The sequence below is a fragment of the Pseudophryne corroboree genome, chromosome 3 (assembly GCF_028390025.1).
Source record: "Pseudophryne corroboree isolate aPseCor3 chromosome 3, aPseCor3.hap2, whole genome shotgun sequence".
NCBI lineage: Eukaryota > Metazoa > Chordata > Amphibia > Anura > Myobatrachidae > Pseudophryne > Pseudophryne corroboree.
Genome location: NC_086446.1, coordinates 375,492,420 through 375,564,508, shown reverse-complemented (window position 1 = coordinate 375,564,508; position 72,089 = coordinate 375,492,420). Strand labels below are relative to the sequence as shown.

Sequence of the window (72,089 nt, the reverse complement as noted above, 5' to 3'; positions counted from 1 at the left end):
ACGAATGGATGACAAGTGAATCAGGAACAAAGGAATTAGATCATTGATAAGTTATCTAAAATATGCCTGGAGACCACCAAGGAGAAAACTTGGTGGAAGGGAGGGGGGGGGAGAGAGGGAAAAGAAGAGGGCAATAAGGAGAATTGAGGGTGGAGAAAAAAAAGGGGGAGAACTACATGAATATATATAGAGGAAGGAGTGAGCTAATTGGGAATGATGATGCACACGCATCAAATTAGTAAAATAAAATCAGCTCATAAAAAATCACCGTAGTTAATATTTTCATTGAGTCCAGATGGTTTGAGGCTGCCCAGTCGAAAAATCCACTCACTCTCCCTTTTCAATAGTTCTTTGGTGATATCCCCACCTCGAATCCCCAGGTGGATGCGATCAAGACCAAAGACTTTCAGTTCTTTTGCTGAACCTTTATGAGCAAGGTGAAAGTGTCTAGCAACTGAAGTAAGTTGCTTCATTCGCATAAGTTCTTGCTGTGCATTCCGGATATTGCCCATATGTTCCAGAACCCTTTCCTTCAATTTCCGAGTGGTCATGCCAATGTATTTCAACTTGCAGCTGCAGGTTATGCAGTAAATAACTGCCTGTGTGTTGCAATTGAAAAAATGTTGTATTCTAACCGATTGTCCATATCTGTCGGTGACCATCTTTTTTTGTAACATCTGTGGACATGACTTACAGCGGCCACATAGGAAAGATCCGGTTGTCGTGGGTTTCTTTGGAAGTGAAGTCAGGAGATGGCTACGAACCAGTTGATCTTTAATATTTTTAGATCTGCTCCAACTCATTTGGACAGGGGTATTAACAAATGGAAGTAAATCAGGATCAAGTTGTAAAATTGGTAAATGTTTAGATATAGCATTCTTCAACATTTTCCATTCTGGGCAGAAAGTACCAATAAATCTAATGCTGTCCTCCTGTTCAGAAGTAGCGTTTTTCTTACCAAAGATCAGTGTGTCCCTTTGGACCATGTTGGTTGCTGCGTAGGCTCGTTTCAGTGAGCGTTTACTATAGCCCCTGGCTTGGAGGCGGTTAGTCAATTCCCAACTCTTCTTATTGAAGATGTGGTCTTCAGAGCAATTCCTTCTCAGCCTTAAATACTCTCCTTTTGGGATGTTTTCAATAGTTGGTGGGAAGTGTGAGCTGGTCTGAAAAAGAATACTGTTTGTCGCTGTCTCCTTGCGGTACAATTCGGTGGCCAAATACCCTGTGTCTGATTTGTAGATGTTGAGGTCAAGAAAGGGGACTTTTTCTGAACTGATGGTATGTGTGAGCAAGATGTTAAGATCATTGGTATTCAAAATCCTGATAAAGTCCAAAAGGAGTTCTTTGTTCCCATTCCAAATGATGAATATATCGTCGATATATCTGAGCCACAGGATGACATGCGTGGTATACTTTTCATTGGTAGTATTGAAAACAAAGAAATGCTCCCACCATCCTAAAAAGAGATTTGCATATGTGGGCGCGCAGGCTGCTCCCATTGCTGTCCCCCTAACTTGCAGAAAGAACTGATCCTGGAAGACAAAATAATTCTTTGCAAGAACGAAATTAAGCAGATTCTGAAGGAAGGTAGAAAAATCTCTCACCTCCTTGATCCAGGAAGTACTTGGCTGCTTTGAGGCCATGTTGGTGGCTAATACTAGTATACAAGGCCTCTACGTCCAACGTTGCCATCAGAAAGTCACTTTCAAAATGGATATCATGAATTTTACGTAGAAGGTCTGAGGTATCCTGTAGGTAAGAGGGTAAGGATAATACAAACTCACGGAGATGCAAATCAAAAAACATACTGGGTTGCTCCAGGAGGCCCCCATTACCTGACATGATAGGTCTTCCAGGTGGTCGAGATACGTTCTTATGTATTTTGGGCAGGAGGTAAAATGTCGGTGTTTTAGGATTCAACACTGTCAGATATTTAAGTTCTTGTTGGGTGATGGTGCCATGTCTTGCGGCTTCCTGTACCATTAGATTGTACTGCTGCAGGAAACCAGGAGTTGGATTATTGGAAAGTTTCTTATAACAGGAAGTGTTATGGAGTTGTCGATGAGCTTCACTAATGTACATCTCTTGTGGCCAGATGACAATGTTGCCCCCCTTGTCTGAAGGCTTGATGATAATATCACTCCAGCTTTGTAGTTCTCGTAATGCCTGTCTTTCATTGAATCTCAAGTTTTGAGGGAATCGATGTATCCCTTTCTGCATTTGGGCATAAATGTGATCGAATTCTTTTGAAACGAGATTAAGGAAAACTCTAATCTCCGGACTATTATTGTCAGGGGGAAAGAAAGAGGATTTAGGTCTACACTTGGGTCTGGATATAGAAGTTTCACTGTCACTGGATTTGATTTGCAATTCTTCCAACACCTGGAGGGCATTGAGATCTTCTGTAGTGAAATTAGATTCCACTGTTGTTTCTAGTTGCCTTTGTGTTTGTTTGGAAAATAATTTTTTGAGGAGAAGCTTTCTCCCCAAAAGTCGCAAATCTTTCTCCCAAGAGAATCTGTTGAAAGACCTTGAAGGTGAAAAAGAGAGTGCTTTCATGAGCACCGCCATGTGGTCTGATGATAAGATCCTGTCAGATAGATTAATAATCTGTAATTGTGATGTCTGGTCCTGATCTAACGTACTGTCTTCCTCTGGCGTGCTGGATATCTGGGAGTCCTTGGTATATCCTAGTCTGAGTTTCTTGGATTTTCTCTTCTTTCCACCTCGCCTTGTCTTCCTCGCACCTTGATGCGGCCTCTCCCTCTCTAGCCTCTGTCTAAAAACGTGGGGAAAAATCTTCGCTCTCTTTCCAATGACAATTGGATACATCGAAGTTTTCACTGGCGGAGTCACCGCTGTTGCAAGATTCAAATTCAGACAGGGTGGGATCTTCTTGAGCCAGGTGGGGACCACCCCTTGGGAAGGAGAGAAAGAGCGAAAGAATCAGAAAAAAAGCCACAAGAAAGAAGAGGAAAAGAAAAACGTAGAGAAGAAAGAACCCAAACGGGGAAAAATCCCTGAAATTGTGGGTCCCATTCAAGGACCGCAGGAGAAGAGAACTGCTTAAACAACAATGTATACAACAAAAAGGGAGTGTTGGGGGGTAACTGAGGTACCATGCGACAGACTACCTGGACCATAAAAATTGAATGTGGCCGTGGCCACTTTACAGCTTTAGAGAACATAATATATAACGTATAGGACTGTGTCCAGACACAAAAAAAAGGGGGGGGAGGGGGAAGGGGAGGGGAGAGAGAAAATGACCGGGAGGGGGGGGGGGTGTGATGGGGGGGGGGGGAATGGACAAAGGAGGGAGAAAGACCGACATAGAAATATATGATCACATAGATAGCATATATGGAAAGAAAAAGAGAACCCCCCCCCCCCAAAAAAAAAAAAAAAACACTTGAGTCCAAACTAATATAACTGAACAGTAACAACAATAACAAAAACAGTTACGACAAGGGATTTTGGATGGAGGTCAGATCCTCCATCAGCCATTGCACATTGCGGGGCATGGAGGCACAGCTCCGATACAGTGAGGGCAAATAGCAGCGGGGGATCCCCACAGTTCAAGGAGGATCTCTGTCCACAGTGCACTGGCGGGTCACCCTTGTCCAGTCAGGCAGGGGAGGCTGAGGGTGTAGTGATTTAGAATATGAGGTCGCCGCATCGACTGCAGATGACACTGGGAGGAGATCAAGCTTTGCCAGTAGTTCCTGCCCTTGGGTCAAAGTTTTAACAGAATGGACGGAGTTGTTGACTGAAACATGAAGTTAAAAGGGGAATCCCCATCTGTATCTTATCTGGTGCTGTCGCAGGACCCGGGTGACCGATTGGAGGTCCCGTCGTTTTTGGATAGTGGAGGGAGCTAAATCCTGGAAGACTTGTAACTGCATACCTTTAAACAGGATCTCTGGGGAGTCTCGTATAGAGGACAGGACTTTCTCTTTTGAACGGAAATAATGAAAACAAACAGTAACATCCCTGGGCGGTTGAGTGGGAGAAGGTTTTGCACGAAGTGCTCTATGAGCCCTATCACAGAGACACTCTTCGTCTGTGAGGTCTGGAACGAGGTGTATGAAGAATTCTCTCAGGAATGACGGCAGCGATGGGCCGAGGACTGATTCCGCAACATTGCGTATTCGTAAGTTGTTCCTACACGAACGATTTTCTTGGTCCTCTTGTCGTTCTTTAAGTGTCTCCATTTCTTCGTGCAATCTAGTGAGCTCTCTGTCAAGGTGATGTTGGGAGCGGCAGAGATCATCAGTCTTTGTTTCCAATGCATCCGTTTGGTTACCAAGAGCTGTTAGGTCCGATTTGAATTCTGCAATAGCGTTAGAGAGTTCCTGTTTAAACGCAGATTGAACTACCTCCAGTAGGCTCGACATTACCGCTTGAATCTGAGGGTCGATACCCGCTTCCGACGAGCATGGAGAAGGAGGGGAGTTTGAGGGCATGTTGGGATTCTGCGGGCCCTTCGACTTTGATCCAAAGAAGTTAGTCAGGGCTTGCGTAACTTTCTTGGTTTTGGACATAATGATAAAAAAAAAAATATATATATTTTTTAAAGAAATAAAAGAAAGGACACAGTCCGTAAATAGAGTACAGGTGAGCGGCCCAGGCAGATCAAATTGCAGACTTACGGCTCCATCCCGGGCTCCTGTGGGAGTGAGAAGGCAAGTATTGCAAGCTCTAAAGAACTCGAAGGGCGGAGGAGGGAGCGGCAGCGGCTTCGTAGAGAGTAACCGAGGTCCAAATTGTGAAATAATCCAGGCTTCAGTTAGTGTAGATCAAGTAGATAACATCAGCGGCCACCAGAGGGGGACGAAGTGTCAGCTTCAGGTACACCAACAAAGGAGTCGGGAGAAAGGTGCCAAAGACAATTATATATAATGTCCAGCTACACGTATATGGCACGTATAATATTGTATTATATTGTATTATATTATAATAATAATGATACGGGGATCCGGGTATCACAATAATGGAGCCGCAGCCCCTCCAGGAGCTTTCCCTGCAGCTGGGGCTAAATCACAGCCCAACCTCTCGTCAAGTGATCTAGATACACATAGTGAGAAGTGGAGCTATTACTGAAATCCCAGCTGCGGGCGGTAGTATGGGCAGGTTCTGGTCAATAGCCTGCAGCTGAGGGGTCCCCACCCTGCTTCCAGAAGATAATAGTGTGCAGAGGATCCAGATAAGTGACCCAGGTGGAGTAGATCTGCACAGTATAGTCCCAGGGGGGATTCAGAGCCAGCCCTAGTGTAAGCTCACAGGGGGAATGGAGCTGCGTCTAGCCCTTCGCCCAAATCAGGGCTGCTGGCGGCGGCTGCACGCAGGCAGCAAGTGCTGGGCCTCAGAGGAGGGGACCATCGCTGGGAGACTGGGCTAAGGGAGCAGCTCACCTCGTCAAAAGGGGGGGATCCCCGGGCCGCACGTCGTCCACATCCCCCTCCGGTTCCCGAGATCCAAGATGGCCGCCGCCGGGACTCTGGGCCTCCCGCACCCGCGTCCAACCAGGCTCTCCTTCCTCCCGCAGCACCGCCGATCCTAGCAGCCAGGTGAGGGGGTCCGGCCGCGGGGGTCTAGAACAGGGGCCCGCTACAGGCTCTCCAGGGGCAAACACTCCGCGCGGCAGGCAGCGCTGGTCCAAAATTGAGGCCCTGGCTTCAGGGTGGCGGACAGGCCGCAATCCGCAGGAGCCAGTATACCGGCTCCCCGACTCTGCGGCACAAGTCCACCACTGTGAGGGGCCTCCGTTGATACAGGGGCTGTATTAGGGTGCTCGTAGGGAACAGGGGGAGGAGAACAGGGGTAAATTCTCCTCAGTTATTACGGAGCTCCCTGTTCGTGCTGCCACTCCAGTCAGCCTCCAGGCCACGCCCCCGGTAAATCCTTTTCTCGTTATCCTGCAGTGGTTACTTAGTTCAGTACTGCTTTGTTCTTTGTTAAGTACTGCGTTCTGACGTGATTCAGTCATGTTGTTCAGCTGAGTTTCAAGCTTGTTAACTTGGTTTGCCTAGTTTGTGTGAGCTGGTGTGAATTTCGCCACTATCTGTGTAAATTCAAAGTTGTCCGTCTCCTCGGGCACAGTTCCTATACTGAGTCTGGTAGGAGGGGCATAGAGGGAGGAGCCAGCCTGTAAACTAATGAACTCTAAAATTAAACTTTACTAGGGAAACTCTGGAGAGCTCTCCTAGCTGTGACCGACTCCTCCGGGCACATTTCCTAAACTGAGTCTGGTAGGAGTGGCATGGATGGAGGAGCCAGCCCACACTCTCAAACTCTTAAAGTGCCAGTGGCTCCTAGTGGACCCGTCTATACCCCATTGTACTAATGTGGACCCCAGCATCCTCTATGGACTACGAGAAAAGGATTTACCGGTAGGTAATTAAAATCCTATTTTTATACCACACCCGTGGCAGCACTGTGAGGGAGGGTCATACGTCACAAAGATATCAGTCAGAAGATTGAAGGCATGTATAGTGGAGATGGGGTGCATTTGTCAGATGTTGCTATTAATGTGTTCAACAATGCACTTCAGGAGGCGCTGGAGGTTTGAGGAAAGGCGGTCTGCAGGGTGGGGGGGTTTCAGTACTCAGGCAGGCCCAGGTACCTCAGTAGCGGGAAGAAGCGGTGCGCAGGGCACAGTAAGGGGGGAGCCAGCTGAGGTTTGCAGACTCACCCTCGGTAAGGGACCGCATGCCAGGCTCCAGCTGTCAGCGGAGGGCCAGTCGGCTGCGTGCCAGAGTAGCGTGATCTGCGGGGGGCTGGCTCCATAGGGGGCGTAGCAAAGGGCCTACAGCGTAGGCAGAGGCACATCCAAATTCGGCCGCGGCTGAAGGGGCCGCAGAGCCTACACTGTCAGCCTGGGGCTCCAGATCCACAGCCAGTCCCAGCTCAGCCAGGCACAGCACACCTGTGGAGGCTCCCCGCTACCATCTCACCTCTCCCCGCATCTCTGAATGTAAGTGATAATGTGAGATCATCATGTGGGCGCCTGGGGGGTAAAAAGAGAGAGATCATCCTGCTGTCTGTACTTTTGATTCCCCCATGCAGTGGGTGTCAAGAGCACCACCTCCTCCATAATCTCGCTTCTCCCCACTCTCGTATCCCTGCCATTACACCTGTCCTGTCCCCTCCGTTCTGTCTCCACCATTACCTCCGTCCTGTCCCCGCCATTACCTCCGTGCTGTCCCCGCCATAACCTCCGTGCTGTCCTCGCCATAACCTCCGTGCTGTCCCACCCATTACCTTAGTGATGTCTTTCCTGTCCCTGTTCTATCCCTGCATCTTCTGTCCTTGACCTGTGCCCACTGTCATGTCCCTGTCCCACATACACAGAAAATAAAGCGCTGTCTTATCCAAATGTCTTTTTATCATTTTTATATATAAATTCTTTATTAAAACATTTAATGACCACCCAACATACACACAGCTAGTGTTTCACATGCAGTTAAAACCACCTCATAAAATATATATCATATCTTTGTTACTATAATACAACTACAGCGTTCCACAGTATATAGCACTAGGTTACTATTTGTATTTTATTGAAACCGCAATGTAGACGTAAAATAACAAATGCCTTCTTCAACACACACACACAGCTATATTTCTCATATGTCCTAGAGGATGCTGGGGTCACCATAGAACCATGGGGTATAGACGGAATCCGCAGGAGACATGGGCACTTTAAGACTTTGAAAGGGTGTGAACTGGCTCCTCCCTCTATGCCCCTCCTTCAGACTCCAGTTTTAGAATTGTGCCCAGTGAGACTGGACGCACTAAGGGGAGCTCTACTGAGTTTCTCTGTAAAGACTTTTTTGTTAGGTTTTTTATTTTCAGGGAGGCTGCTGGCAACAGTCTCCCTGCTTCGTGGGACTTAGGGGAGAGAAGTATGACCCACTTCCAGTGAGTTCAAGGGCTCTGCTTCTGGCTACAGGACACCATTAGCTCCTGAAGGTTTGATCGCTGGGTACGCTCAGATGCTCGCTCCCACAGCCTGCCGTCACCCCCTTACAGAGCCAGAAGTCAGAAGACAGGTGAGTAGCCGAAGTAAAGAAGACTTCAGCATCACTGACGGCATTTTCTGAGGTGCCACGCAGCGGGCAGACGCTGCGCGCGGAGCTCCCACACAAACAGCACTACAGGGTGCAGGGCGCGGGGGGGGGGGGGGGCGCCCTGGGCAGCTGAAAACATCCTCATATTCACTGGCAAGAGGGGACATTAGTGCTACGGCACTGTCCTAACCCCCGCCAGTATAAACATAAGAAAGAAACGGGACAGAAGCGTGCCATTGAGGGGGCGGAGCTTCTTCCTCACAGCTTACGGCGCCATTTCCTCTTCGCAGGCAGCAGAGACGCTGGTCCTCCATCACACTGACAAGTACAGGGGGAGGCAGATCATTGGTGCTATATATATATATATATATATATATATATATAATTGTATGATTGTGAAAGCGCCTTGGGTCTGAAGTAAATTCAGGGTTAGCGCTGGGTTGTGAGCTGGCAAATCTCCTCTGTGTCTCTCTGACAGACTTTACTGTGGGTCTGTCCCCTATATGCCCGGTGTGTCTGTGGATGTTTGGAGCACGTGTGTCGACATGTCTGAGGCTGAAGGCTCTTCCCAGGAAGAGGCTGTGTTAGGGACACAAATGGCTGTGGGGGTGACCCTGTCGGCAGCGCCGACGCCTGATTGGGTAAATGTGTTGAACGCCCTGAATGCTAATGTGGCTCTTATTAGTAAGAGGCTGGATAAGTCTGAGTCTCTGACCCAGGCATGGAAGAAATCTGTGGAAGATATGTTACTGCAAAGTCAGGTCCCCTCAGGGTCGCAGAAACGTACGTTTACCCAGTTGGCTGACACTGATACCGACATGGACACTGATTCCAGTGTGGACTATAGCGATTCCAGATTAGATCCAAAATTGGCAAAGAGCATTCAGTACATGATTGTGGCGGTTAAAGAGGTATTACATATCACTGAGGACCCAGCTGTCCCTGATAAAAGGGTCTGTATGTATAAGGAAAGGAAACCTGAGATAACGTTTCCTCCCTCTCATTAACTGAAAACGCTATTTGAAAATGTCTGAGAAGGTCCTGACAAAAAGTTTCAGATTCCCAAAAGAATTATGGTAGCTTATCCATTTCACTCGGCAGATAGGGAAAAGTGGGAGTCACCCCCGACTGTGGACAAGGCCCTGTCACGTTTGTCTAAAAAGGTGGCTCTCCCGTCACCTTACACGGTGGCCCATAAGGATCCTGTGGATCGTAAAGAAGAAACTACGTTAAAGTCCATTTATGCGACCACAGGTACGCTACTCAGATCTGTCATTGCATTTGCATGGGTAAGTAGTGCTATCGAAAAGTGGGCAGACAACTTGTCTTCTGAAATAGATACCCTAGATAGGGATAGCATCCTCTTAACGCTGAGATATATCAAGGACACTGCAGCATACCTTAAGGAAGCTGCGAGAGATATTGGTCTTTTGGGATCAAATGCCAATGCCACGGCAGTCTCAGCTAGGCGAGCGTTGTGGATTCACCATTGGAATGCCGACGTGGATTCCAGGAAAAGTATGGAATTTCTACCATATAAAGGTAAGGCCTTGTTTGGTGACGGCCTTGATGATTTGGTATCTACAGCTACCGCGGGTAAGTCATCCTTCTTGCCTTATGTCCCTCCACAACAAAAGAAGACGCACCACTACCAGATGCAGTCCTTTCGGCCCAATAAATACAGAAAGGGCCAAGGTTCTTCCTTCCATGCCACTAGGGGAAGAGGTAAACATTCACCAGCCTTGTCAGGCTCCCGGGAGTAGAATTCCTCCCAGGCTTCTGCCAATTCCACCGCATGACGATGGGGCTCCTATGCAGGAGTCCGCACCGGTGGGGGCACGTCTCAAATTCTTCAGTCAGTTTTGGGTTCATTCGGACCTAGACCCATGGGTGTTACAAATAGTATCCCAAGGATACAAACTGGAGTTTCAAGACGTCCCCCCTCGACATTTTTTCAAATCGGCCTTACCAGCTTCTTTTCACGACAGGGAGGTAGTTTGCGACGCAATACAAAAATTGTGTCTAAATCAAGTTATCACCAAGGTTCCCCTGTCACAACAGGGAGAAGGTTTTTATTCAAGCCTGTTTGTGGTCCCGAAGCCGGACGTCTCGGTCAGACCAATCCTAAACCTGAAATCCCTAAATTTCTACCTAAAGAAATTCAAATTCAAGATGGAGTCTCTCCGAGCAGTGATCTCCAGTCTGGAGGAAGGGGATTTTATGGTATCGGTGGACATAAAGGATGCCTACCTACATGTCCCCATTTATGCTCCACATCAGGCTTACCTGAGGTTTGCAATTCAGGATTGTCATTACCAATTTCAAACGTTGCCGTTTGGTCTATCTACGGCTCCAAGGATTTTCACCAAAGTGATGGCGGAGATGATGGTTCTCCTTCGCAAGCAAGGAGTCACGATTATCACATACTTGGACGATCTCCATATAAAGGTGAGATCAAGGGAACAGTTGGTGCAAAGCGTTGCACTCTCCCTGACAGTTCTTCAACAACATGGTTGGCTCCTAAACTTGCCAAAATCACAGTTGATTCCAACAACGCGGTTGTCGTTTTTGGGAATGATATTGGACACAGAACTACAGAGAGTTTTTCTTCCAGTGGGAAAGGCTTTGGAACTTCAGAGTCTGGTCAAACAAATTTTGAAACCAGCAAGAGTGTCAATCCATCAATGCATTCGGTTGCTGGGGAAGATGGTTGCGGCCTACGAGGCCATTCAGTTTGGCAGGTTCCATGCCAGAGTATTCCAGTGGGACCTTTTGGACAAGTGGTCCGGGTCCCACCTACACATGCATCGGAGGATAATCCTGTCGTCCAAGACCAGGGTCTCACTCCTGTGGTGGCTGCACAGCTCTCACCTCCTAGAGGGGCGCAGGTTCGGGATACAGGACTTGATCCTAGTGACCACGGATGCAAGCCTCAGAGGCTGGGGGGCAGTCACAATGGGAGAAAAAGCATACAAGCGCCCTATCAGCGATCTTCATTCCAGGAGTGGACAACTGGGAAGCAGACTTCCTCAGCAGACACGATCTCCATCCAGAAGAGTAGGGCCTCCACCAAGAAGTCTTCACAGAGGTGACAATTCGTTGGGGAGTTCCTCAAGTAGACACAATGGCATCTCATCTCAACAAGAAGCTTCAGAGATATTGTTCTCGGTCAAGGGACCCTCAAGCAATTGCAGTGGATGCACTGGTGACACCGTGGGTGTTTCAGTCGGTGTGCGTATTCCCTCCACTTCCTCTCATTCCAAAAGTTCTAAAGATCATAAGAAGAACAAAGATTCAGGCGATCCTCATTGTCCCAGACTGGCCAAGGAGGGCCTGGTATCCAGATCTTCAGGAATTACCCATAGGAGATCCCTGGCCTCTTCCTCTGCGCGAGGACCTGTTGCAACAGGGGCCGTGCGTTCATCAGGACTTACCGCGGCTGCGTTTGACGGCATGGCGGTTGAGCGCAAAATCCTAGCCCGTAAGGGTATTCCCAGTGAAGTCATTCCCACACTTATTCAGGCCAGAAAAGGGGTAACATCTACACATTACCACCGTATTTGGAGAAAATATGTCTCTTGGTGTGAATCCAAGGGGGTTCCTACGGAAGAGTTTTGCCTAGGACGTTTTCTCCTTTTTATACAAGCAAATGTGGATGCGGGCCTAAAATTAGGCTCAATTAAGGTACAGATTTCAGCCTTATCGATTTTCTTTCAGAAACATTTGGCCTCCCTTCCAGAAGTTCAGACTTTCGTGAAAGGCGTGTTGCACATCCAACCTCCATTTGTGCCTCCAGTGGCGCCATGGGATCTTAATGTGGTGTTGCAGTTCCTTCAGTCACATTGGTTTGAACCTTTACGGAAGGTGGAGTTGAAGTTCCTCACTTGGAAAGTGGTCATCCTGTTGGCCTTGGCATCTGCAAGGCGGGTGTCTGAGTTAGCGGCATTGTCTCACAAGAGCCCTTATTTGATCTTCCATGAAGATAGAGCTGAATTGACGTCAGCTATTTGGTCGGGGTCAAACATCTTTGCAAAGTTCTACAAGTTTGACACCTTAGCCGATGAAGTCCTCAAGTTCGGTCAATCAGTGCTGCAGAGTCATCCGCACTCTCCCGCCCATGTTTAGAGCTTTCGTATAACCCCATGGTTCTATGGTGACCCCAGCAACCTCTAGGACGTATGAGAAAATAGGATTTTAATACCTACCGGTAAATCTTTTTCTCTTAGTCCGTAGAGGATGCTGGGCGCCCGTCTCAGAGCGTACCGTGGAGGTCATTCCGAGTTGTTCGCTCGTTGCCGATTTCGCTATGCTGCTATTTGTTGATAATTGCGCATGCGCAAGGCACGCAGGGCGCATGCGCTTAGTTATTTAACTAAAAACTTAGCAGTTTTGCTGTGGATCCTCCGGCGCTTTTCAGTCGCACTGCTGATTGGTGAGTGATTGACAGGAAAGGGGCGTTTCTGGGTGGTAACTGAGCGTTTTCCGGGAGTGTGCTAAAAAACGTAGGCATGTCAGGGAAAAACGCGGGAGTGTCTGGAGAAACGGGGGAGTGGCTGGCCGAACGCAGGGCGTGTTTGTGACGTCAAACCAGGAACTAAATGGACTGAGCTGATCGCAATCTGTGAGTAGGTCTGGAGCTACTCAGAAACTGCAAAGAATTATTTAGTAGCAGTTCTGCTAATCTTTCGTTCGCTATTCTGCTAAGCTAAGATACACTCCCAGAGGGCGGCAGCCTAGCGTGTGCAATGCTGCTAAAAGCAGCTAGCGAGCGAACAACTCGGAATGAGGGCCTGTACCTGCAGTTATTAGTTGTGGTTACACACATGTTGTGTTATGTTTATAGTCAGCCTGTTGCTGAAATTGGTCATGCCGTTGACTTGTGTTCTGTTGAATGTTCTGTTGGTGACCCCAGCATCCTCTACGGACTAAGAGAAAAGGATTTACCAGTAGGTATTAAAATCCTATTATTTGTATCACTGTATCATATGAATGGTTCTCCACAAATAGTTACTTCACGTCTTGCAACCTTAGCAATAATGTATAGTGTTCTCCCTACACTCCTGGGTGGCCACCCCAGGGCATACACACTGTACGGTATAGCTAGCGATATCGGCCCTCATTCCGACTTGATCGCTCGCTAGCTGCTTTTAGCAGCAGTGCAAACGCTAGGTCGCTGCCCTCTGGGAGTGTATCTTAGCTTAGCAGAAGTGCGAACGAAAGATTAGCAGAACTGCACAGGAAAAATGTCATGCCATTTCTGAGTAGCTCCAGACCTACTCCTTCCTTGCGATCACTTCAGTCAGTTTAGTTCCTGCTTTGACGTCACAAACACGCCCTGCGTTCAGCCAGCCACTCCCCTGTTTCTCCAGCCACTCCTGCGTTTTTACCTGGCACGCCTGCGTTTTTTAGGACACTCCCTGAAAACGCTGAGTTGCCGCCCAGAAACACCCACTTCCTGTCAATCACACAACGAACACTCGAGCGACTGAAAAGCGTCGCTCGAGCTAGTGTAAAACTACAAAGTTTTGTGTGAAAGTACTTAGCGCATGCGCGCTGCATACCATGCCCATGCGCATAAATGCCATTTTTTCACCTGATCACTGCGCTGCGAAAAACGGCAGTGAGCGATCAACTCGGAATGAGGGCCATCATACAGTGATGTCATGCTGCGGCTGGCCCATACTTGCAGTTTTGAATAATAAGTAAATACTGAACTGCATTTACGGGCAATGGAGGGGGGCAATAGTGATGGGTGGGATTGCGCATTGTTAATCGTTTGTAGCATGCACACTGGGTGATATTACAAACGATATCGCTCAGAGGGCTGAAAATGAATGATATTGTTTGTGAAATTGCATAGTGTGTACGCACCATTAGTATTCCAACACACACACTCAATTGGTTAGTAGCCAAAGGATATTTTTCAATCTTCAACAGATTAATTAGCCGCTTGCTTATTGCTCACAGTTTCAACCACTCACATACACAATTTATAAATATGTTAGTTCATGCAAGCAAAGAGTAACAGTATTAGAAATAGCGCAGTATGCAGTAGGCCTAGTTGTAACTCATCACATACATGTGGATACAAGTCTGGTGGAGCAGAGTCCACCAGACCATTAGTGCCTAGGTCTGATGGGACGCTGACTTATAATTTACTGCACTGCAAATAGGACGGAGAGATAGTGCGTCACCGAGGATAAATGGGATGGAGACTGCTCCGTTTTCTATACATTCCGGCTTCACTATTTCTAATACTGCTACTCTTGGCTTGAATGAACTAACATATTTATAAATTGTGTCTATGTGAATGTACGACACTGTGAGCAATAAGCAGCCAGCTAATTAAGCTGTTTGAAGCTTGAAAAATATCCTTGGGCTACTAACCAACTTAGTGCATGTGTTGGAATACTAACAGGGATATCGCTACATTGTTGCTAAGGTTGCAAGAAGTGAAGTAACTATTTGTGGAGAACTATTCATATGATACAGTGATACAAATATTCAGCTGCGTGTGTGTGACGGCTACATTGTGGTTACAATAAAATATGGATAGTAACCTAGTGCTATATATTGTGGGACGCAGGGGTCAAAGTGAGCCTGAGCGGGCTCACCTAACTCAATGTGTGCCGGCACCGCAGGGAGATGCCGGACGCCCGCTGAAATTGTGTTACCAACGGGCACCCGGCTCTCTCCACAGCGGAATCCAGCGGCTGGAGCTCGCTACTAAGCTCCAGCTCCCGGCTCTGTCGGTGCGCGCTATGGGAGAGATGTCATGACGTCTCCCTCATAGTGCTGGGGAGCCGGACACCAGGAGGATCACAGCGGTCGGACGCTGGAGCGGCACGTCTACTGGGGGTAAACTACAAGGGGTAAACTACTGGGGGCAAACTACAGGGGCGCATTAATACTGGGGGCAAACTACTGGGGGCATACCTACAGAGGCTAAACTACTGGGGGCATTACTATTTGGGGGCTAAACTACAAAGGGGAAAACTACAGGGGGCAATTACTACAAGGGAGCAAACTACAAGGGGGCTAAACTACTGGGGGCATTACTACTTGGGGCAAGCTACATGGGGCTAACTACTGGGGCACGCTACTGGGGGCAAACTACAGGGGTGCATTACTACTGGGGACATAACTACAGGGGTGCATTACTACTTGGGGCACAACTGCAGGGGCTAAACTACTAGGACCATTACTACTTGGAGGCTAAACTACAGGTGGGCTAAACTACAAGGGGCATTACTACTGGGGGCTAAACTACTGGAGGCATTACTACTGAGGGGCAAGCTACATGGGGCAAGCTACGGGGGGCAAACTACAGGGGCGCATTACTACTGGGGTCATAACTTCAGGGGCATTACTACTGGGGGGTTAAACTACATGGGGGCTAAACTACAAGGGGGCAAACTACAGGGGGGCATAACTACAGGGGCTAAACTACTGGGGCATTACTACTTGGGGCAAACTACATGGGGCTAAACTACAGGGGCATTACTACTGGGAGCTAAACTACTGGGGGCATAACTGTAGGGGCTAAACTACAGGTGGCATTACCACTGGGGGCTAAACTACATGGGGCAAACTACATGAGGATTAACCTACAGGGGCTAAACTACTGGGGGCATTACCACTGGGAGGCTAAACTAAAGTGGGGGTAAACTACTGGGGTAATAACTGCAGGGGAATAACTACTGGGGGCATAACTACTGGGCTAAACTACAGGGGGCTAAATGACTGGGGGCATTACTACTGGGTACAATACTACACAGGGCCATTACCATTAAGGGCATTACTAATGGCACTACTAATGAGGGCATTGTAAAGGGGCACTTCATAAGGGGCATCACTCCTGGGGACATAAGGGGCACTACTACTGGGGGCATTGCATAAGGGGCACCACTACCATGGGTTCTATATAAGGGGCACTACCACTGTGGGCACTACCAGTACAGTGGACATTGCATAATACTACTGTGGTCATTGTAAAAGGTGTGCTACTGCTGTGGGCATTCTGTATTACGGGGTGCTACTACTGTGGGCATTATGTGTATTAGGGGTGCTACTACTGTGTGCATTATTATTATTGTGTGACCTCGCCCCTTTCTTTTTGCGACCACGCCCCTTTATTGCATATGCGCTGGAGGGAGGGGGTGAGTTCCACCGCCTCTCTAGGATCACTTTAAGCACTGGTGGGACATTATAGCTGGATTATAGTAACAAAGATATGATATATATTTTATGTTGTGGTTTTAACTGTATGTGAAACACTGGCTGTGTGTATATTGGATTAACAATGCTTTTTTCTGTGTGTTAATGTAGTTAATACGTTCTATGAAGAAGTAGTAAGCTCCTTTTTTAAAGCTGCAGTCAATTCAAATTTATTTTGAGAATATATATATATATATATATATATATATATATATATATCAAGTGTATCTCTGTGGAGCGCACTTATTGGACTAAAATGAATATATTTGTGTCTAATTGACAACAAAATACAATTTAGTATAATTATATTTGGATATTGGTAAAGAGAGGATGACTTTACGCAAACACCCTTTTTCTTTAAAACATTTGTTGCTTTTTATTGCTAAAACAATTTAGATTCTCATTTCCATTAAAAAAGTTGATAAATACTTTTACAATGTGTTATTGTTCATTGCAGACACAATATCAAGTTACAACTTTTCCAAACAATAAAATATTTTCACCCAATGCGTTTCGTCTTATGGCGACTTCTTCAGGGGTGTTTCCTTAGGGTGTGATCCAAAATGAATAAAAGAAATAAAAATAAAATAAAGAGGAACATTAAGAATGAGAAGGAATGTGCACAATATATCATAATATCTATGTCCAAATTAGCTGACATTGTACAGATTTATTTTAATGGTCTATTAAGACAATTATCGTACTGGATACCAACATCAATAAAAATTAATTAATAACAAATATTCTACTAATGGTTGTTTGATGAATGACTCCACATTTGGTAAATTGATATGATGTTACTTACTTCTGAATAAAGGATAATTAAATAGTTTGAAACAGCTGAATTTTCACAAAATTATAGTCCATATTTAACCTAATTTAAAAAAAAAACTCAAATTGTAATAATTACATTAATAACATAATAAATAACATAATAAATAGGGTGTTGAAGGTTTTCTAGCCTTTCCTCTCCCTTTTCCTGTGACAAAAGGGGTACTTTTAGCCTTTTTATACTTGTTGGGCCGAAAGGACTGCATAGTATGAGAATGATATACTTTTTTAGCCGGTGTAGCTGCCGACGGCAGAAATGCTGATTTGCCAGATGTAGTAGTTGATATCATGGCATCTAGTTTCTCTCCAAAGAGGGCCTCACCATTGTAGGGTTTTCCGCTGCGGTGCGAAAGGGTGCAGAATGCGCATGCGTGGCGGCCGCTGTGTGCATGTGCGACGTTGCCCGGGTTATGTCGCGTCTAAAGAAGAAAGCGGTCGCAGAATGGACCGCAAAGAAGATTGACAGGACGGAGGCGTGGCTGGACGGATCCGGACCGGTTGGAGCCATTTTCGGGGAGTGGTGAGTAAAACGCAGGTGTGTCCAGCAGAATGGAGTGTGAATACTAAATTGCTTCCTTACAAATATTTAAAATGCCCGCTCTAATATATATTGTAGACGCCTGCACATCTTATTACCATTTGCCATGAATGTGCGCTATACATCGCAAAACACTGCATCCCATAAGAGAAAACAATACACCCACACATTATCTGAGTTCCAAAGCTCATTGATGTATATATTTGTTATTAAAAGGATATGTATTCAATATATCACAATGTACAGTATACATATAGTTACATGATTACAATTTATACAGTAAGCAGTTAATACATACAGTTACAGGCCAGCATACCATACCATTCCCTCAATGCATCTTCCTCTTAATTTATATCTCTCTCTCAGCAAATAAATACAGGAACTGGTCTAGAAGCACCTCCATCATTGTCTGGGACAAAACAGTAACTAGCAACTGTGTTTGGTGAGAGCCACTCATAAACCTTTCTTCCACATATATTAATGAGCTCTTTATCTGCAATGTGTGAATAGCCATTGTCTGATTGTTCCTGATTACCTCCGAACTCCATAACTACTAGACCTTTGATTTTTTTTCTCTGGCTTTAACAAACTGATCGGCTAATCCTGAAATCCTATAAGGAAATCACTCCTTCCTCCCGAACCAGTTCCAGTCCCACGCTCGACTCCTCATAAAAAAAACCCTCGTAAAAATAGAATGTCCTGAAAAAAATTGTCAGCGGGAAAGAGAGAAAAGAGAAATAGAACAAAACAGCTCTTATTCATAACAAATCAATTACAATGACTGGTCTTTCTGCAATCCTTTAGTACGCTCAGTTAGTGTTCAACAGTGCTGCCTTTCAGTCTTCACGGAACAGAGTCTCTGGTGATACTTTTGCAATCTCACTCCATTTACGAGTTCCTTCCGGACTACCGACTTTCCGGCAACGGGAATCGTGGACCTAAGTCTCTCTCTCGGCTACTTTCACTGGGATAGTGCTGTCAACAAAACTTGGTATGGTCCTTCCCACCTGTCTATTAGGCAACCTGAGCATAAGAACAATCACACAGTCTCTTGGTTCACAATCAAGACAGTTAGTATTTGGCATACCAGCAATCAACAGTTTCAAGTTCTTTTGTCAAGTTCTCAAATGCTCGCTCATCTCGATAAAGTACTGTACTGTCACCTCATTGGTGTATTTCTGATCATTGTGCAGATCAATCATGACATGAGGTTGTCTTCCAAAAACAACAAAAAAGACACAAATACCAAAACAAAAACAAATTTCGAAGAGGGTGATTCGTTAAGTGAAGATCTGGGAGTGGTTCCGATGCTACATAATACTAGTGGCAGTGTCTATGATCACAATAGTACAATTTATTTATTTTTATTTATTTATTAGCAGTTTCTTATATAGCGCAGCATATTCCATTGCGCTTTACAATTAGAACAACAATTATAGAACAAAACTGGGCAAAGACAGACAGACAGAGGTAGGAAGGCCCTGCTCGCAAGCTTACAATCTATAGGGAAATAGGCATTGATACACAAGGATAGATGCTACCTGTCACATAATGGTTCCCCAGGTTGCTAGGTTCTTAATGGGTTGTATATGATATGATCACCCAGCAATGTTGGAAGACAAAATGTGAGTTTATGTGGACTGTACAGAGGGGATGTAACTTGATAGGGAAGCTGTGAAGGTTATGTGTGTGGGTCTGAAATTTGGTAGGCTTGTCTGAAGAGATGAGTTTTCAGAGAACGTTTAAAGGTTTGGAGACTAGAGGAGAGTCTAATTTTGCGTGGGAGTGCATTCCACAGAGTGGGTGAAGCCCGGGTAAAGTCCTGTAATTTTGAGTGGGAACAGGTAATACATGTGGATGAGAGACACAGATCTTGTGCAGAGCTGAGAGGTCTGGTAGGGAGATATTTTGAGATGAGTGAGGAGATGTATGATGGTGCAGTTTGGTTAATAGCCTTGTATGTAAGTAAAAGTATTTTATATTTGACACGGTAGAATACCGGTAACCAATGAAGGGACTGACAGAGCGGATCAGCAGATGAAGAACGTCTGGCGAGGAAGATTAGCCCCGCAGCTGCATTTTAAATGGATTGTAGTGGTGATAGCCTATGTTTGGGAAGACCAGTAAGGAGACTATTACAATAATCAATGCGGGAGATGATGAGTGCATGGATTAGAGTTTTTGCAGTGTCTTGTGTAAGATAAGGGCGTATTTTGGATATGTTTTTAAGGTGCATGTAACATGATTTAGAGACAGATTGAATGTGTGGAACAAAGGACAGTTAAGAGTCAAGGGTGACACCTAGGCAACGAGCTTGAGGGGTGGGGTGGATAGTTGCATTGTCAACAGTTATAGAGATATCAGGTTGGTAACTACTCTTAGCTGGTGGGAAAATAATTAATTCGGTTTTGGAAATGTTGAGTTTGAGGTGGCGAGATGACATCCAAGATGAAATGGCAGACAGGCATCCAGTGACACGAGCCAATACTGGTGGTGACAAATCTGGGGAGGATAGGTAGATTTGAGTATCATCAGCATACAAATGATACTGAAATCCAAAGGAGCTGATTAGTTTACCAAGAGAGGAGGTATAGATTGAGAAAAGCAGAGGACCTAAGACTGAGCCTTGCGGTACTCCAACTGATAGAGGTAGAGAAGAGGAGATAGAATCAGAGAAGTGAACACTGAAAGAGCGATTAGATAGGTAGGATGAGAACCAAGAAAGGGCTGTGTCCTGAAGACCTAGGGATTGTAGTGTTTGTATGAGAAGAGAGTGGTCAACAGTGTCAAAAGCAGCAGAGAGATCTAGAAGAATAAGTAGTGTGTAATGGCCTTTTGATCTAGCAGTGACTAGATCATTCACTACTTTGGTCAGTGCCATCTCTGTGGAGTGTTGGGCACGAAAGCCTGACTGAAGTGGCTCCAATAAGTTGTGCGAGTTAAGAAAGTGTGTAAGGCGAGTGTAGGCAAGCCTCTCAAGTAGCTTGGAGGGACTGGGTAGCTGAGAAATGGGACGGTAGTTAGAGAGTGTGTTTGGGTCAGAGTTGTGTTTTTTTAGAATGGGAGTAATGACTGCATGTTTAAACAGAGAGGGAAAGATACCAGTAGAGAGAGAGAGATTACAGATTTTAGTTAAGGTTGGGATAAGCACAGGAGACAAAGTTTTACTGACCTGTGAGGGTATAGGATCAAGAGGAGAGGTAGTGGAGTAGGAGGATGAAAAGAGTGTTGATACTTCATCTTCACTTGTGGGATCAAATGAAGAGAAAGTGCCAGAGGGTTCAGGTAGGGAATTGAGCAGGTCACTGGCTGAGTTAGAGCATACCATTTCATCTCGGATTTTATCAATCTTATCCTTGAAGTAGGAAGCAAGTTCTTGTGCACGGATAGTAGCTAGTGGGGGAGGTGAGGGAGGGTAAAGAAGTGATTTAAATGTATTAAAAAGTCGCTTGGGGTTGTTGGCATGATAAGAGATGAGAGATTGGAAATATGTTTGTTTGGCAGTGTCCAGGGCCTGACGATAGGAGTGGTAGGTAGTCTTATATGTGAGAAAGTCACTTGGATTCTGAGATTTCCGCCACTGATGTTCTACTTTACGTGACAGTTTTTGTAGGTGTCTTGTTGATTTAGAGTGCCATGGTTGGCATCTAAGCCTACGTGGAGTGTGATGGGTAGCTGGAGCCACTTCATCAAGGGCACTCTCAATTTCAAGCTTTGCTCCTACTTCTAGGGGTACCATTATCTACACACAAATTTCTGAGCAATTTTTCTTTGCTGTAAACACAGCAGCATCCGTGGCGGCAGGAAATGCCTCTACTCAGTTTGAGAAAACATCAGTGCACACCAATACATAACAATAATTCCTAAAGGGTGTTAACTGTACGAAGTCGATTTGTATTTCCTGAAAAGATCCATCTGCAGGAGGGATATGGGATGGCTCTGTTGGTATTGCCTTACCAATATTCTTCCTCAAGCAAGTAAGACAGGTCATTGCTTTCTCACCTGCATGAGATGAAAACCCTGGTGCACTCCAGTAGGCTCTTACCAGCTTGCACATACCTTCCTTACCCTAGATGAGTCAGACCATATGCTGCCTCAGCTAGGCTTGGGAGATATGCTCTGGGGGCCACTGGCTTACCGTGTCCACCTCTCCAGAGTCCTGGGGACTCCTAACCATACCCCTTCGACTTCCAGATCTCCTTTTCCTGTAGGGAACACAAATTTGTATCTTAATTTAACTGTTGTGTGTTTGCAATGTAGAGTACCATGAGCATAACTCAAAAAAGAAAAAAGAAACATCTCTAGAGGAGAGAAAGAAGAAGAAAATGAAAAAGAAAATGTCAGGTTTGCCATTCACCAACAGGCATATCAGTGTCTATACAAAATTTCCCTTCACCAGTATTCTCATCCTTCCTCCACCCTTTGTGCATGACAAGGCACACTGCAGTAATACTGGTGTTATCATGCTTTTGGGATAAACTGGGTTCGGGCAGAACTCTGAAGGACCTAGGCATGTGGAGTTTGAACTGTAATCGGGTCCATGTATTGTACCACCCTGTGTGAATGCAAAAGATGAAGAGGAAATTGTAGAGAAACAGAATAGAGGATGGTGACAGATGAGTTTGTAGAGGTGGAGAAGATTTTATAAAAATTTGACAACTGGATTGGGCACTACGGGGAAGTGATTCTCTACTTGGTCTACTCCCCTTAAAAAAAATTCTGTGTTTGTCGTATTGCTACTGGGACTATCCCAGCCATCAATCCAGTGTCCTGTCCATCCTAAGTTCATAGGGAACCCGGTATCTGTGAGATAATTTCCTCTACCTGTGATGGACATGCATCTAGAACAGTGAAATGTAACATTAGTCTTCGTGGGTGTCTAACATACTTTGTACTTCCTGAGCGGGAGCACATTATATGTATATCATCTCTAACAAAACTCCTGTTAAGTTAATCAAAGGCCATTTCTGCTAGAGAAAGAAGTAAAAATTTAGAGGCCTCATCTTAACCCCAGCAAGTTGTGTCAAAAGGTAAAAGTTGCATTTATTCCGTTATTCCCATTAGCCAAATCTGTGTTTTCTATATGGCTTATGATTCCTTACTATATGTCCCTTGGTCCCGTCTATGTGTTTAATAATGTGGCTTGTGTTTTCTGTCTAGGGGGTCTATATTGACTATGTGTCCTACTACTCCTACAATCTCTGGCAAAATGCCCTTCCTTCCTACAAGTGTAACATATTATTGACCATTAGGGATCTGGGGTTTGGACTGATGGGTCTTTCCTGTATGTGCCAGTATACTTACCGTCCTCAACCTCTCCACCGGTTGTTCTCTGTGCCTAGCACTATTCTTGTGATGTTCAATAGCACACTTTCTAAGATTAGCTACTGTGACCCATTTCCAATTTTGCAAAGAAGTCTGCACCCTGCCCTCAATGCCTTATTGAGTCTGTCCATTAGCACAGAGACAGTCACCTCCCTTTTGCCAAATTAGTGTTTACCAGTGATCTTATTCCAGATGGAGAGTTTTCTTTTTTTTTTTTTGAAATTCTTTATTTATACGTGGTTAAGCATAGTAAGAAAACATTACATGGGAACATGGGACAGTTGGCCATCAGAACCAGCGTCCAGCTTAAACCACAAATTTTCAAATAGACAACAAAGTTAGTCAATGAAGGAAGAACAGTAACATTCAAATGTAGAATTCGGGGGAGGAGGGAGAGGAGGGAAAGGGGGACAGGGGGGGAGAGAACCACGGTATAATCTGTGCACAGTATATATCCTGGAAGTAGTAAGATCAGAAGAAAGAGGAAGAGGGGGATCAAGAAGGAGACGAGAGAAGACAAGGAAAAGGGAAGGAGGAGGAGAAAGAGAGAGAGAAGAAAAGAGAAGAAGAAAAGCCTGAAGGAGGAGTAGTAGGCAGTGCCCATGGGTCTGCGGAGGAAGTTAGGAGCAAGAGGAGGGGGATGGCACTCTACGTTCAGCAGCGAGCCAGGGGGCCCAGACCTGCTCAAAAATGTGACCCCGGTAGTGGAGATAGTATGTAATCTTTTCCATTGAGGCAATGTGCCAAATTTGAGTTTTAAGGGACGGGAGGGAGGGTGGAGAGGGGCTCTTCCAATTAAGAGCTATCAGCGACTTTGCCGCCGTTAGGATATGTGTGGCCAGCTTTTGGGAAAATTTATTGAGCAACGGGGGGGGTAACATAGCAAAAAGATCCAAGGATCTTTCAGCACAGGAGAATCCAGAAGCGAATTGAGGAGGGAGTGGACTAGGATCCAGAAGGAAGCAATGGACAGGCAGGTCCACCATATGTGGAGCATAGTGCCTCTAGCCCCGCAGTTCCTCCAGCAATTAGGGGAGGAAGACGGAAAGAGTTTGTTAAGTCGGTCAGGGGTGTAGTACCAACGGTAGTAAACTTTGTAGGCCGTTTCCTTAAAAGCAGTGGCAATAGAGCATTTAGCAATCCCCAGTCTCATGTCTTCCCAATCTTCACTTTCTGGTGGGGGCCCAAGATCACGTTCCCATGCAAGCTCATGGGGCCGGGAGGGGGGAAGGGAGGAATCTAGTAAAAGAGAGTAGAGTTGGGAGATTAGGCCTTTGGAGAGATGGGAGTTGATGCATAAGCTTTCAAAGGGGGTGAGGGCACGAAGTAAGGCGGTGGGGGGAGAGAGCCTAGGAAGTGGCGTATTTGTAGGAATTGGAAGGGATTAAGTGGGTGTGAAGGGGTCTTTTGTTGGAGGTCAGGCAGGGACAGCCATTGGCCCCGATTGGCAAAATTGGTCGGGAATTTGAAGCTCAGCGTTATCCATAGACGGAACCTCACAGTTGAGAGTCCAGAAGGAAACATAGGGTTCTGCCAGATAGGGGTCAAGGGCGAGGGGGCAGTGGTGAGACCATTCTTCAGGGAGAGGGAGTCCCAAGTTTTAAGGTTAAATTTAATAGTGGGGAGAAGTTTAGAGGTTGGGGGTCGGGAGGTGGAGGGCAGACCCCACAAGGGGGTCAGGTCCGGGAGGCCAATGAAGGCTGCCTCAATATCCAGCCAAGATACAGATCCCGGAGGAGCATAAGAGGTGACAATATGGGATAAGTGAGAGGCGAGATAGTAAAGTTTGACGTCAAGAAGGCCTCTACCTCCCACGGAGGTTGGCCTTTTCAGGGTATTGGCGGCGATGCAGGGGGGTCTGTGATTCCAAATAAAACGCACAAGGGCTCGTTGGATAGTGCGAAGAAAGGAGGCCGGGACTGCCACTGGGAGGGTCTGGAAAAGATAAAGCCACTTGGGGACTATGGTCATTTTAAACGCTATGATCTGGAGGAGCCGGCCCTGTGCCCCACCTGAGCAACTTTATTTTACTCAGGTGCACAGTTACTTGCTTTTTTTTTTTTTGCTTTACTCCCGCTTCAGAATCAGGCCCACAGTCAGGAATAGTGGAGAAGATGTAAAGTTGCGTGGTCCTATGGTGACATATTTCACAACGTTCACCCCCCTGGACATCCCACTACACACAGGGCCTAATTCAGACCTGATCGTAGCAGTAAATTTGTTAGCAGATGGGCAAAACCATTGCACTGAAGGGGGGGACATATATAACATGTGCAGAGAGAGTTAGATTTGGGTGGGTTATATTGTTTCTGTGCAGGGTAAATACTGGCTGCTTTATTTTTACTTTTACACTGCAATTTAGATTTCAGTTTGAACACACCTCAAATCTAACTCTGCGCCGATGACGCCAATCTCCCTCCCCCGGCATACCTCCGTTAAGGCAGTCCTGGTCCCAGAAGCCAAACTCCTCCTCCCCCTAGCAACACAGCTGGAGGTCCTTCCGGCTGCAGGGAGGAGGAGAAGTTCTGGGCTGCGCAGAGACTGCACAATGGGGGTAATTCTGAGTTGATCACAGCAGGATTTTTGTTAGGAATTGGGCAAAACCATGTGCACTGCAGGGGAGGTAGATATAACATGTGCAGAGAGAGTTAGATTTGGGTGTGGTGTGTTCAATCTGCAATCTAAATTGCAGTGTAAAAATAAAGCAGCCAGTATTTACCCTGCACAGAAACAAAATAACCCACCCAAATCTAACTCTCTCTGCAAATGTTATACCTGCCCCCCCCCCCCCCTGCAGTGCACATGGTTTTGCCCAACTGCTAAAAAAATTTCCTGCTGCGATCAACTTGGAATTACCGCCAATATCTGTTTGTACAGCTCTGCTACACATGCTTTCGCACACTTGCACAGCTAAAATACACTCCCCCTGGAGGCGGCGACTATCCGATCGCAGCAGTGCAAAAATCGCTTGCTAATGATAATGTCTGAATTAGGCCCTGTGTGTGCATGCACGGTGCGGCTGCTGCACATGCGCACACAGCACAGGGCATCAGCATGCGAATGCTTCCGAAGCAGCGTTCCATACTGATTTAGGCCCTAAATCAACAAAGCCAGCACAGATCATATTGATCTGCTACGGGTTCCCGGGCAGGCTGCAACACGGGATTGCAAAAGAACATTGCTACCCATCTGCAGTTTGCTAAAGGTCATCTGGACAAGCCAGAAGGCTATTGGAACAATGGGGGTGATTCAGATCTAATCGCTGGGCTGCTAAAATTGTTGTGCTGCATTCAGATAGTTGCCGTCCAAGCGGAGTGTATATTCGCCGTGCATGTGTGCTATCGTATGTATACGCCAAGCTGCTAAAAGTCCCTCGGTCACCGGACAGCTGCAAATCCGTTTGCACCTCACTCACCAGTGGCTGGTTTTTACTAGTGATGAGCGGGTTCGGTTTCTCGGAAACCGAACCCCCCCGAACTTCACCCTTTTTACACGGGTCCGAGCCATACTCGGATTCTCCCGTATGGCTCGGTTAACCCGAGCGCGCCCGAACGTCATCATCCCGCTGTCGGATTCTCGCGAGATTCGGATTCTATATAAGCAGCCGCGCGTCGCCGCCATTTTGATTCATGCATTGGAAATGTTAGGGAGAGGACGAGGCTGGCATCCTCTCCGTTTATTCATTGTTGATGCACATATTGTGTTATATCTTAATTGTGGGGACTGGGGAGCAGCTGTATATTAATATAGGAGGAGTACAGTGCAGAGTTTTGCTGATCAGTGACCACGAGTTTTATCCGTTCTCTGCCTGAAAAAAAACGCTCCTTATCTGTGCTCAGTGTGCTGCATATATCTGTGCTCACACTGCTTAATTGTGGGGACTGGGGAGCAGCTGTATTATATAGCAGGAGTACAGTGCAGAGTTTTGCTGACAGTGACCACCAGTATACGTTGTCTGCCTGAAAAACACTCCATATCTGTGCTCAGTGTGCTGCTTTATTGTGGGGACTGGGGACCACCAGTATAATATTATATAGGAGGAGTACAGTGCAGAGTTTTGCTGACCAGTGACCACCAGTATATAATATATAGCATTACGGTACAGTAGGCCACTGCTGTACCTACCTCTGTGTCGTCATTAAGTATACTATCCATCTAGATTCTATACCTGTGGTGCATTTCAGTTGTGCGCAGTATATATAGTAGTAGGCCATTGCTGTTGATACTGGCATATAATTCCACACATTAAAAAATGGAGAACAAAAATGTGGAGGTTAAAATAGGGAAAGATCAAGATCCATTTCCACCTCGTGCTGAAGCTGCTGCCACTAGTCATGGCCGAGACGATGAAATGCCATCAACGTCGTCTGCCAAGGCCGATGCCCAATGTCATAGTAGAGAGCATGTAAAATCCAAAAAACAAAAGTTCAGTAAAATGACCCAAAAATCAAAATTAAAAGCGTCTGATGAGAAGCGTAAACTTGCCAATATGCCATTTACAACACGGAGTGGCAAGGAACGGCTGAGGCCCTGGCCTATGTTCATGGCTAGTGGTTCAGATTCACATGAGGATGGAAGCACTCATCCTCTCGCTAGAAAAATGAAAAGACTTAAGCTGGCAAAAGCACAGCAAAGAACTGTGCGTTCTTCTAAATCACAAATCCCCAAGGAGAGTCCAATTGTGTCGGTTGCGATGCCTGACCTTCCCAACACTGGACAGGAAGAGCTTGCGCCTTCCACCATTTGCACACCCCCTGCAAGTGCTGGAAGGAGCACCCGCAGTCCAGTTCCTGATAGTCAAATTGAAGATGTCACTGTTGAAGTACACCAAGATGAGGATATGGGTGTTGCTGGTGCTGGGGAGGAAATTGACAAGGAGGATTCTGATGGTGAGGTGGTTTGTTTAAGTCAGGCACCCGGGGAGACACCTGTTGTCCGTGGGACGAATATGGCCATTGACATGCCTGGTCAAAATACAAAAAAAATCAGCTCTTCGGTGTGGAATTATTTCAACACAAATGCGGACAATAGGTGTCAAGCCATGTGTTGCCTTTGTCAAGCTGTAATAAGTAGGGGTAAGGACGTTAACCACCTAGGAACATCCTCCCTTATACGTCACCTGGACCGCATTCATCAGAAGTCAGTGACAAGTTCAAAAACTTTGGGTTACAGCGGAAGGAGTCCACTGACAACTAAATCTCTTCCTCTTGTAACCAAGCTCCTGCAAACCACACCACCAACTTCCTCAGTGTCAATTTCCTCCTTACACAGGAAAGCCAATAGTCCTGCAGGCCATGTCACTGGCAAGTCTGACGAGTCCTCTCCTGCCTGGGATTCCTCCGATGCATCCTTGAGTGTAACGCCTACTGCTGCTGGCGCTGCTGTTGTTGCTGCTGGGAGTCGATCGTCATCCCAGAGGGGAAGTCGGAAGACCACTTGTACTACTTCCAGTAAGCAATTGACTGTCCAACAGTCCTTTGCGAGGAAGATGAAATATCACAGCAGTCATCCTGCTGCAAAGCGGATAACTCAGGCCTTGGCAGCCTGGGCGGTGAGAAACGTGGTTCCGGTATCCACCGTTAATTCAGAGGCAACTAGAGACTTGATTGAGGTAGTGTGTCCCCGGTACCAAATACCATCTAGGTTCCATTTCTCTAGGCAGGCGATACCGAAAATGTACACAGACCTCAGAAAAAGAGTCACCAGTGTCCTAAAAAATGCAGTTGTACCCAATGTCCACTTAACCACAGACATGTGGACAAGTGGAGCAGGGCAGACTCAGGACTATATGACTGTGACAGCCCACTGGGTAGATGTATTGCCTCCCGCAGCAAGAACAGCAGCGGCGGCACCAGTAGCAGCATCTCGCAAACGCCAACTCGTTCCTAGGCAGGCTACGCTTTGTATCACCGCTTTCCATAAGAGGCACACAGCTGACAACCTCTTACAGAAACTGAGGAACATCATCGCAGAATGGCTTACCCCAATTGGACTCTCCTGGGGATTTGTGACATCGGACAACGCCACCAATATTGTGCGTACATTACATCTGGGCAAATTCGAGCACGTCCCATGTTTTGCACATACATTGAATTTGGTGGTGCAGAATTATTTAAAAAACGACAGGGGCGTGCAAGAGATGCTGTCGGTGGCCCGAAGAATTGCGGGCCACTTTCGGCATTCAGCCACCGCGTGCCGAAGACTGGAGCACCACCAAACATTCCTGAATCTGCCCTGCCATCATCTGAAGCAAGAGGTGGTAACGAGGTGGAATTCAACCCTCTATATGCTTCAGAGAATGGAGGAGCAGCAAAAGGCCATTCAAGCCTATACATCTGCCCACGATATAGGCAAAGGAGGGGGAATGCACCTGACTCAAGCGCAGTGGAGAATGATTTCAACGTTGTTCAAGGTTCTGCAACCCTTTGAACTTGCCACACGTGAAGTCAGTTCAGACACTGCCAGCCTGAGTCAGGTCATTCCCCTCATCAGGCTTTTGCAGAAGAAGCTGGAGACATTGAAGGAGGAGCTAAAACAGAGCGATTCCGCTAGGCATGTGGGACTTTTGGATGGAGCCCTTAATTCGCTTAACCAGGATTCACGGGTGGTCAATCTGTTGAAATCAGAGCACTACATTTTGGCCACCGTGCTCGATTCTAGATTTAAAACCTACGTTGTATCTCTCTTTCCGGCAGACACAAGTCTGCAGAGGTTCAAAGACCTGCTGGTGAGAAAATTGTCAAGTCAAGCGGAACGTGACCCGTCAACATCTCCTCCTTCACATTCTCCTGCAACTGGGGGTGCGAGGAAAAGGCTAAGAATTCCGAGCCCACCCGCTGGCGGTGATGCAGGGCAGTCTGGAGCGAGTGCTGACATCTGGTCCGGACTGAAGGACTTGGCAAGGATTACTGACATGTTGTCTACTGTCACTGCATATGATTCTGTCACCATTGAAAGAATGGTGGAGGATTATATGAGTGACCGCATCCAAGTAGGCACGTCAGACAGTCCGTACGTATACTGGTAGGAAAAAGAGGCAATTTGGAGGCCCTTGCACAAACTGGCTTTATTCTACCTAAGTTGCCCTCCCTCCAGTGTGTACTCCGAAAGAGTGTTTAGTGCAGCCGCTCACCTTGTCAGCAATCGGCGTACGAGGTTACTTCCAGAAAATGTGGAGAAGATGATGTTCATCAAAATGAATTATAATCAATTCCTCTGTGGAGACATTCACCAGCAGCAATTGCCTACAGAAAGTACACAGGGACCTGAGATGGTGGATTCCAGTGGGGACGAATTAATAATCTGTGAGTAGGGGGTTGTACACAGTGAAAGGGGTAAGGAATCGGAGGATGATGATGAGGTGGACATCTTGCCTCTGTAGAGCCAGTTTGTGCAAGGAGAGATTGATTGCTTCTTTTTTTGGTGAGGGCCCAAACCAACCAGTCATTTCAGTCACAGTCGTGTGGCAGACCCTGTCGCTGAAATGATGGGTTCGTTAAAGTGTGCATGTCCTGTTTATACAACATAAGGGTGGGTGGGAGGGCCCAAGGACAATTCCATCTTGCACCTTTTTTTTCTTTCATTTTTCTTTGCATCATGTGCTGTTTGGGGACAATTTTTTTGAAGTGCCATCCTGCCTGACACTGCAGTGCCACTCCTAGATGGGCCAGGTGTTTGTGTCGGCCACTTGTGTCGCTTATCTTAGTCACACAGCGACCTCATTGCGCCTCTTTTTTTCTTTGCATCATGTGCTGTTTGGGGACAATTTTTTTGAAGTGCCATCCTGTCTGACACTGCAGTGCCACTCCTAGATGGGCCAGGTGTTTGTGTCGGCCACTTGTGTCGCTTAGCTTAGTCACACAGCGACCTTGGTGCAAATTTTAGGACTAAAAATAATATTGTGAGGTGTGAGGTGTTCAGAATAGACTGGAAATGAGTGGAAATTATGGTTATTGAGGTTAATAATACTATGGGATCAAAATGACCCCCAAATTCTATGATTTAAGCTGTTTTTTAGGGTTTTTTGGAAAAAAAAACACCCGAATCCAAAACACACCCGAATCCGACAAAAAAATTTCGGTGAGGTTTTGCCAAAACGCGTCCGAATCCAAAACACGGCCGCGGAACCGAATCCAAAACCTAAACCCGAAAAATGTCCGGTGCACATCACTAGTTTATATACAGTAGGTAGACCGTAGTTACACAACTTGGTATCCTTCGGAGGAATCTGTGTCCTGTAGATAAAAATATTCTGAAAATGTCTTCTTCATGCCGATCCTATGACCCATACCCTAATTTTTCTTTTTGTGCAACAGCAATAATTTAGCACATTTCCACTTTCTTGCAGTGCAGGATTTTTCTCACAGGTGCGAGATTTTTGGTAATCAGCTGGGTGCCAGATTTTTTGTTTTTCACAAGGTGCTCAATTTTTTTTGGAGCATATGCACAGCAAGTCCGATTTTTCAAAAAATTCATATTTTAAGGAAAAATTGTTGGGTCTTGCTTTGGAACCCTTTGACGTCCCCCATAATGACTAATCAAATAGAAGTTTCCAGTTAGCTTAATTAGTCCATAATTACTGACGTTTTGCAGCGCTGTCCTCCTCCCCGCTTATCAAAGTCATCTCTTCTCCAGCGAGGCAGACAGCAGGGCTTCCAAGGACCGGGCACAGGTACTATTGCTCACCCTGTACCCCCTCGCCGCACACATACTACCACTCACCCTGCAGCCACTCCCTGAATGCACTGCACTACACCTCACCCTATACTCACTCCATTACCGCTCACCCTGCACCCCCTGCCTGCATATAATGCACTGCACTACCCTAACCATGCACACGCTGCACTATATGACCCCTAACCCTGCCCCCCTTCCTGCACTACCCTTAACCCTGCACCCATTCCTGCACTAAGGTTCACCCTGCCCCACTCCCCGCACGCACACTACCGCTCCCTGAACACACTTCACTACACTACCCCTGCCCGCACATCTGCACTACTCCTGCACCCCCTCCCCACACACACTGCACTACATTACCCCTGTACCACCGCCCCACACACTGCACTACACTAATCCTGCACCCGCCCCCCGCATGCACTACACTACCGCTCACCCTGCAATTGCTCCCCAGCCACACTGAATTACACTACACCACCGTTAGTCCTGCACCCCCTCCCCGTACACAGCATTGGCAGCCTGCTGGTGGCTGCATGCCGATTTGAAAAAAATAAATTCCCCTCCCCTCCCTGAAGTCTGTTGTATGTCTGATGGTGTATGGAGTTTTCTAAATACCACACACCCAGATACACCGGGGGCATATTCTATTATGTGCAGGATTTTATTAGCAAAAAAAATAATCACAACCACTTTTTTTTTTACTAAATACAGCAGGTATAGGGAGTGTGCATACCTGCAGTAATTCAAAATAAGGCAAGAGGTCCGCACTTAATTGAATATGCCCCCAGTGTAGCTGGGTGTGTAGTATTTAGAACACTCCATACATACACCATCAGACATACGTACAGCAGACGGATTCCTTATGATATCCCGGTTGTTCCTGACTGCCGGGATCCCGACAGCCAGAATACTGGTGGCAAATGCGGTGTATCCCCTTGCGGGCTCGCTGCGCTTACCACACTGCGGGCTCGTGGCGATTTATTCCCCCTATGGTGGTGGTGTGTCGAGATTCCGACCGCCGATATTGTTCCGGGGGTCGGTATCCTGACCGGTGGGATCCCGACAACCAGTAAACCGATTGCCTCCCACAACAGACACCCAGATATGCAGTTCTCGCTGATTCTGAGCTGGGCACAGCTGAGTCTGCGTCTTATGCTAAGTCCACTATTGATTTACTCTAAACTGATATACCCACTTGCAGTGTCTTGAGACTGTGCTTTTTTACTTCTCAGAGTATCTTTAGACAAACCATCAGTAGCACCCATGGCAGCTGCAGTTTCTCTGTCTAACTATGGCCTCCTGTGTGAGCGGCTGTGCGTCTTTGGATGCAGCCACTTTTAGCAACATGCCCACGTCAACTTAGCTACCCACTGTTACCTCCCAGGAGCAACCACTAAAATCTGACTCTGCGTCTATTTCTGTGATGCGTCTGAGCATCAACAATCGGGCCGCATGCGCTGTGTGACTCAGGTGCATGCACAGACGTACAACATTGGGTGTTTGTGTGCAACATCGCACTGCGTCCACCAATGAATCAGGTCCCTTGTCTCACATCGAAGACTTCACACCACATCCACTCACAACAGGAACCCTCTTCTACAGTACAATCACTGCGCTGCATGCTTTCTACAATACTCTGCCCTCTACCAACATAATTAGCTCATACTTACCAATCTTTTAAATCTCCTCTCCGGGAGATGACCGGAGAGGAGAAGCAGGTGGGCGGTGATGAGGGAGGAGCCAAGCTGATTACATCAGTAGACTCCACCCACTCACCGGTATACGACTGTAATTGGATGACATATGGCTAGGGGCGGGGCTAAAATGACACGATTAGCATCTGATCGCGTCATTATGCTCCGCCCCCGCCGGGTCCGTGATTTTACCGTGTTATTCTCCCTATTCTGCCCACTTCACTAGGAAGTGGGCAGAATGCGGGAGGGGTGCCCACTCTTCCGGGGGCTGCGGGGGACTACCCGAAAACCGGGTGTCTCCCGCAGAATCCGGGAGAGTAGGTAAGTATGAATTAGCTACATTTACTAAGCAGCAGCTTTTGCAAGCAATCATTTAGGTCAGGCATGTCCAAACTGCGGTCTTCCAGCTGTTGAGAAACTACACATCCCAGCATGACCTGACACAGCTTTAACATTCTCTGACAGCAAAACTGTGTCAGTGCATGCTGGGATATGTAGTTTCACAGCAGCTGGAGGGCCGCAATTTGGACATGCCTGATTTAGGTGGAAAATCACAATAGGTTTCGGGGTCTATTCATGAAGCAGTGAAAAGTGTGGAGAAGTGAGCCTGTGGAGAAGTTGCCTATTGCAACCAATCAGCTGCTCCTTAAAATTGTATAGTATGCAAATTATAAATGTTACTCCAATGCTGATTGGTTGTCATGGGCAACTTCTCCACTTTTCACTGCTTCATGAATAGACCCCATGGTCTCAGGACCTCATTCAGTATGGATTGCAGTTTCTGCTAAAAAGCAGTTGCTGCGATCAAATAGTTGCTGCCCAGAAATAGAGAAAAAATAGATATTGCAGAAATTGCGAATGCATCGCAGTGTGCGTTCTGGTTGCAAAACGATACGCAATTACCGAAACATATAAGAATTTTTCCCATCTGCGCCAGGCAAGGTCGGCCACAATTTTGGCGACACAAGAGGCTGGAAGTGGTCATCACCGACGTCAGAGGGCCGCCGTAAAAACACCTGGGCACACCTGCATTTTTTCACACACCCACGAAAAGGCAGGTTTCCGCCCATCCTGTCAAACAGCAGCTGCATTGCGATTACGATCTGTACGCAATTTCTGTCGCTATTTCCCCTTGTGCGTGCACGCCAACACTGTGCATGCGCAGTCATTGGATAATTGGCCGGATTGCAATTCTCAAATTTTGCAATCCAACCCGAAAAGTTGCCCTCAGTCAGCATCTAATCAGGACCTATTGGATGCTGCTGTGGTCAGATAACAATTGAATCTGAGTATTTATGTGCATAGGATGAATAACTTCCCAAGTGCCAAAACGCTGGACTTTTTAGACTAGAGCCTAGATCTTAAACAGGTAATGGGCAGAGTTACACTGACTCTCATATAACATAGATTTAGTTTTGCGTTTCAAATACATAAACTGGTTACGAGGCCTACACTTTCATCACAAGCACAGCATGCAGCAGCACTGAAAAAGTAGGTGAAAGATCACATTGTCCCCAGCCTTCCTTATCTGTGCCAGCCGCCGTGGTGCATGCTGGTACTGAAGCGGGTAGTGCTCCTCCTGGTGGGCGGGGCCTGCACATGATTGACATGTTGTTGTGATCGCTGTAGACCGGTTTGGCCCGGCAAGGAGCCGTCGGCAGTGCGGCATGTGGCCCCCGACATGCTGGGTCCTAGGGCCCCAGTGGGGAAGGGAGAGCAGGTGACCGGCTTGCGTGTGTATAGTGTGTGTGCACGGGGTACGAGGTGTCTGTATAAGGTGTAAATACTGGGTGGTTGCCCGGCTTACCCTCCTGCGGGCATGCTAGCGCCATACCGATACCTGGAGCAGTGTGTGCCTGCCTCACATGTGAACGCACTGGCTGCTGTGTGGTTGTATGGTGTATTGCGATTTTTATGGTGTAGAATTGTTTTATGTAATATGTGTGTGTATGACATGTATGTGCCGCTCATGTGTACAGTGCTGTGTGGAGCATGTGCACCCAGCTGTGCTGTGAATGTGAGCCATGCAGGTGATATTAACGCATGTCTCTCTCTCTGTGCCTGTCTGGTGACGGTCTGCCTAGCAGTGTACATGAAGGTATTAGTTCTCACAGGCTGGAATATCCGGATATGTTGCAGCGTCAGCACATGTTTCTGTAACATCCTGTATGTTGCATTGTTTTCTTTTCCTTTTTGTAGCTGCAGTGTACCATGTTTGCTTCTAGTTTTCTGCATGTACTTTAGGTAAAACCAGTAACTGTTTTAATAACTGGTATACAAGGTTCATCAGTGCTGACAGTGGAAATACATGCATTAGTAGCATTTTCAGTGTCTGTACATTGATAGCTCCTGTTCTTAATGTATGCACAGCACTTGTGTGTTTTTTTTTGTTTACTGTTGTGGCATGCCATTCCCAAGTTTGGCCAACCTGTGGACCTCCAGCTGCTTGGAAACTACAAGTCCCAGCATACCCTTCCACGGATCAGCTGGTATAGCATGTTGGGGACTTGTTTCACAACAGCTGGAGTCACATGGCAAGGCCTGCATCAAGTCAGTGACCTTCCAAACTGTATGAATTGTGTATTTACAGTATGTCTGTAATTAGCTTACATAGTTTTAATTGTTTTGACCATTTTGATGGCAACATGCATGCACATGCGTGTATTTATGTAATGTGTTCACGGATGATTATGTAATGATCAACTTGCATAAATGTTTTTTTCTAACTCGCAGTCACTCTTGGGATGATGGTTATTGTTATCTATCATCCAGAAGGGGGAGACTGTGAGCCTCCCATCAGACACCAGGTAAGAACCAGTTCATATTCTTCTGTCTTTGCCTTGTGTAGATTGCCCTGTTATCAGTGCGCTGTAATGGTGGTCACGCCTGGCGCAGGGTGGGGAGAGATGAGAGAGATGTGGTGGGTGTGCACTTGGTAGAAGTTACTGTGTGTAATTTTGTTCTTTAAGTTGCTTTTTCTCTCTTTCACTCCTCCCCATTTAATTTAATATGTTATGTCTACTTTTCCTCTAACATCCTTTTTAGATCCACCCCCCTCCTTTAACTCATGGCAGGGATGGCATTGGAGGAAGCCAGCACCCCACTGTGTGGGATCACTCCATTGCAACAAATTCTGGCATCAGGAACCGGAGCACTTCTCACCTCACTATTTGGTATGAGACGTAATAACTACTGCATGCAATCTAGGTTTGGCCCAGTTGGAGGTGCTGGTTCTTAACTCATCCTCAGATAACCAACTGGCAAAAGATAGATGTGAAATTTTCCCACCTTAGTATACAGTAACAGGTTAAATTGCTTTAGGTGTACAAAAGTATTAATGTTAATTATGAAAAGTAAATTATCTGAATTCAATACCATACATAATAAAAAAAGAAGAAGTTATAAACAAAATTGCAAAAAACAACAATAATTGTTCAAGGTATATTAAAATGTGGGCACTCTAAAGTATGCAGTCACAACATAGACAAAAGTATTCGTACGCCTGACCATTACACTAACACGGACTGTGACGACATTGTATTCAAATACCTATACTTTAATATGGAGTTGGACCCTCTTTTGCAGCTATAACAGCTTCCACTTTTCTTGGAAGGCTTTCCACAAGATTGTGGAGTGTTTCTGCGGGAATTTGTGGCCATTCATTCTGTAGAACATTTATGAGGTTGTACACTGATGTTGGATGAATAGGTCTGGCTCGCAATCTCCGTTCCAGTTCATCCCAAAGGTGCTCAGTGGGGTTGAGGTCAGGGCTCTGTGTGTGCCAGTCAAGTTCTTCAACACCAAACCATGTCTTTATAGTTATTGCTTTGTGCAATGGGACACAGTCATGTTGGGATAGAAAAAGGGCCTTTCCTCAAACTGTTACCATAAAGTTGGAAGCATAGCATTGTCCAAAATGTCTTGGTATGACTGTAGATAAGGGACCTCTAGCCCAAACCCTGAGAACAGCCCCTTACCTTTATCCCTCTTTCACCACCAAATTTCTCATTTGGCACAATGCAGTCAGGCAGGTAAGACTCTCCCAGCATCCGCCAAACCCACACTCGCCCATCTGACTGCGAAACAGAAGCGTGATTTATCACTCCACAGAACACTTTTCTACTGCTCCACAGTCCAGTGTCTATGTGCTTTACACCACTACATACGATGCTTGGCATTGAACTTGGTGATGGGAAGCTTGTATGCAGCTATTCTATTAAGCTCCAGACGCACAGTTTTTGTGCTTACATTAATGCCACTGGAAGTTCGGAACTCTTCAGCTATGGAATCAACAGAGGGTTGGCAACTTTTCCGCACCATGCTCCTTTAGCAGTCGTTGACCCCACTCTGATTTTATGTCGTCTTCCGCTTCATGGCTGAGTTGCTGTTTTCCCTAAGCGCTTCCACTTTTTAATAATATCCCAGTTGACTGTGGAATATCCAGCAGGGGTGAAACTTTACAAACTGTCCTATTGCAAGGGTGTCATCCTATCACAGTACCACGCTTGAAGTCACTGAGCTTTTCAGAACGACCCATTTTGTATCAGAAATGTTTGCAACTGGGGACTGCATGGCTAGGTGTTTGATTTTATACACCTGTGGAAACAGGTCTGATAGAAACGCCTGAATTCAATAATAAACAGGTGTAGCCAAATACTTTTGTATATATAGTGTATATGAAAAATTGCTTTATTCAGAGAGCAATCATTAATTTCAAATAGCTTCATTTATCAAATGCAGTACTAGTAAAGTCATTTAATGCATCTTTGTGAATGACTTATTTTGTGTGGCTGTTGCAAACCAAATGATATCCTATGTAAGGTTGTGCATTTACTTCCTGTTTATTACTACTTTCGTTCTTTAAAGTTTGTGTTAGAAATTACAAACATTTAGAAGTTTGCATATAAAAAAAAAATCCCTTTCCTTCGGGGCCTTACATACAGCGATGAAGCCACAGAATAAGTAGCTGGTTGTAGAGCTGGTTGTTTCTATTGTCCATATCACTGTAGATTTGGTTCTTGCTTAGAGACTTGATCTCCTTTGCATGTATGGCTAACATGACATTTGGACTAACCATCTGCATTATTACATTGAAACCCAGCAGCACATAGTTACGGATCATATGTCTGATGGATAGTATCCTAGCTAACCACCTGGTCGCACCTGGAAAGAGCATTGAAGGGAAGAGATGTTTATATAGCTGCATTGTTGTGTACATTTGGTAATTTACTGCAGGCTAACTGATCCCCCCTGGGGCTAGCCAATTAGCCCCAAAGTCAGCCTGCAGGCTACAGTTAATGGAGATTTTTTGTTGGGGAAAAGAAATCCCCAAAAAACATATTTTTGGGTGCCATGATCCTGTTAACATAGGTCCAGGAACTTATCCAGGAGTTTGTGTTAACACCCAAAACCGTTAATTTAACGTGCAAGGTAAAGGGGCTCTAATTAAATAGCCCCTGGTGTTAAAGCCTAAGGCTACCACTCTTTAACACCTGTTAATTAAAAGGTCTAATTGAACCACCCCACCCAAATGATCTACAGTATCAGTGTTAATTGAATATTGTCTAGAAGTTACATTTATATGTGTATTGCATATAAATTTGTTGCATGTTTCTATTTATTTGTATATGTTGTGATATATCAGTACTATTTATTAAATACATTTCTACTCATAGAGCAGTTAATAATATACTAATGGTAATATGTAATTTGCATTTTTTTTTTCTCTGTTACTTGGCTAAGCAAACTTGTAATTGCCTGTTACTGACATTCTCTTTAATCCCGCAGTGACCCCTCTCGATGTTGTGAAGATCAGGCTGCAGTCCCAGAAGAAACCATTCTCCAAAGGTATAGTTCTGCTTGCTACCATCTACCCACATTCCGATTAATCCACCTCAGTAATGGTCTGCTTCCTACCAGCTACCCTCAGTCCGACTAATTTGCCTCGATAATGTTCTGTTTCCTACCACTTAACCACATTCCGACTAATCCACCTCGGTAATGTTCTGCTTCCTACCACCTACCCACATTCCGACTAATCCGCCTCGGTAATGTTCTGCTTCCTACCACCTACCCACATTCCGACTAATCCGCCTCGGTAATGTACTGCTTCCTACCACCTACCCACATTCCGACTAATCCGCCTCGGTAACGTTCTGCTTCCAACCACCTACCCACATTCCGACTAATCCGCCTCGGTAATGTTCTGCTTCCTACCACCTACCCACATTCCGACTAACCCGCCTCGGTAACGTTATGCTTCCTACCACCTACCCACATTCCGACTAATCCGCCTTGGTAATGGTCTGCTTCCTACCACCTACCCACATTCCGACTAATCCGCCTCGGTAATGTACTGCTTCCTACCACCTACCCACATTCCGACTAATCCACCTCGGTAATGTACTGCTTCCTACCACCTACCCACATTCCGACTAATCCACCTCGGTAATGGTCTGCTTCCTACCACCTACCCACATTCTGACCAATCCGCCTCGGTAATTGTCTGCTTCCTACCCACATTCCGACTAATCCACCTCGGTAATAGGGCTGCTTCCTACCCACATTCTGACAAATCCGCCTCGGTAATGTCCTGCTTCCTACCACCTACCCACATTCCGATTAATCCACCTCAGTAATGGTCTGCTTCCTACCAGCTACCCTCATTCCGACTAATTTGCCTCGGTAATGTTCTGTTTCCTACCACTTAACCACATTCCGACTAATCCGCCTTGGTAATGTTCTGCTTCCTACCACCTACCCACATTCCGACTAATCCGCCTCGGTAATGTTCTGCTTCCTACCACCTACCCACATTCCGACTAATCCGCCTCGGTAATGTTCTGCTTCCTACCACCTACCCACATTCCGACTAATCCGCCTCGGTAATGTACTGCTTCCTACCACCTACCCACATTCCGACTAATCCGCCTCGGTAACGTTCTGCTTCCTACCACCTACCCACATTCCGACTAATCCGCCTCGGTAACGTTCTGCTTCCTACCACCTACCCACATTCCGACTAATCCGCCTCGGTAACGCTCTGCTTCCTACCACCTACCCACATTCCGACTAATCCGCCTTGGTAATGGTCTGCTTCCTACCACCTACCCACATTCCGACTAATCCGCCTTGGTAATGTACTGCTTCCTACCACCTACCCACATTCCGACTAATCCACCTCGGTAATGGTCTGCTTCCTACCACCTACCCACATTCTGACCAATCCGCCTCGGTAATGTTCTGCTTCCTACCACCTACCCACATTCTGACTAATCCACCTCGGTAATGTTCTTAGGACTAATCCACCTTAATTTCCTAACTACCATGCATTGCCTACTGGTAATTTTAAGATTTTTAATATGTGTGTATACTATATGCTTAAGTTATATTTCCCATAGCAACTTTTACCAGTCATAAAACTTTGTGACAATTCTTGGGCTTAAGCCTTCCGCTCACAGTGCTATCACCCCACTCCTTGCTTGTTTGTTGGCGCTTATATATGTATTTGTACTTAAAGGATACAAATCATATACATTCATACATACCCGTGTTCTTATTCCCTATTTTTCTTCCTCTTGTGTTGCAGTAATGTCTGTAAAGTCTCTTCCCTGGGCACCCCCCTTACGCCACCCCAAATGTGAGTACTGAAAACTTGCCCCTTGTTTGGTAAATGTGTACAGCTTTCTATCAGACAGTGAGATGCATTGCATCTGCATCTGAGAAATGCAATTTACCCCAGTGTATGTAGAGAGTTCCAGATTTGTTTTTTTGCCATACTGCACTTTCACTTCCAAAATAGATGAAAAGAATTTACTTTCTACCCATTTATTCATAAACCCTATCCCCCAGATGGAGTGCTACCTGGTTCTGCCCCATTGTACAGATTGTTTAAGCAATATATTCTGAGCGTAATGCCCCATAATAGCAGGCCATGGCGTTAATGCAGTGCTTACAATTTACTCAATAAACCGCAAGTAAGCTGGTGTTTTGAATGCTGCATGTGACCACTTCTGACAAATAACCTTCATAACATTATCTTGCTAGCTTAGTATTAGTAGTTCCAATGTTTTGTGCACTTTGCACTTACAGTTGGGAATGAAGTGTAGCAAATGGCAATAACTGAATTTCCTAATACAGTTAGTAAAAAATCTAAAACATTAGTAAGGGTGATAGAATACACTATTATCCATAGAGGATTTTTTTTTTAGTAAAGAATTGTAATAATACAGCAATTGGGGGGAAGCAATGCTTTTTAACCCTTAAAGCCATGCATCATTTATTCCAGTGTGCAGTGTGATTTTCATTACGTATTTTGTTTTATTCTTTGCCCTTTGTCATTGGTGTTCCATGTGGCTATTAATAATGGCTGCGTACCTTCCCTCTGACGTCATTGTCCTCACGCTGTGCTTACCACTGCGCCATACCTTCTGGATACACTAATGCACCTGAAACCCTCCTGTTCATGTGCTCATTTTATTTAAACTAACCTAAACCTTACGCCCCTCTTTCATTACTTTCATTTCTGTTCTTTACCACCTCAGCCTCTTAGTTCCCTTTTTTGTATAACCTACCCAGGGCGCTGTTTCCTGTACTGTAATGGGTTGATGGACCATCTTTTTGTGTGTCAACATGCTGCTGCTTGTAGTACATGGTATCGCTCACCCACCCACCTTCATGGAACACTGGTGAGTGCTGCAGCAATTAAGAAGTTAATTTTGTTTTTGTTATTATACACCCCATAAGCAATGACTATTTCTCTTTCATCCACTAGGGGACACTGGAGTCCTATACAGTAGGGGTGTGAAGCCTTGAACCGGAGGTGTGGCACAATCTTAAATTAGCATTGTCTGCACAGCCGGCTCCTTCCCCTTCACATCCCTCCTCCCTCAGTTTGAAAAATTGTGCTGGAGGCACAACACGTGGAGCACTTGAGCTCCTGACTAAGAAATCTAAAAGGGGCTGCGTAACCCTAATAAAGGGGGGACAAGGCTGCCTGATAGCTGAGAGACAAAGATCCCTATTGAAGGGACCTGCATCTCTCCACAGGAGATCCTCCATAATCAACAAATAGTGAGTACTGGTCGTACAAGCGTAGGCTAGGGTCTTCCAGTTAGTAAAAGTTTTTTTGTTTTCTCTAACGTCCTAGTGGATGCTGGGGACTCCGTAAGGACCATGGGGAATAGACGGGCTCCGCAGGAGACTGGGCACTCTAAAGAAAGATTTAGTACCACCTGGTGTGCACTGGCTCCTCCCTCTATGCTCCTCTTCCAGACCTCAGTTAGAATCTGTGCCCGGCCAGAGCTGGGTGCTTTTAGTGAGCTCTCCTGAGCTTGCTAAGAAGAAAGTATTTTAGTTTAGGTTTTTTATTTTCAGAGAGCTTCTGCTGGCAACAGACTCTCTGCTACGTGGGACTGAGGGGAAAGAAGCAAACCTACTAACTGCGGCTAGGTTGCGCTTCTTAGGCTACTGGACACCATTAGCTCCAGAGGGATCGAACACAGGTACCTAACCTTGATCGTCCGTTCCCGGAGCCGCGCCGCCGTCCCCCTCGCAGAGCCAGAAGTACAGAAGCGGAGAAGACATCGAAATTGGCGGCAGAAGACTCCTGTCTTCACTTAAGGTAGCGCACAGCACTGCAGCTGTGCGCCATTGCTCCCGCAGCACACCCACACACTCCGGTCACTGTAGGGTGCAGGGCGCAGGGGGGGGCGCCCTGGGCAGCAATTAAGGTACCTTTTGGCAAAATATTGCATATATCCAGTCAGGCACTGGATATATGTTCGAGCCCACGCCATTTTTTACACATACAAGCGGGACAGAAGCCCGCCGCTGAGGGGGCGGGGCCTTTTTCCTCAGCACAACAGCGCCATTTTCTCTTCACAGCTCCGCTGGAAAGACGCTCCCCAGGCTCTCCCCTGCAGTATCCAGGTACAAGAAGGGTAAAAAAGAGAGGGGGGGGCACATAAATTTAGGCGCAAAACGATCACAAACAGCAGCTACGGGGTAATCACTAAGTTACAGTGTAATCCCTGGGTTATATATATAGCGCTGGGGTGTGTGCTGGCATACTCTCTCTCTCTGTCTCCCCAAAAGCCTTAGTGGGGTCCTGTCCTCAGTCAGAGCATTCCCTGTGTGTGTGCAGTGTGTCGGTACGTTAGTGTCGACATGTTTGATGAGGAAGGATATGTGGAGGCAGAACAAGTGCAGATGAATGAGGTGTCGCCGACGACGGTGCCGACACCTGATTGGATGGATATGTGGAAGGTGTTAAATGATAATGTAAGCTCCTTGCATAACAGGTTGGATAAAGCTGTAGCCTTGGGACAGTTAGGGTCTCAACCCATGCCTGATCCTACAATGCAGAGGCCGTCAGGGTCTCACAAGCGCCCACTATCCCAGATGGTTGACCCAGATGCCGACACGGAGTCTGACTCCAGTGTCGATGACGATGATGCAAAATTACAGCCTAAAATGACTAAAGGCATCCGCTACATAGGGGCGTGGCCTGGACGAGCATGGAGTAGCACCTGAACAGTGCAGCTCTCCTGCTGATAAATCCTGCAGCATCATCCTGTATTCCCCCCCGGGGTCTAACATCGTGCTAAACGTTGCATGAATCCCTCCTGCCCCCTTGGAGTGAATTTGGACCGGATCCCGTAGTCCCTCTGACTCCTGCAGCCCTGTTCGCCCGGCGGGCCCTGCTCGGCGCTTGAGCCGCCGCCGCGCGCTCACCGCAGACCGGAAGTTCGGCTCCCGTACACCGCCGAGACCCGCGCCTTCGTGGAGGGGAGAGGGAGCGCTCGTCTGCCGTTCTGGAGTGCCTGCTGGGGGACCCGAGACGAGTATCTTGGCGCCTGGAGCACTACGCGCCTCACACAGCCACGTAACTGTGCCGCCCTGGGGACCGGAAGTTCGGCTCCGGCTCTTCACCGCTGCCCGCGTCTTTGAGGAGGGGAGCGGGGGGAGCTTGGCTGCCGCCTTGTGTGCCTGTTGCGGGGACCCAGAACATCCCTGAGGCTGCCTGCACCATCCCACACCGCCGCGGACCCGGGGGACCGGAAGTGCGGCTCCCGTGATCTCTCCCCGCCCGCTGCAGCCGTCCGAGACCTTTGAGCGGGGCTGCGGGGTGAAATATTATATGGAACACTCTGGGGAGCCTGGAAGACCGCTCTCATCACACCCAGCTGCCGGCTGCTGCGGCCACTGATCTGCTCATTTGCTGCTGTCTCCACCCATCCTGACTGGGAAAAAGGTATTTGCTGACAAGGGGCAGATTGTTAAATTTGTGGGGGCCTGCCTGAGTTGGCTGATGGACTGTACCCTTCCCTCTTATCCTCCTGTTGCGCATCCCTGCCTGTACGTTCCGGATCGCACCCTGCCTGGAGGTCAACAGTAGGAGCTGTTTATCTTTATCTTTACTGCACAGCTCTGATTGGGGGGGACACTGCCTAGCTCCCTGCTCCTCCGGGCGGTCACACTGCATTATACCAGGAGGCTCTGATCTTGCTGCGTAACTATATATATTTATACCCCCCATTGGCTCTCTCTTCGTTATATACATCCAGCTGGAGGCTGCTGGTCGACCACTGTGTGATTCCTGATTTGCTGATGTAGCACTGACTGGAGGCTTATCTGCTTGATTTACCATAACTCTCTCATATAGTGCTGCAACTCCCTGTAGGGGTGACTATAACGAATACTATGGGGAAGACTTCTCAGGCTGCGGCCAAGCTTGAAAAATACGCTAGAAATCCTCCCGCGCAAAATAAGAGAACGGGGGAGTCGCAGGATGGATCCTCTCCCCCCTCCCCGGCTACAAGTGCGGGCTCCGGCCCTCCAGAGACCTCAGAGGATGCTATCCAAAGGGTACTGGACGCAGTTAATGCCAGCGAAGGCAGGCTGGCCGAAAAGATTACACAGGTGCAATCAGATCTCTCCTTAATTCATCAGGATCTACAACGAGTTAGAGAGAGAGTGGGGGAGGCGGAAACCCGCATTTCTACTGTCGAGGACACTGTGGCTCCGCTCGGCCGACGCACCACTGCCCTTGAATCCCAGATGTCGGAGGTGCAGAAAAAATTGACCGATATGGAGGGGCGTCTGAGACGGAATAACATTCGGTTTGTGGGCTTACCGGAAAGGGAGGAGGGTGATGCACCTGAGCAGTTTTTGGAGAAGTGGCTTACAGATTTCTTTGGGACGGATGCCTTTACATCACACTACGCGGTGGAACGAGCACATAGAATCCCTATGCGACCATTGCCGCCGGGGGCTCCTCCCCGTACATTTATAGCTAAATTCCTCCACTTCAAGGATCGGGACAAGGTGCTCACCCTGGCACGCACCAAAGGCCCACTTAAGTGGAATGGCACCCGGATCTCTGTATTTCCTGATTTTGCGGTTGACGTCCAGAAGGAGAGAGCCCAGTTCCTTCCGATCAAGAGACGTCTCCGGGAGCTCAATCTCCCCTATGCTATGCTTTTTCCTTCAAGGTTGCGGGTGGTCGCAGGAGGAGAGACTAAATTTTTCTCAACCCCGCGGGAGGCGGCGACGTGGCTTGACCGGCAGTTCCCGGCAGGACGCCCTCTGGCAAATGACTGAATGTTGCAGCTCCCCGTTGGCTGGGCTGCGATTTATGTCATTAAGTATTGGAGTACACAGCTATTGTATTAATGCTTGTTGACTTTTTCCTACTAGGTCATCGATACAGCCTTTGTTGGTAATATACTAAATGCTGCACTTGATATCGGGTCCTTGCATGCTCGGGGGTCGGGTGCTTGATTGGCCCTGGGGGGGGTTAGGGTATGGCGGGGGAGCAATGCCTGCTTGCGACCGCTGTATTTTTTGTCCTCTATACTAGTTGTTTAGTTGTTGGGAGGGGGGGGGGGTTTTGGGATTAGGTATGCCACAGTTCGGGCCGGTATACAGGGTGGGGGGTTGTATGGTGGGGAAGGGAGGATTTAATGGGTGGTTGTTTTATAAGCATTGCTGTGGCGACATGTTTAGAGAAATTTTTCGCAGGCGGTTACTTTTCTGGTTTTCTCGGATACTTTCAATGGTGTGGGCACATCTAGCATTTGGTGCTATTATGTATTATGGCATCACTTAGTCTAAAAATTTTATCCTGGAATGTGCGGGGCCTTAATGACAAAATTAAAAGGACCCTGGTACTTCGGCAGATTAGGCAGTACTCCGCAGATGTTGTTTGTCTTATGGAGACGCACCTGGAGGGAGCCAAAGTTCTATCTCTCAAAAAGCCATGGATTGGGTGGCTATATCATTCCACTCATACCTCCCATTCCAGGGGCGTCTCCATTCTGATCCGTAAATCTGTCCCGTTTGTTTTGGACCAGGTCCAGGTAGATCAGTGGGGACGGTATATTTTTATTAAATGTCAAATAAACTCCATGTCCTTATTATTATTAGCTATTTACATACCCCCACCGTACTCCCCGGAGGTTTTACGCAAGGCTGCTGATTTCATGTCCCTTTACCCCAATATTCCCACTGTCTGCACTGGGGACTTTAATAATGTTATGGATCTTAGAGTGGATAGATTCAACACCAACACTACTGTGCCTCGCCCACGTCCGGGTAACTTTGCTATGTTAGTGGAGGGCATGGGTTTGGTGGACGTCTGGAGGGTGCGGCATCCGGCTGCTCGACAGTTCTCCTGCTTCTCCCCTACTTACTCCTCCTTTTCTAGGATCGACATGGCCCTGGTCTCCCCCTGTTTAGTTCCCAAGATTGTTGATATCCAGTACGCAACTAGAGGTATCTCTGACCACTCACCAGTACTGTTGAATCTGGATACTGGGGGGACCCGGGGACAGTTGTTCTGGAAATTTAACTCATTCTGGCTTTCACAGATGGGCACTGGAGCGGAGCTTGAGCTTGCCTGGCGGGAGTTCTTGGAGCTGAATGGGGGCACTACTGGACCAGCAATCCTCTGGGACGCATTTAAAGCATTTATACGTGGTTCTCTAATTAGACGGGTTGCTACCTTAAAAAATGGCTATAAACGCCAGGAGGTGGAGCTTGAGGCTTCCTGTAGGTCCCTAGAAATCCAATATTTGCAGGATGGATTGGCTGCCTCCAGGGACGCATGGCTGCTTGCGCAGTCCAAATGGAGGAGCTGTCTATCTGATAAAGCCAAATACCGTTTGCTGTATGCCCAACACTCATACTATGCTACAGGCGACAGACCTGGTACTTATCTAGCACATTTAGCGGCGGCAGATAAATTCTCTAATACTGTCCTTGCGATAGGCGGAGATGATGGTGTAACTTATGTAAAAACCCCGGAAATAGCAGACCAATTTGTTGCTTATTATAAAAATCTGTATAGTACGAGACTATCGGCTGATTCAACGGAAATAAATGATTATCTTGTTGGTTTACCATTGCCCTCGCTCTCTAATGTGGCGGTTGAATTCCTGGACTCCCCTTTGTCATTGACGGAGATTGAAACAGCCATCAAGTCATTTCCTGGAGGCAAGGCACCAGGGCTAGATGGAATTCCTATCGAGCTATATAAGAAACATATTGACTTTTATGGCCCTAGATTACTTGCTCTGTTCAATGACTTGTTGGAGTTGGGGTCGCTGCCGGATTCCATGACTGAGGCTTTGATAATAGTGCTATTGAAACCGGATAAGAACCCAGAGCGGGTAGAGTCATATAGACCTATCTCGCTACTTACAACTGATATCAAGGTGTTAGCAAAGATCCTGGCACTTAGACTTAACTCCGTTGTTACCCAAATTATACACACAGATCAGACTGGTTTCGTGCCGGGGCGGTCCACTCTAACTAACCTTAGGCGCTTGTTCACGCACTTGCAGGGTCCCCGCGAGGACGCCGACACTTCTGTGGTAGTGTCTCTCGACGCTGCTAAAGCTTTTGATTCTGTCGAGTGGGTGTTCTTGTGGGGATCTATGGCCCGCTTCGGTATAGGACCACGCTTTATACGGTGGGTCAAGTTACTATACTCCGCACCATTAGCCAGAGTCTCGATAAATGGATTCATTTCCTCTGCATTCCCTCTGGCTAGGGGAACAAGGCAGGGCTGCCCGCTATCCCCTATCCTTTTTGCTCTAGCAGTGGAGCCCTTGGCGTGCTTGCTGCGTTCTGACTTGCGGGTGGGGGGGTTCCGGGTGGGCCCCACCACGGACAAGATTGCTCTATACGCGGATGATATTCTGCTGTTTGTATCAGACTACTGCAATACCATGCCGCACGTGTTGCGTATTATAGACACCTATGGCGGGTACTCTGGCTTGTCCATAAATTGGGATAAGTCCTGCATATTGCCCTTTCGGGGTACTTGTCCTGGGGCTCCGCTCGTGGCCCTACCTCTTCGCTGGGTGGACTCATTCAAGTATTTAGGAATATGGGTCACAAATAATCCTTCTCAATACTTTTCCCTAAACATAAAACCTCACATGGATTATTTGCACTCCCGTATTGCGGTGTGGGGGACTCTGCCTCTAACTATAACCGGTAGAATTAATTTAGTGAAAATGGTGGCCCTGCCCAAGTTACTATATGCGTTACAGCACTCCCCTGTATATCTCCCATTAAAAACCTTTAGGAGAATAGATAGTCTTCTATCCTCTATCGTATGGTCTAAACGCCGGGTTAGAATAAAATTAGATACCCTCACGCGCCCACGTGACTCTGGGGGCCTGAGCCTCCCTAAATTTAGATTATATTACCTAGCGGCACAAATGGTACATATTAGTAAGTGGTTACATGATCCTGGTAGAGATGAATTGATCTCCCGAATTCTCTATATAACCGATAGGAACTGCACCCCAGTACAACTACTGTTGAGTGACAATGTATCGCTACTTAACCTTCCAGTTGTCAAGCAAGCAATTATGGTATGGAAACAGACGCATAGATTGCTCCATGGAGAGGGTTGGGATCCGGAAACGCCTCTAGCCTATACACATTCTCTGAGCGAGCTTGCATCACTGCAGATGAGGGAGGTATGGAGCAGCCGGGGAGTGCAGTCTCTTGGGCAATTGTATCATATGGGTGTATTTAAGTCTTTCCAACAATTGCAGGAGGATTATAATATTCCTACCATCTATTTTTATCGATATCTACAACTCCGTCATGCTTGTCAAACTCAATTTGCAAATGCTCCCCTGATGCTCCGGGACACACCAGTAAGGGAACTATTTGCTAAGCTTCAAAACTGCACTATTTCCATATTTTATTCGGCTCTACTACGTGCCTATCATTGTGAGACTCTTCTTTCTCTTAAATCCAAATGGGAAAGGGATTTGGGGCCCATATCTAATGATACCTGGGAGGATGCACTGGGTGCCTCTAGAATGGCGACCACAGCGGTCCGTTACCAACAGGTGCATCTGTTCGTTTTACATAGAGTCTATATTACTCCTGAGAGGTTAATGAGATTCGGAGGAAGAATGGATTCTAAATGCCCCAAGTGTACTCTAGATGGAGGCACCTTCTGGCACATGATTTGGTCCTGTAGGATAGTTAATACCTTCTGGCAGGATGTACTCAAGATTATGGTTTCCACTGGTATACCTGCGGATGTGCTGACCCCCCCTGTGTGTGTGCTGGCGGTGGTGGATGAGGAGTTGTTGGATGCCCCCTCCAGGCGTTACGTTATCAACCTGTGTGCTCTTGCACAGGTTTCTATAGCCCGATCATGGATGGCACCTGATGGCCCAGATATTGACTCATGGATTGCTTTAGTGAATACTACAGTGGCTCATGAAAGATTTGTCTATGTGTCCAGGAAAGCCATTACTAAATATTATGCGATATGGGATAGATGGTTGTCATCACCGTATACTGGGGGTGCCTGCATTACAATATCTGCGGATGCGAGTTTAGCCTCAACATAATCACCCCGAAGTTACCTGACAAGGCTAGGAAATTGTACTGCTTGCACAATATTGGTATTTACTATGAGGCTCACCCGAGACACCGCTTCCTCTATTTCTATATGGTTGTATTCAGTGGCTCTGGAGAGTTATACTTCTATAATTTTTTTATTTTTTTTATGTGTGTGTATATGTATGGATATATATATGGGTAAAGGGATGTCCCCGCCGGATTTAATATCAAATGCCAATTGACTATGACTATAACTATATGATTGAGTATGATACCATATATGTTGCTTGATTCTACTGTCAACAGCAATGCTTTAGGTTTAAGTTGTATTTGTGGTTTGTAATTTGTACAAAAGGAAAAAATTTCAATAAAAATTGTTGAATTTAAAAAAAAAAAAAAAAAAAGGCATCCGCTACATGATTATAGCAATGAAGGATATATTGCACATATCAGAGGAAAACCCTGTCCCTGACAAGAGGGTTTATATGTATGGGGAGAAAAAGCAAGAAGTGACTTTTCCCCCTTCACATGAATTAAATGAATTATGTGAAAAAGCGTGGGATTCTCCTGATAGGAAGGTAGTAATTTCCAAGAGATTACTGATGGCGTATCCTTTCCCGCCAACGGACAGGTTACACTGGGAATCCTCCCCTAGGGTAGACAAGGCGTTGACACGCTTATCCAAGAGGGTGGCCCTGCCGTCTCAGGATACGGCCGCCCTAAAGGATCCTGCGGATAGAAAGCAGGAAGCTATCCTGAAGTCAATTTATTCATATTCTGGTACTCTACTGAGGCCAGCAATTGCTTTTGCCTGGATGTGTAGTGCTGTAGCAGCATGGACTGATAATCTCTCGGAGGAGATAGATAGCCTGGACAGGGAGACTGTTCTACTGACCCTGGCACATATCAAGGACGCTGTCCTATATATGCGAGATGCCCAGAGGGACATTTGCCTGCTGGGCTCTAGAATTAACGCAATGTCCATTTCTGCCAGAAGGGTCTTATGGACTCTGCAATGGACAGGGGATGCCGACTCTAAAAAACACATGGAGGTTTTGCCTTATAAGGGTGAGGAATTATTTGGGGACGGTCTCTCTGACCTAGTTTCCACTGCTACGGCAGGGAAGTCAAATTTCTTGCCTTATGTTCCCCCACAGCCGACGAAAGCACCGTATTACTAGATGCAGTCCTTTCGTTCGCAAAAGAGCAAGAAAGTCAGAGGGGCATCCTTTCTTGCCAGAGGCAGGGGTAGAGGAAAAAAGCTGCACCATGCAGCTAGTTCCCAGGAACAAAAGTCCTCCCCGGCTTCCACTAAGTCCACCGCATGACGCTGGGGCTCCACAGGCGGAGCCAGGAGCGGTGGAGGCGCGTCTCCGACATTTCAGCCACCAGTGGGTTCGCTCACAGGTGGATCCTTGGGCTATACAAATTGTGTCTCAGGGATACAAGCTGGAATTCGAAGTGACGCCCCCTCACCGTTACCTAAAATCGGCCTTGCCAGCTTCCCCCATGGAAAGGGAGGTGGTGCTGGCGGCAATTCACAAGCTATACCTCCAGCAGGTGGTAGTAAAAGTTCCCCTCCTTCAACAGGGAAGGGGTTACTATTCCACTATGTTTGTGGTACCGAAACCGGACGGTTCGGTCAGACCCATATTGAATTTAAAATCCCTGAACATTTATCTGAAGAAATTCAAGTTCAAAATGGAATCGCTCAGAGCGGTCATTGCAAGCCTGGAAGAGGGGGATTTCATGGTGTCTCTGGACATCAAGGATGCTTACTTGCATGTCCCCATTTATCCGCCTCATCAAGAGTACCTCAGGTTTGTGGTACAGGACTGTCATTACCAATTCCAGACGCTGCCGTTTGGCCTGTCCACGGCACCGAGAATATTTACCAAGGTGATGGCAGAGATGATGGTGCTCCTTCGGAAGCAAGGAGTTACAATTATCCCATACTTGGACGATCTCCTCATAAAGGCGAGGTCCAGGGAGCAGTTACTGATCAGCGTAGCACACTCTCAGGAAGTGTTGCGGCAGCACGGCTGGATTCTGAATATTCCAGAGTCGCAGCTGATCCCTACGAAGCGTCTGCCCTTTCTGGGCATGATTCTGGATACAGACCAGAAGAAGGTATTTCTCCCGGAGGAGAAGGCTCAGGAGCTCGTGACTCTGGTCAGGGACCTCCTGAAACCAAAACAGGTGTCGGTGCATCACTGCACGCGAGTCCTGGGAAAGATGGTGGCGTCATACGAAGCCATTCCCTTCGGCAGGTTCCATGCCAGGATCTTTCAGTGGGATCTGTTGGACAAGTGGTCCGGATCGCATCTTCAGATGCATCGGCTGATCACCCTGTCCCCCAGGGCCAGGGTGTCTCTTCTGTGGTGGCTGCAGAGTGCTCACCTCCTCGAGGGCTGCAGGTTCGGCATACAGGACTGGGTCCTGGTGACCACGGATGCAAGCCTCCGAGGATGGGGGGCAGTCACTCAGGGAAGAAACTTCCAAGGGCTGTGGTCAAGTCAGGAGACTTGTCTGCACATAAATATCCTAGAACTAAGGGCCATATACAACGCCCTAAGCCAAGCGGAGCCTCTGCTTCGAGACCAGCCAGTGCTGATTCAGTCAGACAACATCACTGCAGTGGCCCATGTCAACCGACAGGGCGGCACAAGAAGCAGGGTGGCGATGGCAGAAGCCACCAGGATTCTTCGTTGTGCGGAAAAACACGTGCAAGCACTGTCAGCAGTGTTCATTCCGGGGGTCGACAACTGGGAAGCAGACTTCCTCAGCAGACACGACCTCCACCCGGGAGAGTGGGGACTTCATCAAGAAGTCTTCACGCTGCTTGCAAATCGATGGGAACTCCCACAGGTGGACATGATGGCGTCACGCCTCAACAAAAAGCTAAACCGGTATTGCGCCAGGTCAAGGGACCCTCAGGCGATAGCTGTGGACGCACTAGTAACACCATGGGTGTTCCAGTCGGTCTATGTGTTTCCTCCTCTTCCTCTCATACCAAAGGTGCTGAGAATTGTAAGAAAAAGAGGAGTGAGAACAATATTCATTGCTCCGGATTGGCCAAGAAGGACTTGGTACCCGGAACTGCAAGAAATGCTCTCAGAGGACCCATGGCCTCTGCCTCTCAGACAGGATCTGTTACAACAAGGGCCCTGTCTGTTCCAAGACTTACCGCGGCTGCGTTTGACGGCATGGCGGTTGAACGCCGGATCCTAGCGGAAAAGGGCATTCCGGATGAAGTTATTCCTACGCTGATAAAGGCTAGGAAAGACGTGACAGCAAAACATTATCACCGTATATGGCGAAAATATGTTGCTTGGTGTGAGGCCAGGAAGGCCCCTACAGAGGAATTCCAGCTGGGTCGATTCCTGCACTTCCTACAGTCGAGAGTGACTATGGGCCTAAAGTTAGGATCCATAAAGGTCCAGATTTCGGCCCTATCCATTTTCTTTCAAAAGGAACTGGCTTCACTGCCTGAGGTTCAGACCTTTGTTAAGGGAGTGCTGCATATTCAGCCCCCTTTTGTGCCACCAGTGGCACCTTGGGATCTTAACGTGGTGTTGGGGTTCCTGAAATCCCACTGGTTTGAGCCACTTAAGACCGTGGAGCTAAAGTATCTCACATGGAAAGTGGTCATGCTGTTGGCCTTAGCGTCGGCTAGGCGTGTGTCAGAATTGGCGGCCTTGTCATGTAAAGGCCCCTATCTGGTTTTTCATATGGACAGGGCAGAATTGCGGACTCGTCCGCAATTTCTACCAAAGGTTGTGTCTTCGTTTCATTTGAACCAACCTATTGTGGTACCTGCGGCTACTCGTGACTTGGAGGATTCCAAGTTGCTGGACGTGGTCCGGGCTTTGAAGATTTATGTTAACAGAACGGCTGGAGTCAGGAAGACTGACTCGCTGTTTATCCTGTATGCATCCAACAAGCTGGGTGCGCCTGCTTCAAAGCAAACTATTGCGCGCTGGATCTGTAACACGATTCAGCAGGCTCATTCTGCGGCGGGATTGCCGCATCCGAAATCCGTGAAAGCCCATTCCACATGGAAGGTGGGCTCTTCTTGGGCGGCTGCCCTAGGGGTCTCGGCATTACAGCTTTGCCGAGCTGCTACTTGGTCGGGTTCAAACACTTTTGCAAAATTCTACAAGTTTGATACCCTGGCTGAGGAGGACCTTGTGTTTGCCCATTCGGTGCTGCAGAGTCATCCGCACTCTCCTGCCCGTTTGGAGGCTTTGGTATAATCCCCATGGTCCTTACGGAGTCCCCAGCATCCACTAGGACGTTAGAGAAAATAAGATTTTACTCACCGGTAAATCTATTTCTCGTAGTCCGTAGTGGATGCTGGGCGCCCGTCCCAAGTGTGGACTTTTTCTGCAATACGTGTATATAGTTATTGCTTAATAAAGGGTTATGTTATATTGGCATCAATTGGTTGATGCTATGTTGTTTGTTCATACTGTTAACTGGGTATGTTATCACGAGTTATACGGTGTGGCTGGTATGAGTCTTACCCTGGATTCTAAAATCCTTTCCTTGTAATGTCAGCTCTTCCGGGCACAGTTTCCTTAACTGAGGTCTGGCGGAGGGGCATAGAGGGAGGAGCCAGTGCACACCAGGTGGTACTAAATCTTTCTTTAGAGTGCCCTGTCTCCTGCGGAGCCCGTCTATTCCCCATGGTCCTTACGGAGTCCCCAGCATCCACTACGGACTACGAGAAATAGATTTACCGGTGAGTAAAATCTTGTTTTTTTTTTCTTCTCTCTCTCTTTATAGCTTTGCTGATACTGTTTTTAAAGCTTCCCTTTATACAAACTAATCGGGGAAGGGCAGAGCGACGGTGGCCGGCGCGTGGGAGCCTAAGTGCGGCGCGGGACTCAGCCTGTCTTCCCTGTGAGCAGGGGGGGACGGCAGAGCGGCGCGCTGCACAGTACAGAGACCCACGGGCGGAGCGGAGCACAGGCGCCGCTACGGGAGACGGACCAGTCGCGCGCGCCAGCCGGCGGGCGCTGCACAGTACATCGTAGCTGATTTACAGTTGGGGTGTGAGGGTTGCGAGTCGGCTGGTTTTTTATTTTTTTTTGCCTGTTCCTTTTATAGAGAAAAAGGGGACAGGTAATTCCAGCCGGATCCAATACCTTCGCTTCCGTCATCTCCCAGTCTTTCTCTTCCTAGTGTAAAGGGTGAAAGCGCTGCGTAAAGGGTTTTAAAAAGAAAAACAACATGTCTAAGGCTACCAAGACCTCAAAGACCTGCTATGTTTGTACGAAATGTAACAAGAAGAGCACGCGGGTCGGCAGCTCCGGGGTGTGCGACTCCTGCTTAGACAAGGACGCTCCACCTGGGAGCAGTGCTCTGGCTAAGGCATGGGAAGACAACCTTGCTAATAGAATCTCCAAGGAGATGGCAGAATCCCGCAAGCAGCAATTGGAATGGGCTGCGGGATTCTCAAAGACGATGGAGGAATTTCTCATCAAGTTAACGCCGCCCGCACACGCAGAGACGAGTGTGCGCAGGGCTGTTAAAAGAACTCTTCCTATTATACCAGAATCTGAGGAGGAAGAGGGTTTTCTTCTGGATACGGAAGAAGGTGAGTTAATTGAACCTAACCTAGACGCCGATTTTCCTGAAGAAGACTCTGCGATCTCGGGTCTGGATTCCTTAATTGACGCGGTAAAGGACATCCTAAGCTTTAAGGAAGAGGAAGTCCGGGAGCCGGAAGATTTCGATTTGTTCGAATCCCAGAAGCCGCGTTCAGCAGCGTTCCCCATTCCTAAATCCCTCCAATCTCAGATGGAGGAGGCTTGCAAACAACCTGACAAACGTTTTCAATTTCAGAAACATTTTCAGGTAACTTACCCCCTACCTAAGGGTGTAATGGACAAGTGGGAGTCTCCGCCGGTAGTGGATGCTTCACTAGGAAGATTGTCAAAGAAGACAATCTTGCCAATTCCTAACGTAACTACTTTAAAGGATGCGTCCGACCGTAAAGTTGACACTGCGTTAAAATCAATGTTTGTCGCAGCAGGTGCAGCGCAGAGACCTGCGATCGTCTGTGCTTGGGTCAACAAGGCCATGGGTGCATGGTCCGGCCGTATTGTACAAGCTATTGAGGAGGAAAATAGCTTAGAAGAGATTACACAGCTGGCGGAACACATTCGAGAATCTGCTTCATACTTGTGTCAGGCTTCTAAGGATATTAGCAGAATAGCATCGCGCATATCTGCATCGGCCATATCGGCTAGAAGGATGTTATGGCTCAGAGAATGGCAAGGTGACTCTGACACCAAGAAGGCGGTAGAATCCATTCCCTTTGGGGGTGACATGCTGTTCGGACCAGAGTTGGACAAGTGGATTTCGCAGGCTACAGCGGGGAAGTCCACTTTTCTGCCTACTCCTTATACGAGAACCGCTCCACAAACTAGGAGAGGTTATTCTGGACCAGCGTTTACTTCATTTAGATCAGTCCTTTCGAGCCCGAGGTAGGGGTTTCGGTACACAAGCACGCGGGGGCAGAGGTAGAGGCCGCTCGCAGGCAGCAACCAGAAAGCAGGATAAACCTGCTGACAAGACCGTGGCATGACGGCCTCCCAGCTCACCTGGGGTCCCCCTTGGTGGGCGGCCGACTGGAAGGTTTTCAGGACATCTGGGCCAAAACCTCACCTGAACTTTGGGTGAACAACTTAATCTCTCAGGGATACAGACTGGAATTTCAACAGAGACTTCACAGTCAGTTTTTTACAACAGGATTGCCTCAGTGCCCTCAAAAAGCAAGGGCACTACGGGCAGCAATTCTCAAATTGCTACAAGCAGAGGTCATTATTCCGGTTCCCGCTTCTCAGAGAAGAACGGGGTTCTATTCCAATCTTTTTGTCGTGCCAAAGCCAGACGGGACGGTCAGACCAATACTCAATATAAAAGTTTTCAACCAGTTTTTAAGAGTCTACAGATTCAAGATGGAATCAATCCAATCAGTCATTGCAGGCTTAGAACAAAGCGAGTTCATGGTATCCATGGACATAAAGGATGCATATCTGCATATTCCAATCTGGACTCCTCACCAGGCTTACTTAAGGTTCGCACTGGTGACTGAGCACTACCAATTCCGGGCCTTGCCGTTCGGCCTAGCGTCAGCCCCAAGAATTTTCACAAAGATCATGGCGATCATGGTGGCAGGACTGAGACTGTTGGGGGTCACGATTATACCTTATCTGGACGATTTACTGATCAAAGCTCCATCTCAGAATCGACTGCTCAAGGATGTTCAGACATCACATCAATTTCTAATTCAACATGGATGGATTGTCAATTTCCAAAAGTCCAACCTCATACCGACTCAACGGATTCAATTCCTCGGTCTCATCTTGGACACGGTCCTATTACGTGTGTTCCTACCAGAGAACAAGGTCCAGGACCTACAGAGATTAGTGGCTCAGGTACTGAGGACGCAAACCGTTTCTCTGCACCTCTGTGTGCAACTTCTCGGGAAGATGGTGGCGTCGTTCGAAGCTCTCCAGTACGGCAGACTTCATTCCCGACCATTCCAAATAAACCTCATTGCTCAGGGAGCAGGCTCGCACTGGCTTCTCCATTGGAGAATCCGACTTCAACCACAAGTACGGGTCTCCTTGATATGGTGGTCATTACACAAGAACCTTACAGCCGGCAAGAAATGCTGCATTTGGGATTGGAGGATCCTGACGACGGACACCAGTCTCAGAGGTTGGGGAGCCGTCCTAGAGGACCATCAGTTTCAAGGACAATGGACGCTACAGGAAAGCAAACTACCCATAAATATCCTCGAACTAAGAGCAGTCTACAATGCCCTTCTCTTAGCAGAAGACCTAGTCATAAATCAACACATCAGGATTCAGTCAGACAATGTCACGACGACGGCTTACATAAACCGTCAAGGAGGCCACAAAGATCTTGTTGTGGGCAGAAAGAAGAGACATCATTCTCTCTGCAGTGTTCATTCCAGGTGTGGAGAACTGGGAAGCAGATTACCTCAGTCGCCAGGATATGCATCCGGGGGAGTGGTGCCTTCATCCACGGATTTTCAACATGATTGGGAGACGATGGGGTCTGCCTCAGGTGGACCTAATGGCGTCTCGACAAAACCATCAGCTGCCCAGATATGTGTCAAGAACTCGAGATCCAGCAGCAGAAGGAGTGGACGCATTAACACTTCCGTGGTGTTACAGGAGGGTTTACATATTTCCACCATTCCCACTCATACCCAGGGTTCTGAAAAGGGTAAAGCGGGAACGAGTGTGGGTCATTCTAATCGCACCAGATTGGCCCCGCAGGAGTTGGTACACCGACCTGCGAGGGTTACTTGCGGAAGATCCTTGGAGGTTACCTCAGACAGAGGACCGTTCCTACACCCCGACCTGAACAGGCTGCGTTTGACGGCGTGGCTATTGAAACCCGGATCTTAAGAAACAGAGGGATCCCACGAACGGCCATTCCTACAATGATTGCCGCTAGGAAGCCGGTCACAGCCAGGCACTACTACAGGATTTGGAGACGGTACATGGCTTGGTGTCAGGAACGGGGAGGGAATTCATCTAACTTCCATTTATCGCGACTTCTACTTTTCCTTCAGGCCGGTCTAGAGGGAGGGCTCAGGCTGGGCACTCTGAAGGTTCAGATTTTGGCTCTCTCCATCCTCTTTCAACAGCGGCTAGCATCCTTGCCAGAGATTCAAACTTTTTTTTTACAGGGGGTGCTGAGGATTCAACCCCCTTTTCGTCCTCCCACGGCACCATGGGACTTAGGTTTGGTGTTAGAATATTTGAAGTCACCGACTTTTGAGCCGTTGACAAGAACAGACCTGAAATATCTCTCTTGGAAGGTCACGTTATTACTTGCCTTGGCTTCGGCTAGGCGGGTTTCTGAGTTGGGAGCCTTATTCTGTAAGAGTCCTTTCTTAGTTTTTCATGAGGATAGGGCGGAACTCCGTACAAGAGCAGACTTCCTTCCGAAGGTGGTTTCGGGGTTTCATGTAAACCAGCCAATAGTGGTCCCATCTTTCCAGGGTCTCACAGATGAGGACGTGTCATTGGATGTTGTCCGAGCTTTACGGGTATACGTACAGGTTACGTCGTCTTTCAAAAAGTCGGACCATTTGATTGTTCTTTATGATGGGCCAAAGAAGGGTTGGCTGGCATCTAAGCAGACTTTGTCCAGATGGATTAGACTTGCCATTCGGCAAGCTTATATTTCCTGTGGCAAACAGGTTCCGGTTCAGACGGGTGCTCATACTACCCGATCAGTGGGTGCCTCGTGGGCGGCTGCCAGGGGTGCTTCCACTACTCAACTTTGCAGAGCGGCGACATGGTCTTCAGCCCACACGTTCGCGAAATTTTACAAGTTTGATACTTTTGCGTCCGGAGAATCTAAGTTCGGACGTTTAGTTTTGCAGGCCACTCCCTCCCTGGGGGAAAACTTTGGGGCGTCCCCTACTGTATAGGACTCCAGTGTCCCCTAGTGGATGAAAGAGAAAAGAGGATTTTGGTACTTACCGATAAATCCATTTCTCTGAATCCTCTAGGGGACATTGGACGCCCGCCTCGGTGCTGTCAACCTGCTGTGTTCAAAGTTCTTGTTTTAATCAGTTCGTGCAAACAGCGTTAGTTATTCGGTTAAGAGTTCTTGGCCGCTGTTTGATATGTTGTTCGGTTCCTCGCCATGGGCTATAGTGTCATGTCCTATTCTCTCAGTCACATTTTTCAAACTGAGGGAGGAGAGATGTGAAGGGGACAATGCTAATTTAAGATTGTGCCACACCTCCGGTTCAAGGCTTCACACCCCTACTGTATAGGACTCCAGTGTCCCCTAGAGGATTCAGAGAAATGGATTTATCGGTAAGTACCAAAATTCTCTTTTCTCCTCTTTCCACCCCTGTTGCAGGATGCTTTTGTGAAGATCACACGACAGGAGGGGTTAACATCACTTTGGAGTGGCCTCCCCCCAACACTGTAAGTAGTTGTGAGGATTGGACATTAAAATCTCTGTTTCGTAACATAAATACAGAGACCTAGTGTACATGCTAGGCTGTTGTAGCAGGGCGCTGCGCCCTGCCCAGTTTGAAAACTGCAAAATGCACTTTGCCCTTTTAGCAGCACCCTGCTAAATTGCCTGCCTGTGCCTTCCCACCTGCGGCACACAGTGTCCCGTGGATGGGAAAACTTGCATTTGCATATCACCGGCACATGGCATCTATTCACAGTGAGGGGAAGGCTTGGGGGGCAGCCCAGCATGTCTGTAAGTTCCCTGCCCGCAACCTTCTGTCAGAACCTAATCTGTGTTACATGACCGCTTCATTTGTAACTACGTACATATTATCCTGTAAGTTGTTTTTTTTTCCTTTTATATGTAATTGCTGAAACATTTGCCAGATCTGGGAAAATGGCCATGTAGAATTTAGTTTTTTTTTCCATTCAGCAAGAAATAAAAGGGAAAACTAGACTGTATAGTTCACACTCATTGCAACAGGCAGGATGGGGACTTTGGAAGGGTGGTCCAGCATTGGATAGCCTCGCTTGGCTCCAAGTACTGTAGTAACCTCATCCCCTGCGTTGAAGTACTGTACATAGGTTATCAATTAAAATGAGATCATTGGTTTATTGATAGTATAGTATTGATATTGATTTTATTGATAGTATATGTATAAATGTTAATGTACACAGAAATAATGATTATTGTTAATTTGGTGTTACATGGTGAATTGAGAGTGCCATAGTATATAATGTATTCAATACAACACATACTGTTTACTTTCAGCTTTTTTTTTTTTTTTTGCCTGTGTCTGTCTGTTTATATAATAACTTTGCTGTTTGATCCACTTACTGTTTTTCTTTTGCTGTAACTTGGAGAAGCTTCATCCCTAAGTAATAGTCTATATCTTACTATAGGGTGATGGCTGTACCTGCAACCATTATATATTTCACATGTTATGATCAGCTGAGGGATTTCCTGTGTTATGGACTAGGATACAGTGGCAGTCACATCCCTCTTATTGCTGGCGCTCTAGCACGATGTAAGTTTTTACTTTAAAAATAAAAATCTTATCCAGTATTTTCATTATTCTTTTTATTTCTTTTTACCCTCAAATTCTGTCTCCTCTCATTGGCAGTGGGAGCAGTAACCGTTATCAGTCCTCTGGAGTTGATCCGTACTAAACTGCAGTCGCGCCAGCTCTCATACATGGAGTTAGGAGCCTGTCTGCGTTCTGCTGTCTTTCAGGGTGGATGGTTGTCTCTCTGGAAGGGTTGGGGACCTACTGTGCTGAGAGACGTCCCATTTTCAGGTACCCTAACCCACACTGTTTTGTTTCTTGACATGCCTGATTTTATTTTTGTTGCACTCCTACACTTTTAAATTGTTTAAAGACTAATTACATAAACCTACATTTCAGTAATTAATCCTAATGAAGTGTTTGCAGTCATGAAAATAAGTCCCAAAATGTAAAACATTTTTCTTTAACCCTTTCTGACCCATTGCATGTTTCCGGTGTATCACAGTGATGACACTGGTAAAGTAGATGAATGAGACCCTAAGTAACCCCCCAAAAATATGGTATAGTAATTTTTGTTTTTTGCACATAAAGCATTGTAGATCGTACACCAAAACATTGCGATTCGTTCGGATTCAATATTTTGATACTCTAGCAACCGACATAAAATCTTCACAGTATTTTCGTACATTTAAATGGACATTGTATTGTGATGACAGTTGCCATTCAAAGTCCAGTCTACACAATACTTTTTTTTTTTTTAGTAATGTCCATTTAAATGGGCAAGGGGTCATAAAGGGTTAAACTGATAAGTTCTCATCCTAATCATGAGTTGGCAAAAGAGGAAGAGGGTATCTGATAACTTGTACAAGTAAATGTTACTGCATTTGTGTGTTATAACTTGTTACTTCATCTGTCTGATCCCTACAGTTCTATCTATTGTCCATATAACCTCTCACGAATACTTCCTCCTATTGCTCAACACAACCCCTCTCTGATACATCCTACAGCTCCAGACAATCCCTCTTATCTAGCATGTTCTTGTTCCACATAATCTGCTCCCCTATTAAGCTTTCCTTTTGGTCCACATGACCCTTCTCCTTTAATATATCCTATTTCACCACACCACTCCTTCCCCCTAATACGTCCTCCATTTTCTTATGTCTCTCTAGCTTTGTATTGGTTTAATTATGAGCTTGTGAAAATGAAGCTTAGTAAGTCCTGGGGGACGTCAGATACCCAGTTTCTGATCAGCTTTACATCAGGAGCCGTGTCTGGAGCTGTAAGTACAGAAGTGTTTACCTATAATTTTGTATAACTCCTACATGTTTTCCGTATCTGTTATGTTGATTTGATCTCTCTCAGCTGTTAGACACTGTATGTACAATATGACCTCCAGTTGTGTGTGGTAGTAAATGTGACCACCTCCGTAAACTGCCTGGCTAGCCACTGCATATTTTTATGCAGAGAAATACTTGTCCTTGTATCATGCAATATCATTTTTGCTGTTCTACACTGCCAGACTAAGATGCAGTTCTGCATTTTATCTTCTCATGTTGTACTATTTTAGGTGGCTGCCATTCTCACTCTACCGTTTGATGTGGTAAAAACTCATAGACAGATTGAACTTGGAGACTTGGAAATGGGTGAGAAAAGCTATATGATGCGATATGATTATAGTTTTTAAAACGGACATAGACTTGTGCTGCATATAACAATACATTTTTCCTTGTGTGTTTCTCTCCCCTTAAGTAGGCTCATTAAGACGTCCGAGATCATCAACATGGGGGGCTATGCGGATCATCCAAGCAGAATCTGGAACCCGTGGTCTCTTTGCAGGTAAAATGTCTCACCACCTTCTGTTAATCAACCTACCCTTTTTACGCACCGCTAAAACATTTTATTCTCCCTTTTATATTTGGCAGGCTTCATGCCACGTGTCATCAAAGTTGCTCCGGCCTGTGCCATTATGATCAGCTCTTATGAATTTGGGAAAAAATTCTTCCAACAACAAAACCAAGAAAAACGTCAAAATCTATGAAGTGCAAGATCCAGAAAGGTTGAACCAAGTTCTAGCTCTCTGTATCTGGCATTACTCTGGGGTGTAGTGCAGTGTGCAATAGTTCTTGGCGGAACCTAGTTCAACAAAATTCTCTGGTTGAGTTTCTGGGCAACAGGCGGGAATCCCCCAAACAACAAAACCAGATTTAGATAACTAGGATGCTTGGCTCAACTTTTAAGCACTTAATATAGAAGTTGCGAAAACTGACAAGAAATAATAGGCCAGTAAACCAAATCCCAAGAATAACCTGACCAACTGTAATCAAGTTGATGCAGTGTAATTTTAAATGATTCTGACAACACTGCAGCCCTGAACACTAGCTTCTACTCCCTCAAGAAACGTATATTAAGTTTTATACAGTCTTCACATCCTTGAATAATTGCCAGCTATACACAGGCATAAGCGGAGGCGAAACCGGATCCGGGAACAGTGATGTGGTTTCAATACCACTGTAAAGTGGCATTAAGTAGATAAAACAAATATCTATCTGTAGAGGCATTATGCTGCAAGAAAAGGTGAGTATTCCCATCACTTTTACCTGTTCAGTGGCTAGTGAAGTTTCAAATGTGTTTACAGTGAGACCGGTGACACAGTCAATAAGCTTTCTATGAATAATCCATTTTTCCTTAAAGGAAGTAGGTCAGTCTTACAAATTATGTCATTGATAGACTTGCTCTTAAAAATCTATATAAGATTTTAGTGGTAGGTTTACTTGTTTATAGCCTGCATTATTAATATTCATGCATAAGGCTTTGTCAACGAACAACAGCTAACTACCTAATAACAGGAAATAATAAACTTAATTAAATGTTCCCTTTATGTGTGCATAACTTTTAATAATGCATTACATGACACTGGGAATATCCTTATATGCAATGAGAGCCCTTGAAAATATCATTATCTGATATTTTCCTCCTAAAATATCTAATGCGGTCTAGGATTGGTCTTGTAACTATATAGTGTTGGCTAGAGTAGTTGGAATTCTAGAAATGGGTCAACAAGTACAAAACTAAAGATCGGATCATACTCTAGCCTACGATTGGTAATATATACAGTCAGTACTGTACTGATTGTGTAACCATAATGGTTTAGAATTTTAATCTTTTTAAGATGAGGGTAAAATCTGGCTTGCATAAATCTGGCGCTAGATCATGTTGCCGGGTCACTAAGAATCCAAGACCACCACAGCTTGGGACATTCCGTTGGATCACATTTGACCAAGATGGAGAGTATAGAGAATATTCTAGTGAAAATGGAGGACCAGAAACAAGTATGTTTTGACTTGCTCTAGAACCATGAAATTGGAAGGTGCAAACAATTAGGCAGTAGGCTGGAAAGAGATGAATCAAAGCACAGACACTGGACTTTCATTTTAAAAAATGACAAAGGCAGAGACTGAGATACCGGACTTCCAATGTAATAGCTCGATTTTAAGCCTTTCTAATTCTAAGCTCTTTTCCCAGTAGCCTTTCTCCAAAAAAGCCTGAACTCCCATATCGAAGATGGTACTGGAGCAGAAAGCATGTCTGGATATCCTAGAAGTGCCTTTCACCTATCTATGTTAGCAGGTTTTCCTCATCTCTTGCTGACCCTGACGGAAGATGGCAAAATTAGGTCATGGACAGGGGCTAAACTAAGACTCCATCTCATAACTGTAATAGATGGACTTCATTAGTTATGTTTGTTCATTCACCCTCCTCCTGCCACCTTCTTGTACTGTACTGGTGCAGTCAAATTTGGATACAATTATGATCTATTTCATAATAATATTTAAAGGTATAGTCTGTTTTAGAATCCACTTGCAGTCGTATTTTTACACATTCACAGAGAACAGAACATATAGGTCAGTGATGGGGAACCTTTGGCACTCTAGCTGTTGTTGAACTACACATCCCAGCATGCCCTGCTACATGCTGTTTGGCCATGCTAAAGCTGTAGCAAGGCATGCTGGGATGTGTAGTTCAACAACAGCTGACGTGCAAAAGTTCCCCATCACTGATATAGCTATTAGAAGTAAATACTACATACTTGCCTAACAATCCCCAAGTATTGTCTCCTGTGTGATGGTAAAAAAAACAATTGTCACAGGCAAGCTAAATTATTCCAAATATTAGCTGCAATTAACTGTAACTGACAAGGAGGAATTTTGGGTATGACAATATAGCCTGTCCGTTCACTGTGAATTAGCAACTGGTTCACAGTGAATTTATAGGCTACGTGTTCCAAAATGGTTGCTACAAATCTGATTCCTTGGTATTGGTCAGCTTACTTGGTGTTAATAAGTAACACTGCATGCATTACACTGGTTATTGTTATTTTTTATCATTTACCACAAGGAAAACCTCCATTCTTGATTTCTAAATGACATGGTGCTGCTATGCATTGGCTTTAAGCCTGGAATCTACTGAATATGTACTAGTGGTTCTAACTGAATATGTACTAGTGGATCTAAAATAGATTGCACCTTTTAAAATGCGATGACCTATGTATTTCACTGCCAACATTGCAGGCATATCTAATATGGAAAGGTCTAAACTGCAGAGCAGTTGTTACATAAGTTGGCACTTCACTGTGTGGCGATTCCTGTGGCTAGCGTGGCATGGGGATAAAGCAGCAGTGAGCATTACCAATGTATAGCCACCAGGCAACACTAAATTAATAACTGCATTTTATTTAATGTAAGGCAGCAGGAGTTAGTCTATACACATTGAATGCAGTCAGTGTGTGGGCTGGACCAATAGCCTGTCAGTTTATTAGGAACTGGAGATGTGCTTTTAATCAGTGTAGATGATGGATACATCGCAGCATAAACCCTATCTTCTAGGGTATATTTTCTGTTGAATAGTTTGTTTTTAAGAGACGCTGTAGCTAAATTAGAAGAAATTGCTCCTTTATGAAAAAGTACTAGTAAATCTAGACCCATGTTGGTATAACTGATATTTTCTTGCTTTTGAGTACAGTTTGAAGAAGTAATTGTCCTTTGTACTTCTCCTGAACAGAGCACACAACAGTACATGAAAGTGCAAGTAAATAATTTTCCCCTGGCTAATGGAAAAGAACTATATCAAATACATTTAAATATGTAATATAAATACTTATGGTAAGATGGGAGTGACACTGGTTTTATTTAGGAGCAAAATTTATTTTAGCTATATAGTTTTTCATCTTAATTTAGTCCAGATGGGTGTTGTACATGGCCTCCTCTTAGCTGGCATATTAACCTGTAAACCACTGTTCTGTTCCACAGGAGTGCGGATACAAAGATGTGTTTGTTGGTGTATAGTGATATTATACACTGATAATAAAACTGCACTTGATGCATGACGCACACAATAGTTTGACTTAAATTGTGATTTTGTGAGAATACCAGTGGTTGAATGAGTGAAGTAGACTGTATAATGTAGTGTGTGCAGAAGTTTAAGTTGGTAACACAAGTGATTGCTGATTAACTGTTTATTATGCCTTATGTAGTACTTTGAGGCCCTTTAAAGCTTAAGAAGGTATATTTACTAAACAGTGAGTATTCAAAGCTTTGATCACTGAATTTAAAATGGCAATAGTAGTGAAAGATAAATTAAGCTTTGTAGCATTTATTGCTTTTTCTGTGTAAAATCCAGCAGTCCTAGGCACCGATAGTCAGTAGCTTTGAAAGCCTACTGTTTAGTAAATATGATCCTTGGTGTTACTTGCTTTTTAGAATGCTGTACTTTGCTAGTACTAAAAGTCTGATATTTGAAGCTCGACATGTGACATAACTAAGGGAAAGTGGTTACTCTGACACAGAGGAAGACTTAGCTGTCAAAATGGTGCATACAGTGTTTGACCAGTGTTTTGTTAAGCAATGTTTCCCATTCATGTGCCCAGATTTATCAAAGCTTGGAGAGAGATCAAGTACCAGCCAATCAGCTCCTGTCATGTTACAGGCTGTGTTTGAAAAAAGTTAGAAGGCGATTGGTTGGTAATATCTCTCCCTCCAACAGCAGGATGTAAGGGAGTCCGAGTTCGCCAGAGGTGTGGGATGACTGCTGATCTCGGACGTAAAAATGCAGTCACTTACGAGGCGTGGTTTTAACTTGTAATGTTTGCACCTTTTTAAAAACCGTCCGAGATTGGCCGCCATCTCGGACTCCCTTATATCCTACTGCATATTTTCATAAATATGGGCCATTATCACAAGAGGAGCTTTAGTGCAGTATCCAATTAGCTGCAGTGTTAATTAACTCACCTGGGGATTTTCTATTAGCCAGGATGCCAGCACTTTATTGGGATTTAGGCAGGTGAAAACAAATCCCTCTAAAGTATGCATTTTTTTCGTGACCACTGCCGCTAAAACAGGTCCACGGCTATGTGTTTCCATGCAAAAACATATACTGTAGGTCCACGGCTGTGTTTCTTTTTGCATGGAAAAAATGTCTATAATTGAACAGCCCGATAATAGACTACCTCCCTTAGAATGCTTTGTATTTATGGCTGGAGCAGCTTGATACGCTAAAATTCCATTAAGATGCTCACTCAATTTATAGAATAGGATTATTTGCGGTGTCTTATAACATTTGAAAGTACAAGTATTCAAAATGTAAAAACGCTCATTTCAGTGCTAATTCAGAGCTTGTAACAAAATTGTGGAAAACCACTTAAAAGCAAAACTGAATAATAGTGAATTCCATGCATATGCAGAAACATATATCCCTTTCACATCGCAATGCCGGGTCGCACCCGGGAATTGGAAACGGGTCCTTCCCAGGTAGGACCCAGCATTGGACTCTATCGCATTGCCCTCTCGACCCGGCAGTAGGCGGAGCCGGCAGCGGGGGCAGGTGCAGATGCGACGCTAGGAGATTACATTATCTCTGCACCGCCTCTCCCTATGTAGTGAACAGGTGCCGGGTCGCATCAACCTGGCAACCCATGCATACTGCACATGACCCGGTATTTAACCTGGGAACAACACTTTTTTTATTCCTTAGTTGAATTACTTTTGCGGTGTGAAAGGGGTATTACATATAAGGTTGGAAGCACATGAGCCTTATTTACTACATTGTCAGAGTGTACTGTCAGCTGTTCCTGTAACATGCATAAAGATATGTCTTCTACCTGGCATATATGCCTGTTTGCTTGGCTGCATGTTAGTGAACCTGCCCTTAGTGAACTATGCCTGCATCAGAACATCCCTTCCCACCACACTGGTCCTAAGGTTTGATAAATGCAAAATGTGTTTGGGTCTGCATAAGCACGGGTGGACGGGGTGCTGGAGCTCACATGACCGTCTGTGGCATCCTGACACTGAAGATGTTGACATCGAAGATCCAACATCAAAGTCGGTAACTATATTTCTCTAACGTCCTAGTGGATGCTGGGGACTTCTTAAGGACCATGGGGAATAGACGGGCTCCGCAGGAGACTGGGCACTCTAAAGAAAGATTTAGTACTACCTGGTGTGCACTGGCTCCTCCCTCTATGCCCCTCCTCCAGACCTCAGTTAGAATCTGTGCCCGGCCAGAGCTGGGTGCTTTTAGTGAGCTCTCCTGAGCTTGCTAATAAGAAAGTATTTGTTAGGTTTTTTATTTTCAGAGAGCTTCTGCTGGCAACAGACTCTCTGCTACGAGGGACTGAGGGGAGAGAAGCAAACCTACTAACTGCGGCTAGGTTGCGCTTCTTAGGCTACTGGACACCATTAGCTCCAGAGGGTTGGAACACAGGATCTTAACCTTGGTCGTCCGTTCCCGGAGCCGCGCCGCCGTCCCCCTCGCAGAGCCAAAAGTCAGAAGCCGGCAGAAGCAAGAAGACATAGAAATCGGCGGCAGAAGACTCCTGTCTTCACATGATGTACAGCACTGCAGCTGTGCGCCATTGCGCCCACACTACCCACACACTCAGGTCACTGTAGGGCGCAGGGGGGGGGGGGGCGCCCTGGGCAGCAATAAGGATATCTCTTGGCAAAAAGACACATATATACAGCCGGGCACTGTATATATGTACGAGCCCCCGCCATTTTATTTACACAGACCCGGGACAGAAGCCCGCCGCTGAGGGGGCGGGGCCTTCTTCCTCAGCACTAACCAGCGCCATTTTCTCTCCACAGCTCCGCTGAGAGGAAGCTCCCCAGGCTCTCCCCTGCAGATAGAGAGGGTGAAAAAGAGAGGTGGGGCACATAAATTTGGCGTAAAAACAATGGCCCTCATTCCGAGTTGATCGGTCGCAAGGCGAATTTAGCAGAGTTACACACGCTAAGCCGCCGCCTACTGGGAGTGAATCTTAGCTTCTTAAAATTGCGACCGATGTATTCGCAATATTGCGATTACTAACTACTTAGCAGTTTCAGAGTAGCTCCAGACTTACTCTGCCTGTGCGATCATTTCTGTGCTTGTCGTTCCTGGTTGACGTCACAAACACACCCAGCGTTCGTCCAGGCACTCCCACCGTTTCCCCGGCCACTCCTGCGTTTTTTCCGGAAACGGTAGCGTTTTCAGCCACACGCCCCTGAAACGCCGTGTTTCCGCCCAGTAGCACCCATTTCCTGTCAATCACATTACGATCGCCGGAGCGAAGAAAAAGCCGTGAGTAAAAATACTTTCTTCATAGTAAAGTTACTTGGCGCAGTCGCAGTGCGAACATTGCGCATGCGTACTAAGCGGATTTTCACTGCGATGCGATGAAAAATACCGAGCGAACAACTCGGAATGAGGGCCAATATATACAGCAGCTACTGGGTTAACACTGAGTTACTGTGTTATTCCTGGGTCATATAGCGCTGGGGTGTGTGCTGGCATACTCTCTCTCTGTCTCTCCAAAGGGCCTTGTGGGGGAACTGTCTTCAAATAGAGCATCCCCTGTGTGTGTGGTGTGTCGGTACGTGTGTGTCGACATGTCTGAGGTAAAAGGCTCCCCTAAGGAGGAGAGAGAGCAAATATGTGTGTGAGAGGGTGTCTCCGTCGACAACGCCGACACCTGTTTGGATATGTGTAAGTGCTAAGGTGAATTTGTTGCACAAAAGATTAGAGAACAGACAGGAACTCTACCCATGTCTGTCCCTATGTCACAGAGACCTTCAGAGTCTCACAATGCTCACTATCCAAAATAATATACACTGATATCGACACGGAGTTTGACTCCAGTGTCGACTATGATAATGCAATGTTACAGCCAAACTGGCAGAAAAGTATTCAATATATGATTATTGTAATTAAAGATGATTTGCATATAACTGATGACTCATCTGTCCCTGACGCAAGGGTACACATGTTTAAGGGGAAGAAAGCTGAGGTAAATTTCCCTCCTCTCATGAGGAAAAAGAGCGGGAATCTCCAGACAAGAGACTGCAGCTTCCCACAAAGAATTCTCAGGCAGTATCCTTTCCCCACTAGGGCCAGGATATGATGGGAATCTTCCCCTAGGGTGTCACGTTTGCCCAGAAGGTAGCACTAGCTATTCTCAGGGATCCTGCAGTTATCGTGCACATTCTGGTACACTACTCAGACCGGCGATTGCGTCGGCATGGGTTTATAGCGCTGTGGCAGTGGGGTCAGGTACCTTATCAGCAAAGATGGAGACCCTAGTATGCATATAGATATATATATATACACATGAACAGAGAGGCGGCACTCACGGCTGGTTGTTTTCAAGGACAAAAAACGCCACAAAAGAGGCTTGTTTGAAACAAGCCTCTTGTGTGGCGTTTTTTGTCCTTGAAAACAACCAGCCGTGAGTGCCGCCTCTCTGTTCATGTGTGTCTGCTGTATTGCTGTGGAGGGCACCGGGCCTATTGTAATGTTTGTACGAGTGCCGGTCCATTCTTTCATTCTATATATATATATATATATATATATATATATTTCTCCTTCATCCACTAGGGGCCACTGGAGCGTAGTTACAATGGGGAAATAGTAGGCAGTAATTGGGAGCTGGCACTTTAAAATTCTCACACTGTGGCTAGCTCCTCCCCTACTATCTCCCCTCCAAGCCAGTCTTAGTTTGTGCCCGAGGTGAGCTGGTTCACTTGGGTTTAGCTGAAGAATTTTTATTTTTTCTTTATTATTTTATTTTTTCTTACTTACACACACAGACTGGCAGCTCTGCCACTGCCAGTCTGCACCGCGGGAGCTGCCGGCGGGGTCCCATCGCAGCTGCGTGCGGCTCGGGATGGGCCCCGGCTGAGGGAGACATTGAGCTCTCCTGAGTTGGCCGGACACTGCGGCGCGTGTCGGGGCCGCTCCATCCAGCAGAAGATTCCGGCAGCAAGGCAGCGGTGAGTATCAGGGGCCGGACACCGCTGCGTGCGGCGCGTGTCGGGGCCAATCCACCAAGAACAGCAGCAGTGGTGTGAGCTGTACTTTATTTGTGGTGGATTTATGTGTTTAGAGCAATGCACTGTTTATTGTTGTACAACCCACTCTAGAAGGGCTCTCTGGGGCTGTAATGTACTGAGTGCTGCATTGTATCCTACCTGTTCCTCCTTATGGAGAAACAGACATGATGAATGGGGGAGGCTGAGTATGAGATTATACAGATCCCCTGCACAACCCTGACTGACAACGGGGTGTGTGTCATTCTGATACCATGATCATAATGGGACTGTAAATTGGTGCGACCCCCCCTCCGCTCCCCCAGCTCCCCGCTCAGCGCGACTCACAGAGCCGGCACAGGGATCCCGCTGGAGCGCAAAGCAATTTTTAAATCTGGCGCCTTGTACGGAGGGGGCGGAGCTAAGTCCCGCTCTGTAGAGCGGGCTCAGCGCTCCCTGCTTCCCGGCGGCGACTCGCGCTCT

The 72,089-nt window shown here is 46.4% G+C and overlaps 1 protein-coding gene across 3 annotated transcripts; it reads left to right on the top strand.

Moving 5' to 3' along the window:
* The first annotated feature begins 34,939 nt into the window (after nt 1-34,939).
* SLC25A39 (solute carrier family 25 member 39) lies at nt 34,940-66,660 on the top strand. Of its 3 annotated transcripts, none has more exons than XM_063959949.1 (13): nt 34,940-35,070; nt 36,084-36,157; nt 36,396-36,523; nt 39,138-39,197; nt 40,939-40,989; nt 41,928-42,037; nt 60,159-60,226; nt 61,163-61,287; nt 61,384-61,557; nt 62,436-62,545; nt 62,834-62,909; nt 63,019-63,102; nt 63,189-66,660. In XM_063959949.1, the coding sequence occupies exons 3-13, from the start codon at nt 36,418-36,420 to the stop codon at nt 63,302-63,304; spliced, it is 1,080 nt and encodes a 359-aa protein (XP_063816019.1). In that variant the 5' UTR covers nt 34,940-35,070; nt 36,084-36,157; nt 36,396-36,417; the 3' UTR covers nt 63,305-66,660. The 3 variants fall into 3 exon arrangements, with proteins under 3 accessions (XP_063816019.1, XP_063816017.1, XP_063816018.1); XM_063959947.1 differs by having other exon boundaries at nt 63,016-63,102; XM_063959948.1 differs by lacking the exon at nt 34,940-35,070 and adding an exon at nt 35,111-35,516 and having other exon boundaries at nt 63,016-63,102.
* The last annotated feature ends 5,429 nt before the right edge of the window (nt 66,661-72,089 follow it).

Excerpts from the sequence above, each read along its gene's own strand:
- SLC25A39 (XM_063959947.1), top strand. The coding sequence starts at position 36,418 with ATGGCAGGGATGGCATTGGAGGAAGCCAGCACCCCACTGTGTGGGATC. Across the intron at positions 60,227-61,162 it reads AGTGGCCTCCCCCCAACACT|GGTGATGGCTGTACCTGCAA; the intron begins GTAAGTAGTTGT and ends ATCTTACTATAG. Across the intron at positions 62,910-63,015 it reads ACTTGGAGACTTGGAAATGG|TAGGCTCATTAAGACGTCCG; the intron begins GTGAGAAAAGCT and ends TCTCCCCTTAAG.